Source organism: Elaeis guineensis, chromosome 15, assembly GCF_000442705.2.
Source record: "Elaeis guineensis isolate ETL-2024a chromosome 15, EG11, whole genome shotgun sequence".
NCBI classification, from domain to species: Eukaryota; Viridiplantae; Streptophyta; class Magnoliopsida; order Arecales; family Arecaceae; genus Elaeis; species Elaeis guineensis.
Window position 1 is genome coordinate 73,697,167 of NC_026007.2, and position 71,381 is coordinate 73,768,547.

A 71,381-nucleotide genomic window follows, 5' to 3' on the forward strand; every position below is an offset into this window, starting at 1 on the left:
AGGTACAAGATTTCAGCCCATCACATCAAGAAGAAGGTGAATGCCCACAAGACGAGGGAGAGATTAATATGTGCATGTATATGTCCATGTATATGCCTATGATTCATCATCATAAAAATATTATATCATATCCTCCCTAATCCAGAAACATTTTTGGAAATTTGTATCTCCACGTACCTTGAAGACCCAAACAACTTAGTTATTTGTTATTTACCTACTTTTAAATAACTTCTACTAATTATTTAAAAAAAGCATGAGCAATATAATAATGTCAACAAGAGGGTGAACACAAATTGAGAGAAAAAAGATACAAAACATCACCAAACAAGCTCCATGATATCCTCCCTAACCCGGAAATCTTTTCTTGAAAATTGCTCTCTTCCCAAGTTCCACAAATATCCAAGCATTTTTTAATTATTATTTATTCACTTTCCGAGTTGCTCATATTCTTTTACAATATTCAGTTCTCCAAGCAATTTTTGCCTTAAAACTAGAGCGGAAAAAAGTATGCAACTAAGATAAGCCCAATAACTATGGGATAACCTAGCTGTCCTAAGAAATTGTGATCCTAATTTACTGATAAATCATATTGTTAGAAATGATCTGAGGTTTCATCCTCCAAATGACACGGATTGTACACTTAATCAACATAAATGCCCTTATTGCATTTTTTTTAAAAAAAAATACCTCTACTAAATTTTAAGATTCAGGTTTGCTGCATTTTGAACTTAACATTAATGTCAGGAAAAATGGGAAGAAAGGATTTACATAACACGGCAACCAGTAACACTGTACCTAACAGTATCGTTACACCCCTAAGTACCTAACTGTATGCATCTCACTTTTGTTGTGCCGGCACCAGTAGCTGTACAGCACATTGGTACGGTATACTACTTTACCGGTTCGTGTTGTACCAGTAAGGTACCACAATATACAAGAGAAGGATAGAAAAGAAAAAACACACATCTGCCTTGGAAATTAGATAAATAACATGGAGCTAGTATAGATATATGGATACTGCAAGATGCAACAAAAGGAAAGATTGCACTTGGAACTCACTTCCTTTCATTAGAACTTGGTTTTAGATCCCTATCGATTATCCCACGAGCCAAGCTCCTCGCAAGTTTTAGTTGCTTGTGTTCTGAAGGATTTGTTCTACCGACTTCAGGATCCCATACAGTAACAAGCTCATTTGTTGATGATACAGGAGATGGTGCATAAAAATTTGCTCCAGACTCCTGCATATCAAACACAAAAGATATCGCTAACTACATCCAAATGTTAGCAGTAAGATTGAAGTTGTATTCATACATCAACTTAGCAGCTTTAACTAGGGACAGTAATATCTTTCTCAAAGATGGAGTCAACATGAAATAATCAAAGGCTTAACCATAATAGAGAAGAATGAATGATTCAAAATATTCACTAGTCATTAGATGTCACCACAATCTGATGAAGCCGCAACTGATATGTAGGAGAAAGCAGTTACAATGGGGTTGTTTAAACTAGAAAAGTCTTTCTAACTGCATAGTCAATAATTTAAGCACCAATTATCCAATGGAAGTATTGCATTAAATCTTAGAAGAAATATGTACACGTGAATAATAGTGCTAAATATATCAACTTCATTTAGGTAAGCAAGTATTCTTTGCAACCAAGAACCAACTTAGGTGTAAACTGATCATTTCTCAGTTTCTTTTAAAATATTCAATTCAGCAAGTGTCAGCTCTTCCTTGGAACTCGTGGGCAGAAATCAACAGAAAAGATCTATCAACCATTCTCAATTTCCCATTTCTTGCTTATCTCCTCACCGCTCATCAACATGCATCAAAGCATCAAACAGAATGCAAGATATTGTCATGCAGAAGTTAATTATGTATTCATGTTGCATTGGAAACATAAAGAATTTATATCAACCAATAATAGGTAAAGAGTTTAAGTTTGAATTGTTTGATGGTATCAATTTTTCCTTATATAATGCTTCAACTAGTCTTGGCACACCCATGGCCGATCTCAATTCAACCATGTCTGTTTCATTCTAAACTGAAAATTGAAGCCAAATTTAATGTATATAGATTCTTCATGCTAAATATTTAGTAAACTCTAAATACAAGTTTTTGAACATTATATGTTTAATTTTCTAAGCAAAACTACAAAAATAATATATGTAGAGGTTCTGAACAAATGTATTTCGAACTAAGGTCAATCCATTTTGACTCAGTTTATTTTTTGTCATTTTTTTTCTTTTTTTTTTTATTTTAGCTGACATTTTTTTGAACTTCTTAATAGCTTCTTCAACTGAAATCATCAAAACTAGAGCAAAACAACTAAAACTGCTGAAAATGAAACTTATTTGGTCTGGTCAAATGAAGACCATTCTCGACCTTGGAAGCATATAATACTCTAGACAACTATTCTCAACCAAAAAAGTCTACATTAAACCTTTAGTGAAGAGTCAGTAGCTGATCTCTTAAAATATATGAAAGGAATTAATTATTTTTTGATGAAATTTCAAATGGCAGATGCAACTCACATAGAGTTCTTGATAGAGGTAAAAGTAACCTGAAAAACAACTCTGTGCTCGAAACTACAGAAGTCGACTACCAGGCTGATGTGTGAATTGTCGCGTCTACTGCTTTCTCTTTCCTTAATTTTCTCCACAGCCTTAAATGTGAGACGGTCCAGCCAATCAATATGCTGTATCTGCCCCCTCTCGTACTTGTTTACAAGCCTCTCTAGACGCTCTATCTCCCCTTGCTCACACTTAGGAACCTATCGATTTTAACACATTTACAAACATATTCAATTCTCGAACTGATTATTGCAAAATAAATAGACCAATAAGGAAAGAAAGTCACAATTTGGAATTAGCCATTGACTGTCATGATTAAATGAATCAAGGGATTCATACGAAAGCCTCTCATAAACCTTTCCAGGTGTAGTACTTGGGATTGTTCCATCTGCTTCTTTTCCAGGCCAAAGTCGAAGCTTTTTCCTTCCTGCTTTTAGTTGCTTTTTGCTATTAAAAAGAAAAACAGTCGCTCCACCAACTAAACCATCATTATTACCACATGAGACATCCCACACCTACAATGCCCAAAGAAAAATATATAAACAGATATGCAAATGAAGCTATATTTCACCAATTATAACAGTGAACTCTTTTAGCAAAAGAATGCAGTCATAGTCTACATCAAGGGGGAAATAACTTCTTTTTTTATTTTGATTAAGCACAGCCTCTTTAAAATTTAAAAGAAGCAAAATAGTAATGTTTTAGAAGTCAAGGTTGATGGCAGAACAACCCAAAGGATTACAGAGATGTTTTAGCAGCAACAGTTGCTGAGCTGTTGACAAGGATTTTTTCTCACAGGATCATAAAGTTTGTATCTGTAACTGTCATCCAACCCAAAGCATGCTTTGATGCATCTTACATGTTGCTAGCCCCTCAACGTTAGTGTTAATTATTAATATTATTCCAATACCAACATGCTCCACTATTCAATATGAGGATGAAGAACCCCGAAGGCATCGAGGCATGAAGTCAAGGCATGAATCCTAAGTTTACCCTTGTAGAACTTTTCAAATACATTACATATTTTAACTCACATCAGCTGAAAAAAAGTAAACAATGCTAAAAAGGCAATTCTTATAGCAAATGTTGTTCCCACAAACAACAAATTTTTTTTGTTCTGATGAAACCTCCATTAATCTTTAGTATAAATTAACAGATCTGATTATTAAATTGTCAAGCCCAAACACAACAAAGCATGTAAGCAGATGAAGTAATATCAAGAATTAATAGTCAAATGACCTGAAATAGAAAGTGTTTTATCAGTTTACAGCATCAAGATTTATGGGCAGGAGTCTTACATGACATATCTTCTAGTAAAGATAATAGGAACTGCTTTAATCAAGTATAAAAATGGGTATACTGCAAATGTTGTTCCAACAAATAGAAAAGTTCTTTGTTCATAAAAGGTCTGCATTAGAATAGATATCATAAATTCACCGTACATATTTTAGAGAATTAACATATAAAAAAGGGGGAACAACATGAATAGTCTCTGGTTGCTGGACCAGACTATGAAAATGTTCATCAGTTTTCAGCACTAAAATTTACAGGCAGAAGTTCTGCATGATAAATTTTTTGTAGACGAACCAAATTTAGGTTATAGTTACATAGATCCTTCAAAAGATTAATTGGTTTCTCACAACTAAACAACAAGCTGCAGCATTAAAATCTGAAAACTTCCCATTTCTAAAGAAATAATAGAAACATCCAAAGATGATCCCAATAACTCACAGTGAATGCAAGTTGTGCCTGAGAAGTTAAGTCTCGATACTTGGTACTCAATGTTATAAGCTCATTCCAGCAATATGGGTATCCCGAAGATTCCAGCCTGGCAAGAGTACAACGAAGAAGTGCTGGATCATATGAATCTTTAAGACCTCAAGAAAGTCAGAGAATAGCAATTCTCCTACATGAAGTCCCAGTGACTGTCATGATAAAATAACATATCCAAAGAAGCCTTGCTCAAATGTCATGATGAGTGGGAAAACCTTGTTTTGGTCGACAGGCCAAAGGGAGCCCCATCAATGTAGAGGGCACATTCAACATATAGCTCCGCGTTTCTGTTCTCAGTTGATGTGTCAAGTTCTGTGAACCATTAGAAAGCAAGAAAACTTTTACACTAAGAAAACCAGATTCATTAAATCTGAGATTTAGATTCTGTCACTCTACTGATATATATAATCCATGTAGAACTGTTGCATGGAGCCATGGACTCTATTGCTACTGCATCTCTTATATATGATTATTTTCCTAAACTATCCAACCATTCAAGTCAGAGAATGTTGACCGACAAAATACTAACACTTAGAAGACCATCTCAACTTGATATTCTACTTAAAGTGCATGAAAGAGTTACCGATCATGGGAATTATTGTAAATCAAACAAAAAGATTAGAACTTGGCAGTGAAATGAAATCTCAGTCATAGTCACAAGATTAAAGACATCTGAAGGGTTCTCTTATCCATCATTGCAACAAGTGATTAAGAATTACAATGCAATAGAGTGGCACAAACAAAGTGAACCACGGCAAATCAAACAAAAGTTTACAACCTAGCAATCAAACAAAAATGCACTCCAGGGTCTACCGAGGTGTATTGAACTAGACGAGTGGATTACTGACATGGTTCAGCCCATCAAACTGAGACATAAGCCCTACATCCCCTACGACCTTATCTCTCCCCTCCAGCTCTCCTGAAGTGTTTGAGGCCTCGGAAAGTCTCCTCCTCCGGCCTCTCTCTCCAGCTGTGTCCTCTCTCTTTCTCAAGGTTCACTCAAAATCCTCATCACCAGATCTGGAGCTCGAAGCCCCCTCTTTCACTCTCTTGCCTCCTCCGAAGGCCTCTATCCCTCAAAGCCCTCCTCCTCTGGATCCGATGGCATCCTACCCATGTCTGATGACGATAACGAGGCCCAGCAAGGTGAGTTCCCCCCACCCCCCTCTCTCCCTCCCTCTCCCTCTTCCTCTTCCTCGTCCCCCTCTCCCTCTCCCTCGTTCTGGTATGCTGCGGTCTGCCATGGTTCATGCCAGTACCATACGGAACGAGTTGCCGGCCAGTCCAACTGCCGTTATCGGTTAAGCGAACCCTGCTACATTCATCCTAGCAACATCAAAGATCTAAAAAGAATTCCACGAAGCATAACTGTAACGAGCGAGTAAGAACTACAGCACATCAAAGAGGCACAAATTACACTAACTGCAGCAAATTAAGATTTCAACTTGGCAATAAAATCAGCTCCTGCTCATCGTAAAAAGAATAAAGACATTAACGACGACTTGATAAAAATTTCAGTACATCAAAGACACGTGAAACTCCAGTGAATCAAACAAAAGATTTCAACTTAGCAGCTAAACAAAATCCCGTTCATCCTAGGCAGACCCAAAAACGCCGAAGGATCCTGAGAATAATCTATAACAAGTGAACTAGAATCAAAACCTAAGACACGCACACACGTAACAACCCCCATAAACCCTAATTATTGAGAAAAAGAAACGTTATGAGCAAGATATTACAATAACCTTAATTCCAGGTGGGAGAGAGAAAGAGGAGACGAAAAGAGGTCGAACGAATCGATGCAAAATTACCGGATGAAGCTGGAGATTGCGGCAGGTTCCCTTCCAATCTCTCAATTCGGAAGGTCACGGGGAGATTTATATCGCAAGAAAGAAAGAATCGGAACTCGTTTCCTGTCATCGCGATCGCATTGGGGTTTAACGAACGGTCGGAGCTACGGAGAGAGAAGAGAGAGCTTGACAGGGAAGAATGGAGACGATGACCTCTAAGGCGCAAAGCCTTCGCGAGCCCTTGAGGTCAAATAATTATCACGTGAGTTGCACATGCGCACCTTTCCGTAATACTAATATTTATAAGAAGTGATATAAAAGTGCCTAACTCCCCATTACTCCAAACTTAATTAACAAGAGTAGTTCTCACATAAAACCTACTAGGAATGAAATATTTCACAGAAGTTTATTTATAGTAAAGGACTAAATAACCATCCCGTGCAACGCACATGTAGATTTTTAATAATCTTATTATTTTTAATAATAATCTTAATATTGATAAAAAATTTTATACAAAAATTTTCATGAAAACAACGTATGAGTTTTCTTTAAAAAGAAAGTGCAGTATAAACCGAGTCTAAACTAGTTTCTGTGCATTGTCGTCGAAACTAATTAAAAAATTAACATGAGTCATGTTACACAATAAACCGTCTGGACAAAGAATATCTCACATAACTTTATTCGTAATAGGGGATTATGACTGAATTTCAGTTAGCCCCTACATCTTGGTTGCCGGGCAGTTAAAAATATGCCATAAGCATATTCATAACTCCCTATATTTCATTTAACTCACTACGTTAAATACTTGCACTTCTTCCTTATTTATAATCTTAAAGTCGTTAGCTTAGGTTATCACAAGAAATGAGGTTTAGCTTTTCCTTTTTCTCTTTCCAATACATTGGATGATCCAACCTTTTCTATCTTATTTGTTGCTTATTATTTTTTCTGTATGTTTTCTTTTTTCCCCGCTTGGAAAGCTTTCCTGCTCGCAGTTCTACTAATACCATATTGTTATATCTTTGCAGTTGACGTCATCATTTTTTATTTTAGTCACTGGGCAGAGAGGCCGGTGTGGTTTTCTTGCATGCTATGTTCATATTTGCCCAAATCCTTTGTGGTGCTGGTCAGGTTGTTGTTTGCCAGAAATCAGCAACTGGGTTGCGTGGTTAGCTTCATGGCTTTTGAATACCTTTTAAATTCCAACTGCACAATGGGTTAGTTTTCTGGTAAACAATATGTTATACTTTTTGGTCAAATGCTTGTAGAATAGATGGCACAACATGGTCGAGCACTAGCTTCTTTAATTTTATCTAGCAAATCCATAAATTCATAGAAGGATGTGCACCAAGTTTAAATTTGTAAATTGTTGTTTACTTAATCACAAGAAGATCTGGTCAATTGAACATGTCAGCAGGTGATCCTGACTGCATTCAAGATGGCGGAGGCCCGGCCGGAGCTGGTGCAGTCCCTGGTGGTGTCGGGTTCCATCATTAATTTTGATGACTGAATCGATCAACGAGGCTGCACTTAAGGTGCTCAGTGTCTTCTCCTCGTCGGAGCTCCTCCTGCCGGAGACTGTGGAAAGGCTTAAGACTGCATCCTGTCTATCGTCACCTATAAGAAGCAATGGTTTCCAAACCGGCTCCATAAAGACTATCTCAAGGTCACTGGATTTGGTTGCGACTCTTTTATGCATGTTAGTTCATGAGACAAAGTCTTCAGATTTATTGCTTCTGGTGTGTGGTTGTTTGTAGGTGATGTTTAACAATAGAAAGGAGAGACAAGAGCTGCTCGAGGGGCTGATAATTAGCAACCAGGATAGCAAGATCCCAATATTTTCACATGTACAAGAATAAGAATGAAGAAAGAAATTGAGATTATTAAAATAAGCTTGGTATTGCGAAGTGAGGAAAATTTAATGCTCCGAGGCTTCAAGGTCTCGATCACCTTTACATCTACTTCAAGCTTTTAGATATTATACTTTTACAATTTATAAGCAGTTTTTTTCTGGAGCTTGCAGCTTTTTTTCCTTTTTTTTTTTTTCATTTATTAGATTGCGCACTAGCTACCAACGTATTTTCATAACATATGTATTACAACTGAGTTCTTTCTTTATCCTTCAATATCTATACTTTAGACTACCTGCAGGGCCAATATAATATTGTTAAATATCATAGCTTGTAGATATAAAAGATTGCTAAGTAATCTCCAATATTTATCTAGAAAATCATACTTTTTAACAATTAACAAAATTGTAGCTCTGTATTTGTTTTATGAAAATTGTGAGCAATAATAGTAATAGATGTTTTATGAATTCTCAATCAAGTTTTTGACTTTTACTTTTTTTAATGGAAGAGGGAGGGTCGAGTCCACTCGAATATAATTAAGAAAAGCCAAGCACTTTTGCATGCTTATTTTTACATAATTTTTTTAAAATTAAAAATACTAAAAGAACTCACAATTGCTAGCTACTTTAAATGTTACCAACAAGATAGTTGGCGCTTTATATATCAAGAGAAAAATTACATTAATATGTTACTATGGCATTTATAGCCCTCTCTACAACTGCAGTATACGGCAATATTAACATATATTTTACAGCAAAGGATTTTCTAAAGAAAAAAAAAATACCGATAGCAATATATTAAGAATGTCTAGATTTAATTATAAAATAGAAAAGGCAATTAAAGTGAAAGCTTATAGCTAAGGAGAATAGTGAGACACTCTTATTTCTTTTTCTTTCCATTTTTTATAAAAAGCATCTAAATGTTTTGGTTGCAGAGAATTGTGACTTTGGGGTCAAAATGACAAGATATTCAACATAGAGTATGCAATGAAAATGAAAGAGTAAGTTCTTTCTCTCTATATATATAAATATGCCATTTCTTCTCTTTTTTTTCTCCAAATCCAAATCAGCCTTGATGGAATAGACAGCCTTTAACCCAAACTTGATTTGAGAGTTATATCTTCCTTGGTAAACTCTTAGCCAATTTGAAGTACAAATCGCAAGTCCAAGTAAAATTTTGTTCAGGGCAGGCTTGGACCTAGGATATATTCACCCATATGTAGATGGATTGGTTGTGAATCTTGCTCATTATAACATGCCCAACCTTTAACATGATTTTATGAAACTTTAATATTGTTTTCTATTTATACATATATGCATAATTGTATGTACTATGTAGCATGCACGCTTATATGTATGTAAATATGTTGTCCCCTTGTTAATTGGACCAAAACAATATACGATTGCAACAAATGTAATTCCTTTCATTCAGATATACTAATTGGTATTGGTCAAATTATTTTTTGGTTCATGGTAGGGAATTGGGAGAGAAGGCCTCACTGGAAGCCATAGAGAAAGCTGGCCATATGATTCACATCGAGCGCCCTTGCATCTACCACCGTTATCTCTAGAAATTCTTTGCTTCTGTCCCTGCGGACCATGCCCAATAGCCATCCAATTCACTCGTCCTCTGTTTCCATTAGATTATGAGACAATATTGTGACAAGGAAACTTTATTTGAAGGCTTTAAGCTTCAACTGCAATGTATATATATTTCAACTTAGACAACAAGTGTGCATGACCAGCATGTTGAGTTTGAGCTGCCAGTAATTATATGCCTCAAATTATTATACTAACTTCCACTTTGAAACATCTGAATCACATATCTACACAATCTCATAGTAATCCTTGAGAAATGATCTAGGATTCCCAACTTGAAAGACAAGCATTGGACTGGAAAAGCGGATCTACAAGGGTCAGTATCTACAACCTCAAGCACATGCACAAATAAAACCTCAATCTGTTTCATAAACATAGAAGGAAATCAGAATGTCTCCAGAGACAAAGAAACTCGAACCAGCCAAAACAAAGTCCAATTCCAGTGTAACGGTACATAGCAAAGAAATAAAACAAAAGATACTCAGCATCTACACCTTAATGCAACTAAGCTCGAGAAATAGTGAATTCTGATGTTCTTGCTCTAGTGTAATTTCAGCTAGAGATCTACTTGCTCTTCGTTCATTTAGAAGCTCTGAATTATGATGAGGGGAAAATAGAACGTTGTGTGTTGCATAAATAGTGCGTTCTAAACTTTTTGAAAAGTGACCCTGTTCGGAGAGAGATGCGCAATATGCCAAAAAAAATAATTTACAGTTACTCATTAAAAAGATGACATGAAGAACATGTAGTCATGTACCGACAACTTGGAATTGGTGACAACTTACCTACTCGACAATATTGATCATAACGCATGCTATGCAGTGAAAAGGAAAGCCATTATAAGAATACGAGAAAAAGGATATTTACAACATTCTCAACTGCATCGATCAATATATGAAAAGAAATTATGATGACATGAACAAATTTGCTCGGGAAGCTTGGCAAGTAATGACATGTTAATTTGATTTACTTTCTAATGTCAGTAATTATCATATATTTGATCCTCTTGATATGCAAATACAAGATCAAGAAAAGTGAATTTTTGAAAAAAAAAAATACTTTTGAGTGCTAGTGAAGAAAGTAAGGCACTTCCCTCGGTGTCTGCTATGTGGGTTCACCTTTAAATATCTTCAAATGCGAGCTCAAGAGAGAGCAAAGTGAAAGCAGGGTTTTCACTGACTTGACTGATTGAGGTTCCCTTCGCTTTCCATAAAATCGGCCTTGGAATGGTTGAGACATTGAAGGTATAAGGTCATTCCTGTTTTTCTACAATTCATCTTATAGATGGTCGAAGTTCAAAAACAAGCTCCTCTTCATCAACCTCCTTCAATATCCAGGAGTTCGACTTCAGTATATGCAGAAGTTAGTAACAAAATCATATAAAATTCATTCTACCGAAAAAAGAATACAACATATTTTTTGTGCAGGTAATCAAAATGGGTGTGCATGACCATTTTAGTTAAAGAAAAACTAAGAGATGTGGTTTCTGCAAAAGAGGAGAAATTTTCTTTTTTCCTTTCATTTTCTCTTACAAACTCCATCCTGTATGAATATAAATCTGTAACAAGATAAGTACTTTATTATATATATATATATAAAGAATAACCCGCAAAGAATGCTGAATTAAATAAAAACATATGGAAAAATCATGCAAGACGGTAAATAAGTTCCATAAATAAAGTGGCACCCTAGTATCTCTTATTTCTCTCAAGCATACCAGTGTCTTTTATTTCGCTGAGCTGCCATGGCAGCTAACTATACATACTTAGCAGTCTTTCTGTCCAAGAACTGCTGTAATTTGTACAAGCTTCCATAGTGTCAGGCCTACACTACAGCAAGCCAATAATTGGAGTTGCTTTGCTTCCTTGCCTCTACTAAGCCCACCTCACAGTATGACAAACTCCTCAAATGAGAACTTGTTTAGCTTATTTTGATGATTCTGTAGAGGCCTGTTGGTACCGTGTGCAGCATGCAAAAATCACAAGTCTTCTGCTGGCTGAGTCTGTAACTCTTGGACACCCCTGCACCTCTCAGTGCTTCTTTCTCTTCGTCTGTTTTTCCTTGATTCGAGATGCTCCATCTGGATGGAGGAAGCATCAAGGATCCTTGCAGCTATCACTGTCTTCCCAAGAAGTTTTAGGTTAACTTTATAGTCTATGTGTCATAGTGCATGACATGAAAATTGCGACAACTCAGGATCTCACTGCAATAAAGCAAGCTAAACGATGTTATTTGAGATTCTTGGATCCATACAAGTATCTAAAATCTGTTCCATACATAATTGATGTCAGACTAAATACATCCACATGGATCCTCATAAAATTTTGGAAAACTTACATGGCACAAAATTTGTTCAGATTGATGGTAGAGTGGTATGTGAGGTGGATTTTTGTCATGACATTGGCATGGATTTGATTATAATCATTAAAACTTGTCTGCTAGGTAATCATTAAGTTATGACTTTATTTTTCAAACATACATATGCACGCAAGCAGAGAATTTTTTTTTTTTTTTTCTTATTTTATATGGTGGCTCACGGGATATAGGGAACATAATCTAGATTAGAAGATATGCAATGATATTTCTTTCTCAGACAGAAAATATGCATTAATAGTTCTTTTTCCTCCTTCCAAGGCCAGTCCATTTTTCAAAATACTCATTCAAAAACTTAAAAGAAAATGATCTAAATGTAGGCACTGATGACAGAGCAATATTAGCCTTTTTGCAGCCCAGACGTACTATTTAAAACTTGGACATTGGCAAACCTTGCTTCAAACAGCATGGGCCTGAGGATAAGGTGCAAAGTAGATTGAGCTTGAGATAACTGCAATCATATGCGACAAATTATGCTGGCGTACCACATCTGCATCCATCTCCATTATTTCATCCTCAATCCTTGAGAATGGCCTAGGATTCCCTGACTTGAAAGACAAGCATTGGATGCAAGCCCATACGAAGAGAATCCCACGTGGTACTACGCTACCTTACTGCATGCATGTAGGGTTCTTTCGGTGCCTTCTTACATGATATCTGGTGCACCAGGGGCCCCCCGCACGTGTCTCATGCCTTTGAGAAGAAGAAAATGGTGACAGTTCGTGGGACCTTCTGTCACTGCCTCTTGTGCTTCTCTTTCATATATAGATTTTTTTTTTTTTTTTTTGGTAGAATTCTCTTTCATACATTTGCTTTTAAGGTTAAGTACCTAGTGAAACCTAAGAATTAATTAAGAGCTGCAAGTAATGGCGAGAAAACTTAGTCAGATACCTCTCAATTGAAAAATGAGCCGAGGAGCAAGCCAGCTCCCCGCAAAAAGTTTTCGAGGTCACACAGATGGGAGGAGACCGATCAGAAGGAGATTCTGATGGATCCAGAATAGATTCCAAATGATCCTGATGAGATTGGGGAAGATTTTGATACTCTTCCTAATACAAACAGCATTTGACCAAGATAAATTATTAAAGTTTTAGGGGTAATGGGATGCACGAGTGTTGGCGCTATACTCTGTTTCAACCTTATCAGCCTTTTAACAACCAAAAAACCAAAAAAAAAAAAAAAAATCGTATCCGCCTTTAGATCCAATGTCCAATTCCAAGACAGATGCAACTCCAACGATCTAAAGAATTGTCAAGTTATTATTTAAAGTGAGGAAGAACATGTTGGCATTGGCATATTATGGTGGCCTTCTCTTATGAATCTCATTAATTAGCTCAAACTCTTTCCTTCTTTTTCAATTTTTAAAATAAATAAATAGATTTAATTTTAAAATAAACCATTTTATATCTCACATACATAATGCTAGTTTTGGAACTCAAGAGGTGGATCCCACCTAAATTTTATTATGGAATCATTCGGATTATATCTTTCACATAAAAAAATAATTGATCTTCTGAAATATCACCTATTAGATCATGTCACACATAAATTTTAAAATATTTTAAATTTTTTCATTCATCCATTTATATAGTCCTAAAATGGTTAGTATATGATTCAATGGTAGATTCATATGAAAAAGATGAATCCTTCTTACGGCCTCTATCCAAATTATCATATGTTTATATTAGAGCTGATCATGAATCGGATCCCAAATTTAAACTATATTTATTTTTAGTCAAATTTTGAGTCAGACTTATGTAAATTTTATATTTTTTATATCCAATTCTGACTTATAATCAAGTCTAATATATATATAAAAGTATAAATATAAATAATAACTTTCATAACATTATTAAGCTCTTATTATCAGTCATTTGTAAGGCTGTTATAAAATTACAACGATAACAAGGTTTATATGGCTGTCACGTTATCTAGCCTTTTATATGTAGTCTGAGAATGTAATAAATCTAAATGAGATAACTAAAGTTGCATTGATCATAATTACTTAAAACCACTGTAAATTAAAATCTTGAGCCCAAAAAAAACCAAAAGGAGGACAGCGAGAGAGCGGGAGGCCCCAGCGATGTCTCGTGGCACGTACTTTAAGGCAGCGAAGCAGTGCACGACAAAGGATGAGCCACGTGTCTGTCATTGTCGTCTGGTGCCCTGCTGTTAGAAGCCCGGTACTAGACTTTATTATCCAATAATGGATGAATTCTTATGGTTGGTTTTAATGCCATTATTTGTCAATAAAGATACGATTAATCAATGTGATCACATATGATTGCTGGGAAATTGCCAAAGGCTATGATTAAGAGAAAAGCATTAAACATACACGAACATCCTTTCACTGGCTTGGGGTCCCACTTCATGTTGTCCTCGCTTGTGAGCGAGTGGGTGTGATGTTGGGTGGTCTTAGAAATGGGGAGTAAAAAAGATAATCGAAATTTTTGTCTTCCATGCCACCTCTACCTTTCTCATAGGACACTCAGGACACAAAACTGAATCAATGAAGGAAACGGTCAAATTCAACAGTGATTTCCGCTTTGCAAAACAGCAAACCCACTACTGCTTTTGTTTTGAATGATGGGAGGAGACTTTAGACTTCGATCGCATGTGCAAGAAAGATACTTAAATTAATGAACACCCCTGATATATCTCAGAATTTTCAGATTTTTGGGCAATGCACATTCCTTGCATTGTAAAAATTATCTGCAAGTCCTAGCTTATTAAGTATTTACCAAGATCTTCTGCTATGGCTGATTGAGGAAGAGAAGGTAAAAGTATTATTCTTTGATCCCTATATGCTTAAGTACTAGCGATTTGATTAACAATCAACGGCAAAAGTGTCCATCAAATTTTACTATTACCCCCCAATTGTACATATTGTGATCACCATATATGGTAGCTTGGACCTTATTTCACATTAATAATCTTGGAGTAAGATTCATGTTGTAATATTATTTTTATTAAAATATCTCATTCATAGAATCTAGTCGAATAGCAGCCAAATCTAATGGAAATCTTTTTCTGCTCTCAAAGTGGAGATAACTCACGCTCGTTGATTGTTGACTAACTATCCAATCAATAACAAAGATATAGAAGGTGGAGTTGCTATGGGCGATATTCCTTTCTTTTGCCACTCATATTCTAAATAGCTGGCTATGCCAAATTAATTAGTAACCTAGTCAATATTAGTGAAATCCAATTGGCAAAAATGATGGTGAATTAGGCAAAGCCAACCACAATGATGGCACCTTTCTCTGTTTAAAAGAGCTTAAAAAATGGAGAAGCAGTGAGATTTGGTAGCAGATTTGTTACAAGCTCATAATGAGTGCATTTTGTAAGATGGAACAAGGAAAAGAAAATTGATGATCCACTAGTTGATTTTCATTATTAAAGTTGACATTAGGTATCCACTGTTCGACAAGCATTGGGTCTGAATCAGAAGGGTGGATAACCATAGACTTCAATATAGATTTTCTCACACATTTCATATAGGTTTACAATCACCAAAAGACCTAAGATTGCAAGATGTTTTAAGAAAAAACCTGAATTTAGTAACATTATTAAATACAAAGTGTTAGCTAAGAGGAATTTATGAGTTAGGACTTGTTCCAATAGTCATATACTCCATATCTAGTAACTAGAGATTCTGCATTCAAAAATTAAATAGTGTGTCTCTAAGTACGAAGTCGACTTTGGCAATAGTAATGCAACTTGGGCTCACTTCCTCTCTCTCTCTCTCTCTCTCAAGTTAGGTTCCTTTGCATTGTATATTTTGCATCATAGAGGATGGGTGTGCTTGTATGGGTGACATAGCACGTATCTTTAGAAATAGATAGCATTGGCTATCTCACAACCTACCTTGTTTGGCATGCAACCCGTATTTGATATATTTGAGAAGTGGGTAATAGCTGTCCATCTCCAAGATTGATGACATATTGCCAATTCAAACATGCACCAAAGTGGATCTGAACTCTCCTCTTTCTCTGAATGAATGGAAAAATAAAAAGGAGTTTCCGACGAAAGAATTAACGAGGGCACAAGCATGGTGGACCCTCCCTTCAAGTGGAGAGTCTTGACAGCCCAACAAGAACGGTGCATGTGGTGTGGAGGCCCCATCATTTCAATGAAAAGAAGCTACTCTTTCGTCAAACCAGGCCTGGCTTTGGCTGGCGCTAACGTCGGGATGAAAGGAGCTGGTTGAAAGTTGAAACCGAGAGGAATTTGCTATAAAGGCAGGGATAGAGTAGGAAAGCTCCACATTAATTAATAATGTAATAAAACATTTTAGAACTGAGAAAACGAGCAGCAATTATAGTGCCGGGGCCAGTTTGCAGGGTGTGCGAGGGGTGAAACATGACCTTGTCGGTTGTTTTGGACTCCCCACCCCCACAGTACACCAGATCCCACCAATCTCCTATCTTATCACCTTTTATCACAATATCTCTTCTCCCTTCCTTCTTCCCCTCCCACAGTTCCCCTTCTTTAGATGACTAGTAGGAAACATCCTGCCTCTTCCCCTTGTGGTTGTTGGACTTGCATGTTAAGTCCCTCTCACTGCCCCCCAATTCCCATCTCATATTTAGTGGGTGTTATGGGTTTGGATTTGCTGATGGTTGTATAGAAAGTCGAGGGAATAGATCAGTGGATTAATTAATCCATGGATTTCACAAGGCAGGATGAGGAAGAGGATAGCGACAACCCTCCTCTTCCTCCTCCTCCTCCTCCTCCTCCTCCTCCTCCACCTCCACCTCCTCCTTCTATAAGAGAATCAGCCTTGGGTAGGCCCATGCTCTCCCCTTCCTCGTCCCTCCTCTCTCCCAGAGGAGCAGGAGCAGGAGCAGGAGGAGGGGCAAGAAACGAGATGAGGCCTTTAAGTCCCAATCCCACGGCCTCCACCCGTGGCACGGATTCATCATCGGCGGGTGCAGTTCGGTACCGGGAGTGCCTCCGGAACCACGCTGCGACCCTCGGTGGTCATGTCCTCGATGGCTGCTGCGAATTCATGCCCAGCAGCGAGGACGCCTTCAAGTGCGCCGCCTGCGGCTGCCACCGTAGCTTCCACCGCATCGATGGCGATTCTCCTCCTTCCCATTCCAACCCCAACTCTCTTTACCACCTCCACGACCCTCCCCATGGTAGATCTCCCTTCTTGCTCCCACCACTCCATCCCCATCATCCTACCTCTCATCATCACCACCAAAAGCAATTCATCTCGCCGGCGATCCTCGAACTTCGCGGCAGCAACAGTACTGGTGGTGGTGCTGGTGGCGGCCCGATGACGGAGTCTTCGAGTGAGGAGCGAAATGCGGGGGCCGGCCCACTGCAGCGGCCATACATGGTGTCCAAGAAGAGGTTTAGGACCAAGTTCACGACGGAGCAGAAGGAGAGGATGTTGGATTTTGCCGAGCGGCTGGGTTGGAGGATCCAGAAGCAGGATGAAGCATTGGTTGATGAGTTCTGTGCCGAGGTCGGGGTCAGCAGGCAGGTCCTCAAGGTCTGGATCCACAACAACAAGCACTCCGTTAGGAAGCAGCAGCAGCAGCAACAAGAGCATCAACATATGTGACGGGATCGTGAAGGGTATGAGAAGAATAGACTTTGTGCTCTTGTATCTCACTGGCCTGAACTAATGCCTAGTTGCTTCTCCAGATTGACTTACACTAGAAATTATATATATAAATATATAATATATATAGCTGTTATGAGTGTAATCTTTCTTCTACTTATTCCTCTAATAGCTTGATGACAAACAAAACAAAACCCATCATCTTCTTGTCCTCCTCTTACTAAACCTGTAAACCACCTATTTGTCCTAGTTAGGAACATAATCTTGTCTCTTGTTAATTTTTTGCGTCTGTCGACCTCCTCTAGTATTTAGTGGTACCACCTCCCTTATTTTGTCGAGGGTCTCGGTATGTGGATGGATGCGTGCAACAACTGTTTCCTTTTTCTTCCTTTTATCTCAAACATTTGCAACTAATATATCACTTGGCTGTGTTATGCCCCATATTACTGACAAACCTTAATTTTTTAACGTTTTTTAGATTATACGGCTGTGTTGTAAATGGTATATACATTAGCAGCTGAGCAGCATTTGATGTTTGTGTGGGCCTTTTGCTTTCCTTGTCGTTGGTTCAGTGATTCCTAGGCATTGCCTTGAATTTGGTGATATACTTTCTTTGTACTTAAGACCAGTAAATTCACACTCAGTGCAATAAGTAGCTCATTAAAGGGATCAAACCCTCCCCTCATAATTCTTCTTGTTGCTTTACCAGGCGTGCATTATGCTGCTCTTTTGACCTAGAAGACTTTTTTTAGCAGGTCATGGTGTCAGATATGATAGAGGAGAGGCGTGGATGTGGCATTGTTACCAGTTGTCTCTCTGCTGTCAGAAACCTCCAGACTTTGGGGTAGCCTGTGTCAATAGGGGAAAGAAATAAACAAAGAAAAGCTATAAAGATGTGATTGCTAAATGTTAAAAACAAGAAATGGAGAAAATAATTGTTTATAAGATGCAGCAGTTTGCTTCTTTTTTAGATGCCTAGCCTAAATTTTGTTCTCCTCCATCACTCTTGCTTCTAATTCAGGTAGGTGGAGATCTCAGAACCTTCTTCATGTTGCTTCATTTAATACCTAATCTAATCCATCACTTACATCACTTGCTCACTATGCTCTAGCTTTTATGTTTTATACCTATTTATGCAGCACTCCCAGATGTTTTAAATCGGAAATCAACTTCATTTCTCATTTCAACATGCAGATCACTTATTTTGTTCTTTATAGTTCTTATGAAATGATAATCTTTTGATTCTTTCAATGTTAGAAAACTGAACTTCTCCTCGAATATTGTCTAAACGGGGATCATTAGTATTGGGTGGATATCTGGCCAGGACACCACCTCCCAAGATCCTTTCAGTACCACACGATGCAGCAGGAAGAAAGAAGAAACAAAACAAAAGGAAAAACAATCAAAATACGTGGATCAGCCACAAAAGGGCTCGCCTCCACGGGGCATGCAAACTTCACTATGAAAAGAAAATTTTACAAGAGGAGACCTCACCCTCAACCCTTGTACACCCAATTCTCTCTCACATGAAGTTCCCCTCACAAAAGCTCTCTCTCTCTTGGAGACCCCCCTGAACCCTGAAGAGCCTGGCGACAGCTGTCCAAGAGCCTCCTGCTCCTTCCCTCACAGCGCCCTCGCCCCTCTCTCTCCTCTGGTTCGTACGGCGGCGAGAAAACCGAAAACCGCCCTCTCTGTTTCGTCTCAGGCCCTTTTAAAGGCTTAAACCTGGTTTAAACTTGATTAGAGAAGGATTAGGACTCCTTAATCAACCCAAATCACGTCCCAGACCGTCCGATCAAGACCGGGAGCCACCTGGACCGTCCGATCGCGCTCCGGTCCACGGAATAGGGCCGTGGACCGCGAGAAACGCATGGAAAACGCCCACGCGGTCCATAGGCTGCGCCGTGGACCACCTGGTCCACGGTGGACCGGGGATGGGCCAGCAGGCCGCTGGGTCGCGCGTCCCGCGCGGGCCTGGGCCTGGGACGCGCGTCCCGCGCGGGCCTGGGTCGCGCGTCCCGCGCGGGCCTGGGTCGCGCGTCCCGCGCGGGCCTGGGTCCCGCGTCCCGCGCGGGCCTGGGACGCGCGTTCCGCGCACCGCCGCCTGCATCCGCGCCGCTGCCGCCCGCCGCCGGTCGCCGGCGGTCCTCCACCGCCTCGATTCTCGTGCCGATTTCAAAAGCTCGTATCTCCTCCATCCGAGCTCCGATTCAGGTGATCTTGGTCTCGTTGGACTCCGTTTTTCGCCGCGAACCTCGCTGTGGGCTCAATGTGGGCTGAATCTCGAGGCGACAAATCCTAACAATTAGGTATGGCTAAATGTGGATGCTATCGGGATCCATATATCGAGCATACTGCCTTGCATTTGGCACTATATACTGCATTATGTAATTTGGTAGAATATTTGATGATAGTTTTAATTCATGAGTGATCAGAAAAGATGTTCGAATGGTCTCACATTGCAAACAATATTGTAGCTCAGCCAGAAGATTATAATTAATGAAAATGCTTCAATTACACTTTAAAAAATTATAAAACAGCTGGAATCTGGATTTTAACAGAAGTGCTTCATCCAATTTCACTACATAATACATGGCCTCCTTTGACAACATAGGTGTACAAAATGAGCCTTTGTTTGGAGAAAACAAGTCAACTAGTAAATGTTGCTTTCGTAGCACAAAGTTAACCTTAAATGCTTCAATTTGTTATCATCTAACCTGTAAATTGAATTACACAAAACAATTAAAAAGAAAGCCAGTGTTTGATACTGATAAAACTAATGAAATGGTTGATAGATTTCCACATATTCTATATCCAAAAGGAAAAAGGATAAAACCAGCAGGTACATATTATGGTTTTGGAAGCCATTTTGTTTATCGCTAGGAAAATAGAAAGTGGGTGCTTACTTTTTTTTTTAATCTATTGAGAAAATTTAACAAATTACTAGTTGATACAAACCAAAGATCAAGTTAACGTTAAATGAATTCTTAACAAAGCAACATATACTCCATGTTCATGAGATAGCATTTACCAATTCTTCAATTCCTATCCATGATCTCTAACATTGTTGGCATTGTTTTTTTTTTCATTTTTGTTGAATGTATTGGTGCACTTGGTCGGGGATGGCCCTTTTCAAAAGTCATGCTACAGAGGAATTGAGAAAGTGGAGAGACCTTTTTGACTTTTAATTAACATTGGGAAAGATGTATGCATTTTAATTTGCAATTTGTGGTTTTGGTTGCCTATACAATCAGATTTTTGTTTTGACAAACTAATGGTTGAGTTCAACTGCATTGCTACATGAGAACCATACTGTAACAACTCAGGGTGAGAGAATTGAGTTCATGGATATTCTGATGTAGTAGATGCTATCCCACATACTGTAATAATTCAAGATTTTATCTAAAAAAGCTTAGCATCTTCGTCAAGCTAAGTGTCCAAATCCAGACATCTATTTATATATCACGATCAATTCATAATCAGCCCCAATAAATCTATATTGTAGTATTCCTTAGTCCATATATATTATGAATTGTATCGGTTCTAATACTATTTGTAACAATCTAGAATCTTATCAAAAAATTAGTCAAAAAATATTATTCAAATTTTTTGATCTTGTATAAATATTTAAAATTTTCTCAGTGAAATAATCAATATGGGCGTAAATATACGTTCATATGAATCTTCACATACTCAATTCAATGAAATTATTTGATCTCAGAAGAGGTCTTCTTATAAAAAAATATTCTTATACATTATGTAGAACAAGATGGATATAGTCCGGGAATCTAATAAATAATGTTTTTCAAAGAGCTGCTTTTTTATTATTTTTTTGGATGTCCGTGACATGAGATTCTGTATGATAAGAAAATGACAAATTAAGCTGGCCACCGCAAGCACCTTTTGAGAAAGATGTGGGTGGTCGGTTGGAGCGCTAGTGGATCCGACGGATGTTCGGTATTTTGGAGTTGACATGCAAGAAAAAACTAATAAACAAGCACTATCTAGGCTCCAAGGGGTGCCATTTTAGGTTCATTCAAGGGGAAAGCAAAACCCATCCACTAAATTAACCAGAGGTCTGTCTTCCAAAGGAGCTTATATACCCACAAATCTCGTGACCTCATTGAAGGAAAAAGAAAAATTCAAGGTAACAAGGAATTTTATATTACCTTTTTAATTTCGATGCTATAAATGCCATTTTAGATGAAGTAGCAAAGAAGTCTTCCATTAACTTCGTGTATTTTTAGCGTCCAATTTACTTATTCTTTTTTTTTTTGCCTCTGAACAATTTTATGAGCTGATGTGTTGAAGTCCCGCTGGCCAATACAATGAAGCCACCTTGCACCACAAATGTTGTCCAGGTGACTCCACTTGATGTGGCTCAAAGACACGTCATGGCAGCCAATGCAGTCTTGCACATTGCTCTAATACATTTGTCTACTCAGAAATAATTTGTGAGAAATATTCCATCTTATGGGGAACTAATCTTAGCTCATGTTTTCGAGTATAATAGGCTTGGTTGGATCAGATCAAGGCTAGACTTATTTGCTTCCTAATCCAGAAGCATGGCTCTGTTCACGGCCACCTTAGAAATTTGCAATGCGGAAACAGCGTGAGCTTTAATTACCAACTCTTCTTTTCTTAATCCCTCGACCATACTAAACGAAGCAAAAATATATAGCAATTATTTGATTCGTTGGAAGAATTTTTTTTCTAAAATATTATTTTTAAAAAACTAATTTCTAAAAATTTGATGTTTGAAAAAATCATATTAGCATGTTTGATTGGCTATAAAAAAATAATTTATTTCAAAATGACTTATATTTAGTTGAGCATTCATGTTTTTGAAAAAAACTATATAAAATATCTATTAGACTGTTAACATAACTAAAAAATCTTATTCTATTCTACACATTATGATTATTTACAAAGAAAAAATTATGATGCTTAATGATATTTTTGGTCATAGACTGTGATAGAGGAGGTTTGAAGTGCCGTAATGGAGAAGATGTTTATTTCAACCGAAAATTTTTTGATAGCTTAAAAGGATATTTTTGAAAAAAACTTCTAATTTTTAGCTCATGGGATAGTCCCATATCGTGCATTTATCTTTCCCATGAAATATAAAAATTATATTTCTATAAAATATATATATTTTTTAAACTCCAACAAGATAATAGGATTTTTTTCATTTTGCATTGGTCATACTTTATGGGGCCTTTCTTTTGTAATAAATAATATCAAAATTTGGTCAATTTTTTCATTGACCAACTTACCCATACTCTCACATTTTTCAAAATAGATAAGTTATTTTATTATAGAGAATATTTATCCATAAATAAAAAAAAATTATCCATCCAGAGAATAGCTAAATCATTTTTTCATCAGTAAAGTAGACATTTAATACTGTTCTAAAATTCCATCCTTATTTTCAAATGTCCCATCATTCAATGTTTAATAACTTAGTCAAATTAAAAAGTATAAGGGATATCATGAAAATATAGATAAATTTTATTAATTATTCAGAAAAATAATAATGTAAAAAAATATGGATAACAAATTTTAAAGTTATATATAAAAAAAATATAGATAAATTATTTTTTTATTTAAATATTTTTAAAAAATATTTAATAAAAAAATTTGAATTTTTTAATAAAATTTTAGCCGTAAAAGAATGGATCCGTGAGTCCAACACGGCTTCTATGCTACGGGCGACATGCCTCTAAATTTTACCATTATTTGTACGTTGTCATTTCTGATGGTGATATAGCTGTCAAGTTGGCTGCTTTACGTCGTCCTCCGGTCGCCAGCAGAACCTGATGGGTATCTAACGATGTTCCGTCCGGTTCCCTCCCTTATCATCTATCCAACGGTTCGACTTTCTGAATTATTCTTATTGCATGCTGTGATGATACCCGTATCGAATCCCCAAAAACCCTTCCGCTTTAAACCCCGAGAGGAGCCCGCGAAGCAGTCGAAGGAAGAGGGACGACGATGGCGGCCTCCGTTAACAACATCGCCGCCGCCTGCGGCTTCCCTCCGCCATCCACGGTGGCGTTCTCCGCCGCCTAAGATTTACCTAAGTTTCATTCATAATATCTTCTCTTCTACTACGTATGACTTCTTTTGCTTTGGCATGTCCTTTCTCCTGGTTCTGCGACACCGGAATGGGCGTATCACCAGTGGCACTTTAAATGCATAAGAAGACCAACTTGTTAAGCAATCGTCCCTTCTTGTTATTTATTCTCCAGTAAAGCTAACCTAAGGCACTGAATAAGCTGGAATCAATAATAAAATAATTCCTGGATCATTTGGCCATGCTTTGCTGCTGATTCATCAGCTTGATCATCCAAGCAAGCACTTGTAAGAATTCTGAATCCTCGAAAATTGAGCAAAAAGCCAAGGCACATATTGGTTGTTCCTGGCGATAGCGACATCCAAGGCGTTGACCTCAACCCGGTACCAAGGCAAGGTCAATCTAACTCATTTCAGTATCCTTCTCGTACAGGTGATGTCAACATGAAAATTTTGGCCTTCATGTTATGCATCATCTCATAATCATCATCAGCGGGTGCATTCATCAAGAATGCCAGCTGGTTAAGAAGGGTGAGTTTGTTTGCATGTCTGTTGTATCTGGTAATTACCCGTATCCGTCCTTCACAATTTAACACGACATCAGTTGAGAAAGGGAAGAAACTTCATATAAGATCTGCTTTGGTTCCTCCAATCATCAAAAGACAAATACAAAAATGATGAGGAAAAGGAAATTCACAAAATTGAGCCATCGATTCCTGGGCATTTCCCATACTTATTAATGATACATAAGCCTCAATAAAATAATCCTCATGAATAATGGATACAAACTGCAGGAAATTCTCTAAGCGACAAAATTTTCGAGGACCTCTGAGATACATAAATGCATAGAAAATAAAATGCTCAATGTGTAGCTTCAGCTGCAAGCTTGATGCGCTGTTGGTGCTCTGCAACCTTATAATCCACTATTTCCATGAATAGTTGCGAGTCCAAAACACAGTCGGGGCGCCCATACACAGCCGCTTGAATGCTAGCCATGAGCTTTGCGATCTCTCGACCGGAGAAACCCTCCGTCTTGCGTGCAGCCTCATGGAGCACATCCTCTGTCACATCCTTTACAACAATTTTCTGCTGCTTCCTCTTGAATAAGGAACGCCATCCAGATTCACCATCATCCCCGCGTGATATGTATTGGTTCAAGTAGAGCTTCAGCAGCTTGAAACGCTCCTCCTCCCTAGGGAGCGGGAACTCGATTACTTCATCTATGCGGTCTGTGACTGCTGCATCAAGATCACCAGGTCTGTTTGTTGCTAGGACAAGAACTATATCCCTTGATTGGTCACCAGTTCGGAAAAGCAGTGCATTCAAGGCACTCCGCTGAGCCTCGCTCATACGGGAGCTGTTACGCCTGATAAAGGGAGAATATAGAGAGAAGTCAATGAGAGAATCAATTAAAACAGCAGCTGTGAAATCATGATACAAGAGTTGTCTGTGGTATTCAGCCATGCTCAAGAGGAAAGGATACATGCACAAGTCGCTTGGTGAAGTTAACAAGATTGGAAGACGATACCGCGAGATTGTCAACTATTTCCAAAAGAATATTAGGGAACCAATAAAATACTTTACAGGCTGAAATTATCAGCTACATCAAATAGAAGAAAATGGTGCATGGGACAACAGTAGCAGAGTTTATATTATAAAGTTGATGCCTTGAATCAACAAACAATAAGAACCTACTTGGAAAAGAGTATAACTGGGAGGAGGATATTGCTTGAGCTAGGGGCTCTATTGACAAGATAAATCCAGGAGGACTTAACAAAGAAAAGTAAGGATGAGAGGAGGAGGAATTGGTGGAGAGTGGCTCCCCAAATTTCTAGTTCTGAGGATAGCCTCATCCATCTAAAATGGTGATTATTTTGTATTTCAAACCCACAGAATCCGGGTTCTGTGAACTCCCTCAATCCCTTCAATAACTTAATCCAACTGCCTCATATCTTCACACCTTTCCACTCATTTTTAGGAGATACATAATGAATAAACTGGTTGGACATTTAAACAAGCCCTAAAGCCTGCTGTTATCAAGACAACCAAAAAATTATGGACCATCATCTCATTTGATCGATATTGATTATTATCATAGAAAAATGTAAACACAGAAATTATCAGCAATTTGCTAAGTGGAATGAAGATAAGTTTCGAAGGCAAAGATGTTTCTGCACACAAACCATTCCTTCTTGCCCTTATTTTTTAGGAAGAAGTTCAGTACCTCAATAACACTATTGACCAGACCAAAAACATAATCAAAAGGGCAACTAGTGCAGTTATAAGACTGCCATGCTCCAGAATGAAAAGCAGAAATATTGTTTTCCAGGCCTAATGTTTAAAGCTCGTTTAAAATGTAAATGTTGGGAAGAAAGGGGTTGCTCTAAATCCCGAATAGACTCCATATGCATACTCAAATGGACACAATGAAATGAATTGAATTGTCATATAGATCCAAGATTCAAGCGAAAGATATAAAGACTTGCTCAATGTTCTTGTTCGGAAAACCCCTTCAACAACTCTGAGATTCTAATTTCCAACATTTATTTGATGACATAATATTAGCAGATAAAATGAAACCAATCTTTCCTGGCTAAAGGCTAAAGCATTACCATTGGAGGTGTTAAACCTCCAGCCACTACGTCAACCAGAAGGACATTTGGAAATAGGTTAAACAATAGATAAAACATATCAAGTTGGAAACTTACTCGCATAGAAAAGCATCAGCCTCGTCAATAAAAAGCAATAGACCTTTTTTGGATTTCTTAGCCCAATCAAATATCTCATGGATTTTGGTAACAGCTTGCGAACCCAAAGGTGCAACATCACCCCCAGTCATCATTGCATAATCCAGACCCTGTACACGATCAGGACAAGGCAATCAAAATGACAAGTTTCAAATCATTTAAGATTGTGTTTCAAATTGAAAAAAAAATGTTCCATGTCATAACTATAATCAACATTTTATGAATGATGTAAGGGAAATAAGTTAACTAAGAGTAAAGTGAAAAACAAAACCAATAAGGCTTTCTATAAGTAGCAAGAAATATGTGACATACCGACTTCCGAGCCATCTCCCTTGCCACCAAAGTTTTACCAGTACCAGGTGGTCCATAAAACAGCATGTTGCGGAAAGGTGCTTGATGAGACTTAGTGTTTTCTGTTGCTCGAGCAAGTTGTTCAATCCTCTTCTGTAATGATGGGTGAAGAACTATATTGTCAAAGCTAGTCCGGTTTTCTGATGATGCCACCTTTCCAGATGCTGTATGAGAACCTGAACCTTTAACGCGTGAAGCAATTCCTGACCATGGAAACTTGGCAATCGACGATTCACGAATCACGAAGGCTGGCCCAGTATTCTGTTGATGTAACCCCACATAACTCTAGCACCTTCCCTATATGTATATAATAACCAAATAATAGTGACAATTTTACCTCATGCAGAAGGATAATAAAGAGCATCATTTTAATACTCTTATTACACATTATAATCTCATTAATAGAGAAACTGGAGTAAACCTAGTAGTGTAGACACCAGCAGCGAGAGCAGTAACTCCTCCAACTGCCATTATTAATGTACCGCGATCAGTCAGTAACATCCTCACACCACCTACAGGTTTACAATGAGAAACCAAAAACAAGAACTAAGTTTTCATATTGATAGCAGAAAGAACAATGCTAGATAATGCTACTACTTGTTTGGAAGCCATAACATAAGAGAAATGAATGCCAATCTTATTACAGATAAAGCATTAGAAAGAAAGACAAACAACTAAGAAATTCAGATAATAATTACATGAAAAGAGTAATATAGATTGCTAAAATATTCAGAGCTTACAACAAATGACCCAATGAAAAAATGATGTTCTTCATTAGTCTCTCATCAAAGTAAAAGAAAAGAAGAACAAACAAAAGACGAGTAAAAAGAATAAAATATCAACCAAGGATGATAACGCATTTGAAAAATGTATTTTAACGGATCTTGTAGTTTTTTAATCTCATGAACCACAAAAGTTAAGTGGTTTTGGTACAATATCAAATTTATGTTATCTAATCATGTAATAAATACAGAACCAAGGCTTGCTCTGAAGTAGTGGCAATGGGAACTCAAAACTTTGGCTAAAACGTTTACGCAAGCAAATGGGCACAGCCAACATACATGACCAATATAGAATTATATTGTTTCGGACAAACTACTTGATTGCTATTATCATATGATTATCAAATGTTTAATTCAGAAAACCCATGTCCGCTTTAGCATGATACCTTCTATGTGGTTAAAAGTTGTATTGATTGCAGCAATCCACTTCTCTCTTTCACCCTTCATATGTTCTAAAAGCATTCTCCTGTTATGTTCTTCTGTCAGTTTTGCTTCATGTGCCCGACCCTCAGCCTCTGCCATAGCCTTAACTCTCATTGTTTCACGCTCAATCTCAGCCCTCTCTTTTTCTGTTTGGCGCACTTGAGCTTGGATTTGTTCTTCTGTAGCACGCCTCGCTTGTTCCTTTCTAATGGCGGATTCCTCTTGCATTCTCACGAGTTCAACATTATGTCGCCTCTGTGTTTCATGTTCCGTCTGGAGAGAGAATGTAAGACTTAAAATTTGATGTTTGGCACAACATAGATCACCGAGTTCAAAGTTGAAGGCAGTCAATAGAATACTCTACTAAATAACTTAGTTAAATGCATCCATAAGAATGATATAATAAACCGAGACAAGAAAAAAGGTCATTTCAGCAACCTGCATTCTTTTTCTTGCCAATTCATCTTCATAGCGTGCCTTTTGTGCTTTGGTCTGTGCTTGTTGTTGGATCAAATTCCTTTGATCTTCCGCAAGTTTCTGCTGCTTTTCCTGCCAAGAAAATGCTTATGAGAAGTGTAAGTCAGATGCCAAGTGATCTGGACTTGAATCAGGACTTTAACAACATAATTCATATAGATTATTACAATTTGTTTTCCTACAAACTACTGAAAATTTCTGCTGGAAGCCTTGTATAGCAGATTACCTCATCTTTTGAGAGGCATAGCACTATCAAATTTGAGAAAAATATTAGCAAACTTGCAACTTTATGGTTATCTAAGCCCCTGAAGCATTTCTATCTGAGAAGAAATTGATATTATTTACTTCTCTCACAGAGACAGTTATGAGCCTGAGGGTGACCTATATGCCATTTCCAGAATTTAGTACTATTCTATTGCCAGCAACTATATAATCTGAGAGAAGGAAAATCCCCAAACAACAACGTCCTCCCACACCCTCTAGAATGAAGTCAAGAGAGTTGTTATGTTACAGTCAAAACACATCAAGCAGAAAGAATAAACCAAGAAGTAGGAAATGCTGATCAATAAATCAACTAAATGAACATATGAAACACGAACTGGAAATCAAGTATGTGCTTCAAACTCGTCACTCATGGAACACTGCCATGAATAGGGGTGGCAATTGGTCAGGTTCAGGTCAAGTATGACGATGGTCATACCTATGTCCAAAGTATATGTATTAGACCAAAACCCAATGTACAAAGTCAGATCTCATAAATCATGAGCATCATGAATATCATGCAGAAGAAACATAAAGTTAGACGTGAAGGAAGTCTGGTTAAATAGTTATAATTCTTGGTTTTTATTATGTCAGGCGAACCAAAACTAGTCTTCTTGGTTTTTTCCTATGTCAAGTGAACCAAAACTTATATACACACACAACAGACAAGCACACATATATGTATGTTATGCACATGTATGTATGTAAATTCCAACGAACTGCTCCTTGCAGTCTCACCAGGCAATTCCAGTCTGGTTATAATCTAGACTCTTAGGTATATGCTCGAAAAAGATGAAGCCGGTCTTTTGCAACTGAGAGGAAACTTAATGTTATAATCTAGATACACGACGGAGTAGACCCTCAGAGATTGGCATTATGGAAGCAAGACAATACAAAATGCTTCCCCTCCCAATAGCCAGCCATCCTTAACAGCTTGACAAAGCAAATGGCTCGATGCATGAGTTCACTAGTAATCAGTGACGGCCATAGTTGTGATGTAGCATGCTCCATGTTACTTCTGGACAGGAAAAAGATTCCAATTTTGCTAGACACCTAATAACCATAGGGATCTATCCCATCTCAAAAAACAGATAAAAATTCACTGCTAACCTCCTATTGATTAGGAATTCTAATAAAAATATGACAGTAGGTGATAAAATAATGAATCTAGCAACAATCAACCAACTCTTACAAAACCTCCTGTAACCCTTTAAAGGACATTAATTTAGACATATTGAGGCGAGAGATAAAGATTTATGAAAAGTTTAATATTTTACAATGCACCATGACTTGATAAAAAAATAATGAAAGCAACGATATGAAGAGAAAGGAGATGCTTACGATTTCAGTCTCCGCTTGCATGGCAAGATATTGGGCTTTCTCGGTCTCCACCTCCGCCAGTCGAGTCTCCTCCTGCTTCCTCATCAGATCAAATACCTGAATGCCATTACCAAAGAAGATTAGACCGAGAGAGAGAGAGAGAACAAAGGGGGTGACGGAGATGGGGTAGTTCCGAGCTTGGCAAAAGAGCAAACACCTGCTTGGCGGAACGGGAGCTATTGATCTCGCGCAGGGCCTTGGCACCGCGCTCTAGCAACTCGGGGTCGAACCCACCGGAGGACGACGAGCCCCCGCTCGGATTCTCGGTGGCCGGAGGAGGAGAAGAATAGGGGAAGCGGAAGGGGCTGTCCGCGTAGGCGCGGTCCGCAAGCGCGGCGAGAGTGGCCGCAGCCACCCCCGCTGCGGCGGCAGCCGCGGAGCGTGGCAACCGGAACGGCGGCATCGACGACGGAGGCGTGCTTGCTTAGAAGCTCGCACTCGCTCTCATGGACGAGAAGAACGAGAGGCGGGATCGAACCGCGGTAACACAGACGACGCGAGAAGGCAGAAAAGGTGAGAGAAAAGAGGAGGGCGCCGAGGGTTTTATTTAGAGTTGAAAGGAGGCGGCGCGCCCCGGGGTCTAAGGAGCGAACGGCAAGCAGAGCCTTTTTTTTCTCTCTTTACGATAAATAAATCCGCTGCGCAAAATTGAACGGCCATCGTGGAGCATGGAGTCTGCAAGGCCTCCATATAATTTTTTTAAAAAAAAAACTCATAATCGATATCTATTTAAAAATATTATTTTTTTATAAAAAAATTTAAATTAAAAAAATATTATTAATCATGATATATATCATAAAAATATTTAGGAACAAAAAAATCCTGTATTTTGACAGTTTTAATCTGTTATCAAGTGGATGTAAAAATGAATGAAACTATATTTTGTTATGATATAAATATTAAAATATATCGATTTTTATTTTTAATTTATACACATCTTGGTACGTATATTATGGTCAATTAGATGGATTCTTAATTTAAATAATTAATCATATATTTTAATATACTTAAAAACTATTTATTTTATATCCATACGTTGAATAAGTTAGAAACAATCAATAAATATAATTTTTTATTTTGAAGTATCATTAGTAGTGCAAACATGATCAACCATGTAAATTTTTAATTTGGATACCCTAATATCTATTTTGAAATCAATCGATTAATACACTCTCATCTCAAGGAGAGCATAGTCCATCACAAGTACATAGATATATATCTTTCACAATTACCAAGATTAATTTTAGAAGTTATAGTTGCCATGCCTATTATAAAACTAGATATGTTTGAAGCCATCTAACTTAATTGAACATAAAATACAGCTGAAAGAAGTTGTGCAGAGGATGAAGGAAATAGCCAAATTGTTGCATCAAGATCTAAGCTACTGCAGCTCATTTTTAAATGAAGTTTAACTTCCCAGATACAAATAGAATAGAACATCTACCAAAAAAAAGAATAAAACATCTACCATTCTTTATCAATCTTTATCGCCCAACATTGGTTTGATCTAACCCGGTGCTTAGGCTCTAGAATGAGTATAGGATAGAAAGCGGAGAGCCAGAATATCCTCTCTAGGGATAATAATCGGATCGGATATAATGAGTCAGATCAGATATGGGTTGAGTCAAAAAATTCTGAACCTGAATTTGATCTGTTTATTTAAATAGATCAAATTTTAAAACCTGAATTCGATCTACTTAATAAACGGATAATCCGATCCGACCTGTTTACGACTCATATATAACATATTAAAAAAAAAAAACTAACCCGTTTAATGATTCATTTAAAAAAATAAAAAATAAAAATTATGTTTTCAATTTCTATGGCTTTATCCTCGCCGCATCTCTGTCCGACTGTTTCTTCAATCTCCATCCTTGCCAACCTTCGATTGTGACTGTGCTCTCGGCCATGATGGAGATAAAGCCACCACAGAAGAGAAGTGAGCCTCAAGTGATGACAATGACAGCACAATAGGAGACGACGATGATGGAGGCGACGAGGAGGATCATGAAGTAGCCAAATGACCTTTAGGTCGGAGCAAAGGTGGAAGGGGTTGGCACCGCAGTAGCAATCCTGATCCCCACCCCCCATTCTTTACGATGGATCTACGAGAACTTGTTTAAGAGAAGCTGACAGTGGGGATTTGGAAGTGGCTCTTCTTGTGTGAGGCGGCCAAGGGCAACGACTGACGTACAGCCTAGGACTTCTAATGAACATTAGGAGGGAGAGTTCCAAAGCCACCACCATGGACATGCGGGATCGAGGGCGAAGACACGAGGCCACAGCCGAGAGCAGGGACCTTCCTCGCCGACCTCTCTTGCCATATCGACTCATTCTCACCGCCTCTTCGCCCAGGTCGTTCTCAGCACCACCTCTCCGCAGCCCCTCGTCTGGCCACTCAAATTTTACCATAGGTCCACACTCCACAGCCCAAATATTTTAAATAAAAATCATAAACGCTTTAAACATATTGAACAAATTGAGAAATTTAAGCCGAACCTCATCTATTTAATAAATAAATTAAATAGATCAATCAATTTATGACTTGAACACGTTTAAGTTAAATACAAATCTGTTTAAGACGGATCAAATGCGTATCGGATTGATGGATCGGATTATATTTTACTATCTCTAATCTTCTTTAGAATCCATAAAAAAAAAATTAAAAATTAAAAAAAAAAAAAAAAAAAAAAACAGAGGAAGGGAGAGAGAGAGAGAGAGTCAACCCTACCCTCTGAAGAGTACCATAAAGTGCGTCACCAAAATGATAGCACACACCAAGGAAATAGCTTTCTAAACACAAACCCCATTCACTGGATGAAGCCGACGGGAACAACTACCAGCAAGAAAGAAAATGCGTGAGAGTAAGCGACAATAAAAGCAGCGTTTTTCATTTTACAGTAGCAAGATATAACAAAAGAAAACAAAACCGTCGATATATCTTCACACTTCAGTAATTTATACAACAAATAAAACTGATGGTCCATAGTTCACCATCAAATATTAGAATTCAAAAATATAGTCTTTACATTGGATAAGCTGAATTGACCAACATGAGATAAATAAAATCTACAGCAAAGGCTGAACCGACAGTGCCATAAATTGAAGTCGATATATTATCTCATGGGTATGTCAAGATCATCTTCATCATCTAATTCTAGTTCACTTGGTCGGATTCTCTTTCCCTCTCTCAATACTATTCTTCCGCCCTTCTTCGGTTTTCCCCTGGAAAAAATGGAATTTTAAAGTTCACACATTTGCTTTTCAATCGTGCTACTATGACATATAAATAAACAATAAATTTCTACAGTAAAGTAAAGAATGCAGTACATTATTAAAAATATTACCAGCTAAAATCTATTCCTTGCATTCTAAAATTCAAATTCTATACAATCTAAACCAACATTCTGGGTGTAATCAACTTTTACAAATAGACCCGAGTACATCTGAACAAAAGTAGCCACAGTATGAAATAATATTGTTGTGGGCAGACTGTGGAGAGACCTCTCTTAATAGTCCCACATCGGACAACTCTGATGTGTGCATGTGCTTAAGAGAGATACGAGCACACCTTCCCTCACGAGGCACCTTTTTCCACGTGGAAGGGACAAAACCGTGAGACTGTCTGCGTGACGCTGGGCCGGAGGCACGACCCCCGATGGGACCCGATCAGGGACTCCAGGACAACCCCCGGTGGGAACCACAGGGCAATGCTCCCTGTCCGGATCTAGCCAGAGCAGACAATATTTTGTGGGGCGAAGCGTGGTTGACTCCGACGACCTGCTTGACGCGTGCGCACAACAATGACGCGCCAGGTAGGGGGCACCCCCTGTCCTCACATGCACCCTCCAGAGTGGGGGGCATGTTGTGGACAGACTGTGGGAGGACCTCCCTTAATAATCCCACATCGGGCAACTCTGGTGTGTGCATGTGCTTAAGAGGGATACGAGCACACCTTCCCTCACGAAACGCCTTTTCCTACGTAGAAAGACAAAGCCGTGAGACCGTCTATGTGACGTCGGACCGGAGGGCACGACCTCCGGTGGAGCCCGATCAGGGGCTCCAGGGACAACTCCCGGTGGGAACCACGGGGCATAGCTCCCTGTCCGGACCTAATCAGAGCGGATAATACTTCGTGGGATGGAGCGTGATTGACTCCGACGACCTACTTGACGTGTGCGCACAATAAATATATTGCTTATACAAATAGACCCGAGGATTTCCAAACACAAAAAGAGAATGTTGTTTATAGAAAATAAAGTGGAGCTCTAGTCACTGTGAGACTCCAGAATACTGCTCCTCCCATAAACTTGTGTAAATATTACCCAACAATAGAAAAAGATGACAAGACCCTTCAAGGAACACATAAAATTCCAATAAAGTGGTACCTGTGATTGGCTATAAACAATTAAAGGTTTGCAATCACGGATGAAGATGGGATTCCAGATCTTGTGGGAACCTTTTGAACTTCACCCAATTACAATAAAATGCAGGAGAAAGAAGACTCTTGCTATAATTTTCCCAACAGAGGTATGTCAGAGATTCCAGAATCACATAAACTTTCAGTATAATGGTACGTGTGGCTGGTTATAAAAAATCACAGGTTTACAATCAAAAACAAAGTTGAGATTCTCAGATCTTGTGGGATTCTTTTAAACTCTAACAATTACAATCAGGTGCAGGAGAAAGAAACCTTTTAGGGCCCATTTAGATGGGTGGGACAAAACCCTATAGGATGCATTGCCTAGACATCATAAGCATTAAATTATAAGTTGGGTGAGGCTTTATATTTACAAGTATCTTGGACCACCTTTTGAGCGGACTGACCCGAATCTCATAAGGAGAAAAAAAATGACTTGTTGAGATCATTTTTTTCTCCCCATAAGATTTGGACCATCCCATTCAAAATGCGGCCTAAGATACTTATAAACTCACCATATAATATAATGTTTTTGGTGGTTGTACTGGTCTAATCCATGAATTCTATAGGATTCTGGGACCAACCATCCAAACGGGCCCTAATTTGTAACTTTCCTGCTTGATGCAACATTTCACTTATTTATAGGTCCACTGGAAGGAAGAATTAAGAATAATGTACTCACTGTCCATTTGCATGAGCGCTTGCACCCTTTGACCGTCCGGGACCATATTCAGACCTTCCATCTGCCACAAACATACAAGTATATCGTTCATATCCTTGTGCATATTAACTATTACCTTTATCTATTGTTAAAAGCTCACCATCCCTTCCAGCTACATGCTCTTCAACCTGAAATATAGGCAAAGAGTGGTTAGATTTGCCTCTTCCCAAAAGAGTAAAGAGTCTCAGAAATATTATAAATGATCATATTTATTTTCTTGGTGATATCTTGTGTCCCCTATTACTTCATGCATTCTGTTATAAAAAGGAAATTGTAGCTTATTCTGCGTAATCCACATGGAACTCCACATGAACAGTTCCGTTAAAAGAAGAATAGATTGATCATTTATAATTTCTAAATTTCTAAAAACTAATGCCCATTAAGAATGCCAGCAAGCATTATATAACATATTCATGGTTTACATGAGATCCCTATTTCAGTGTAATTATAAATTCAGCTGATTGACTGATTAATTAGAAAACCAAAATATAGACGAGATATGCTCAAGAAATTTCAAAATCAACATGCATGTTAAGTTTATCTGCACTGATTTTTTTAATGTTGTCTATCAGATAGAACGAGAGCTTATATTCAGGCCCTGTTGAATAGCTGGTAGTAGTTACATACTGCTGGTGAGGTAACAGATGACAAAGAGAATAGCCTTTCTTCAGGCTGAAACTTCCTGGAGCGCTTTAGGCTGAAGGCACAATTTCAAACAAATCTGTGTTATCAACAATTTGAATCACCTCAAACATAATACACCCAATTTAAATGGTCAGAAAATTTCTTGAAATATTATGAAATAATTCACAAGAACTTAGAAGAAATAGAATTTGAAGCATCATTAGCCTATGGAACAGATGCAGCAATATGATTTCTACAATCTAAAGAGGGTCAAAGGAATGCTGCTAAATGATAGTTACCTTACTAAACTAGCAAGTAACAATTTAACCTCAAGAGCTGCTTTAAGATGGCTCAGTCAATGCTAATCATAATCATAATTGTCAATCCTTATCTATATTGCTACAGTGTACATTAACTCCCCTGAATTTGATAATAGGACAGGCAAAACATTAACTCTATCACTGCAGTTTAAGCCACACAGACAAATTTTACTCTATATTCATTCAAAGGCTTATAAACCTAAATGCCAGTATAATAATTTCAAAGGACCATGATTATTCTTCAAACATAGGATTGCTGATAGAATATTTATCATTAAGTATTTCAGACCAAAGATAAAGGAACTTTTAAGAGCAAGTGATTGATAGTTTTTAAATACTGGGAAGTATGCATTGAAGCATTACTGACCATTGTCATGTCGAGGGCGGATGAACATACAGAAAAAATAAGATTACTTGGTCTGATGCAAGATGAAGTGGGATGAAAATAAACAGGTAAACACAGAAAATGTGTGATACTCATATGATATGGAGGCAAGACATCAAAAGGGACATGTAATCTTAGCCAAATGAACTGTCAGAAGAAAATAAAGGAAGTCTTAGAGTGCATCCTGACGATTAAAGATATATGAAAAAGTTGAAAATACTGGTTTCCTGCATAGATGTAACCACAACAACAACATCGCATTTCTTACAGGAAAAATCAATTAATTTAAAACAACTTACTTGGTATTGCTCTTAGATGATGATAAAAAACCTTCAAAGCCTTTCAATACACTACCACACTGGTTCGAATCTTGTAAGTAAGTAGTCTCTAAGTCATAGACCTTCAAAAATATAGCAAAGAGTATGGAGTAGACATAAATTTTTGCATTAGAATTTAAAACAAAAGGCTTTCACAACTACCAACTGTAACTAGTAACAAATATGTTGGAAAAAAAAAAAAAGGAAAAAGAAAAGACAAACTATCAGTATGTGAAAGAAAAACACAGTATGATCAGAAATTCATTTTTCAAAACCTTGACATCAAGAATTTTAACTATTTCTCATTCAAATTTTCAGAACTAAAAGCTCGCCATCCAAAGGAAAAAGAGGGTACCAGTCAATTCCCACTATCAAGATACAGGCAGCGAACTCTGAAATAAGAATCTTAAAACAAAAGCAACAATCATTTCTGCACGGGAAACTAACTGATGTTGCAAACTAAAAAACGAATCAAAACAAATAACCGAATGAAAAAAGAATCCAGTCATTTGAAAGTGGCAATTTTGCACAAAAAGTGCAAGAAATCTCAATTTTGCAGCAATGGAACAGCAAGATCATCGACATCCCATCTTAAAGTACAACAAGAGAAATCCAATAACATTAGAAAACCGAAGCACTCAAGCGAACCAATAAACCGAGTCAAATTTTGCGAAAACCTAAATTGAATTTGCACAAAAGGGAGGCAAAGTTCTAAACTTTAGATTAAACAGTTAAAAATTCAAACCTCAGTGATTCATTTATCAATTAATATAAAAAAATAAGGGAAAAGAAGGGAACAAGACCTACTTGCCTCTCGATGCTTCGGAGCTCCTCCTGGAGCTTCTCTCTCTTGCTCACCAGGGCCGCGAGCATGGCCGAGGGATTTGAGGCCACTCTTTGCCCTGAACAAAACAAATTCCCAGATAATTATACTGCAACTAAGGTAATGAGGGACAAAGGGATTCGAATGCCGAAGAAGCCGTTTTCTTGATCTCTTCAGGACGACATCAGAAAAAATTAGGGTTCTTAAAGGTCAGGAGACATGTTTAGGGTTTCGAAAAAATTAAAAAAATTTTTTTTTTTTTTAAAGGTCGATTTGATTTCCATCAAAAACAGTTTTTTTAGGGAGAGAGAATTAGGTTTTTCCAACGGTTACCTTCTGACTCCATCCCATCAGCGAGATTTCGAATTCGCCCCCAAAATTAGATACGAGGTGAAAACTGGTCAGAGAACGATGACGGCGCGGCCCTTGAAGCTTTACGAGGTGTTAGTGGATTTCGCTGGGTCGCTGTTGCGCCACATGGCACAAAGTCATTGGCCAACAGTGCATGAAAAAAATTAGGCAGGTGGACAAATTTTGGACACATAATTATTTTTTTTAATTATTTCAAATATTTTTAATTCCACCCACAAATCCAATTTAGTACGTAAAATCATCCAATTTTTAAATTTATTTAATTTTTTTTTAATTATAAATTTTGTCCGGCTGCCATGATGAAACTAATCTGCATCATTTTTTTCTGCTACATAAATTTATCACACGATATTATATAATAATTTCATCATATTAATATTAAAAAAATTATAATTAAAAATTTAAATTAAATAAATTTAAAAATTAGATGCCCCGACTACACTAAATTAAAATTCAAAAAATTAAAAATTTTAAATAATTTTAAACATTTATATAATTAATCTTTTTGAAAATATAACTAGCATTCTCTTTCTTTTTTTTTTTTTTTAATTAACTTAATGTTCGAATACATTATGAGGCTGCATACTTGAGGATCTCTTGAACATGAGCAACTATCTCATGCAAAGCCTATCGTAAGTAGAAAATAAATTGATACAACTGCAAACTAGGTTTATTGCATCAAGATAGATTGGAGAGACAAAATTTTTATATATATTTTTTTACATTATTTGATGCCACATGTGATAGATTGCAAAGGATGTCATGAAGTATCCCTCAATAATCTTTGTGGAATAAGTGTAAACCTGATTAGTCAGTATTATATGTATATGTATATAATGTATTTTGTTGTGGTGTAGAGATGACATCTTTAATTTTACATCGATTGTGAGTCAAAAAAAACTATGACTTATATAGATCAAGGCCATCTCTTCCTCTGCGAGATATTTTTTAAAAGATAAAATTATGAGACCTAATATGATATGTTGCATGGACTTAGGCCAAAGCGGACAATATCTTATGCATGCGTGCGAGCCATCCAATCCATCCAACCTATTTAACCCCTTGACTGCAACATACTTGATTTTGAAGGAGTTACAATGCTGATAAAGTACTTAAGGTAAGCATGTTGAAAAGAAAAAGAAAAGAAGTGGAAACTAGGGTGAATTCAAATCAAGGGAGTTTCCACTACAACAATAAGATGGCTTAGGGATTAAAAAAAAAAAACTAGGAAGGGAGAAATTTCAATCAAATTCGGAATGAGGGGGTGAGACCTGAACTTAGATCCTTGGTGTGGATCTTCAAAAACTTTGTCAATTTGCACTAGTTAATATGAGCCTTTAGTTGAAAAGAAAGTGTTTGAGAATAAGAAATTACAAAATCAAGATGTCCATGGTGCTCGACTAATAAGGGAGGCCTAAAGGTTGGTCCTCCCATTTCACCCAATTGCTATGTCCTAGGATGTAGTTTTATCTTTTTGTATTTGCATTTAAAGTGTTTTTTTTTTTGGCAAAAAGCTTGCAATAAAACTATATAAAGCTAATCTGTAAGATGCCCCATTGATGTTAAATTTAGCATATTCCATGTGTAGTGGAAGAGTATAGTTTCGGGACTCTAATTTATACTACTAGCAAAGGGGTTGGCTAGCTCAACAGACTTCTAATCCTTGATTAATGCTAATCATACATGGGTTTTTAGACGGAAAGCATACCAATCAGAAAATATTATTAATATTTTTTCAGATGGCTTGTTTGTTCCAGTCTTCCATTGATGCTAGGAGGTTAGTTGTTTCTTGTAAAGAAGACATCTGGAAGGATGCAGATTTCAGCATTCTTTTTTTCCATATTCTAAACTTCTATAGATCAAGGGGCTGGTGCTGTTGTATGCAAAATCTATACGATAATCACTTCTGATCAAATAAGAAGGCATGCATAGTCATGGAAGAGAGAATTTGAAAAAAAAAAAAAAAATCATGGAAAAGATAGTAAGAGCAAAAAAAATACATGTGACAGGCTCATTAAGCCGATAATCCATGTAGTTTTTCCATGCCATGGGAGAATAGATAGATTTACATCATACTTCCATTAAGAAAATAGGGACATCTATCAAAGACCAGCCCAAACCACTCATTGAGCAGCCTTTGCTTGTATACACATAAGGATGGAGAACTTGAAGAAGCACATAGATAGAAACAAGACTACAGGTGAAGGTAGCTATCAGCAAATATGCATCATGGTTCTTTGCTCCGATCTGCTTTCATCAGAGAGGAACGATTGCCCTACCACTTAAATACACACCTGGGTGCTTCCTTACTGTTCTTTATTTCAGTTGAGCTTGAGGTACCTCAGCCTGCAAAAGAGAGAGAGAAATACTAATCAGTAGTCATAATAAATGGTCAAGCTATACCAAGTTTTGGCACCATCTGGAAGTAAAAAAAGGAGTGTGATATAATAGAAAACCCTGTCGGGAGACAGCAAGAGAACATGAAAAGACAAAGGCTACAAGTTCTCAAGTGAGTGTGATATGGAACATAGTATTCGCAAAGCTTGGGTCAGCAGCCATAGGCCACAAGCTTGGGAACCGAGGGATGAATATGGATGGAGTCCTTGTTATCTATCACACAACAACAAGAATCCCAACTGGGCCTTCTGGTTGGCCTTTTACCCGACTGAAAGCTACTGCTCACTCTCAAGTTCCAAGTAATTTAAAACAAAAGAAAAAGTAGCAGCAAACTTAAAAGGAGTTGCAGGGGGGGGGGAAGAAGAGATAAAACGTGATGGGTCAACCATGACCCACATATCAAGTAATTTAAAACAAAAAGAAGGTAGTAGAAGTTTAAAAGCAGTTGCAGAGGAAGAAGAAGAGAGAAAAGGTGATGGGTCAACCATGACCCACATAGAAAGGAAGACCAAATGGAACAGTAATCTGTGGATTTCAGCTTCCCAATTACTTAAACAAAAGGAGGAGGTTAAGAGATAAGAAATGGAAGGACTTTGGGGTGAAGAGATCATGCAAGCAGATTCCTCATTCGCGAACATAAAGTAACACAACAAACCGAATGGGATGCCAAATGGAAGAAAGTGTGGATATACTCGGTTCTAAACTTAACACAAAACAGAGCTTCCTGTTTTGGTGTTATTACAGCAGCAGCACCCGAGAACTAGTGTTTATCTCAAATATCCACACTTTTTTTTTTTTTAAACACATAAAAAGGTAAACAGAAGCATAGCTAGGAAAATAATGGAGAGAGAAAAAGTAGAGGAAGAAGAAGTGAGGAATGCGGTTCTACTTGGTTACTACCTCTGCTCCTCGTCCATGGTAGAGGACCTTTTATTGTAGTTGGGGAATGGGACCTGGCCTGACTCAATGTGCTTGAGGTCCTCGACAAGAAGCTCATAGTGTCGCTTCACCTCCTCGGCGGACTTCCCCCCTACGGCTCGCGCAACGTTTTGCCAGCGGTCCGGTGTGTCCTTGTCGTACACAGCCAGTGCTCGCTCGAAGAGCTTGTTCTGCTTTGGGGTCCATGAGGAGGAGCCTGTGCTGCGCGAGAACGATCCTGATGCCATTTTCGATACTAGTTGGGATCTCAAAGAAGAGAAGAGTGTTCAAACTCTACAAGAATATATGGTGGAGAAGGGGAAAGAGAGGGAGTTTTGGAGGCCTCTGGGGTGGTGTGGGGAAGTAGCAGGCGGGGGTGCTGCTTATAACCAAGAGGGGAGTGGGGTTTGAGGAGTGGTGGGATGGAGCCAGTTGGCGAATGATACTTGGAAAAGGAAGTTAGAATAAGGTCTGTAGCACCATAGGACAAGGGAACTAGAGACGACGTAGGGGAATCACCTCAGCTTATGGTCTTAGGGAGGAGGATTGAGAGAACCTTTCGTCTCTTTTTTTCTCCCCCAGCCAGTGGAGAATCCCCTTCCTTTCACATCCATCAGCAGAAATTTTCCCTTTGTTTCTCCTTTCCAGTTTAATCCTTCTTTTTACCATCACCATAATAAATTATTGGTGTTCATTAGAGAATTAACAAACTTTAATGAGTTCTTCCTTAACATGGTGCCAAGTTGTCACTTGGAAGTCACCATACTGCTTTACTTCATGCCCCTTCTCATCTGAATCCCTACGTTTTGATTTCTCTTACCCTTGGCAATTATATTACAAGAGCGGAGAGGATACATTACAAAAGTGATCCAAATCTGTAATACCACGACCCAGTTCCCAAAAAAAAAAAAAAAAAAAAAAAAGCCAGCATGTATGCTGCAGACTACCAGTCAGACTGTCGAAGGAGTCTTTCTTTCCTCTTCAATCGAGACTTCAATTTCATATGGGAATCGAAGTTTTGTCGCTTTCCTCCACCTCGATTGGCTCTCTAAATAAAAAAGATCGGCCTCCTCCTTGAAGCAGCCACTAGAAAACACCGCCGATCGATCCTCTTTTTGTTCTTTCTCCTCTCGGAAAGCTATTGGTCCCGTTTCTTTTCGCCGCCAGAAATCAGGATCACTGATTGTTGGAATTAAGATAAGGACAGTTAGTTATTTAATCGATCATTTTCTCTAACCTTTTAAGTGTTGGAATCATGAATTCTAGCTAGAAAATCATTGAGTTAATCACTGATATTTCGCCACCATGCCTCCGTCGTGCTTGGCCATCGGTCAACGGACTCGGGTTCCTTAGTCCCTGCCGTGGTCTGTCCTTCCGGCCATACACACCATCGGCTGGGGGACCTCTCTTGCTTCGAAAACAAGATGGATAAAAGGATCCCCTGTTCTGTCAAAGAGGAGAGGAAGATGACATAGAAGAAGAAGAGAGAAAGAGAGTCTCCCTCTTCCCTCTCTTTCTTTCTTAGCTTGAAATCCCACTTACACCTAGAAAGTTACTTTCACTCTCTAAATTTTTTTTTCCTTTTAGATCGATTTTTTTTCATGTACTTCTCTGTTTATGGTTGATCCAATAATTTTTTTTTTCCAATAATTTTGATCTAATCCTAATAAAAAAATCTTAATTCATGACCGTCAGATAGTGCATCAACATTCATCTTGATCAAATTGGATATTTCTAGATTTAATCATCCATGATTTATATTGAACCATTCGATTATAATTTGATAAAATTATTTTGCTCGAATTGATCGGAATGTTAGACAATGTTGTCTGACCAATAATATTCCATCTTGTTAATTTCCCTTTCCTCTAACATTCTTTTTTTACTTAATTTATGAATCTAATGAAGCATTCCAAGTCCAGTTGCTTTGAATCTGAGTTGATTTTGGTGGAAGATTTTAAACCGCTCTATTAGTCGGACAACAAGCCTACACCATTAAAGACTTTGTTGAGCATCACGAGATCCAACCTTATTAATCTCTATTAAATCATGATATTTTAAGTGACTCTGATTAGATGAAACTCCCTGATCAAATTAGTCTTTGACTGCCAATCGGTGTATCAACATCTTTGATTTTTGTTGGACACTAATAGCTTTAATCATCATTGATCTCTATTAAATTATCTATTTTCTATTCTAATCATGATCAGATAAAATTATCTTGATTCGATTGATTGGGACATTGAATGTCACCACTTTTGTCAACCTTGTGAAAGTATCGAAACTTATGATTTTTATTAGTTGTGGCTTAAAACTGATAGAAGAATATATTTTCAATAATAGATTCTGAATGATGCTTTTAAAATTGATTGAATCTATACATTCAATATTCTACAAAAATAAATAATGAACCATCTTCTTGAGATATTTCATAATTATTTTGAGAATAAATATTTAATCTTCGACTTGTGTGTAATTTATGAATTATATTTTAAATAAAAAATGATTTGAAACTAGAGACTTTTGGAATATTATGGTTTATTGATTTGTTGTTGAATATGCATATATTGACTTTATATATATATATATATATGCTATCTTGCAAAAAATATTTTTGGCATACATCAAATTTGAGCTCTCAACTTAACTATGTTCTGGATCCTGACAATGAGGATTATGCATGGGTACTTTGTATCCCATCAATAGGGATTACATGTTGGTACTCTGAATCTTATCAATGGAGGTTATATGTTAGTACTTTGAATCCTTTTCAGTAGGGGTTATACATTAGTATGTTGGATCTTATCAATGGGGGTTATGCATTGATTCTCTAGATCTTATCAATAGAGATTGCGTATTAATTTTTTAGATCCTGCCAACGAAGATTATACGTTGGCACTTTGATTAAACTTATTGTTTATGTTATGACCCCACTACAAAATTTATAAATATGGTCATAGTCAATATTATTGAGTTATATGTGATTTATTTTGAATTGAATTTATGATTATATATATATATATATATATATTTGAAAGGATTTAATTTGCATTGAATTAGCATGAAATATATTATTATGTTTATTCATGACATTTATTTTTAAATATTATATTTTATGATAGTATCTAAAATATCTAATTAAGATATTAATTATTTATTGGACTATCAAACTTATTACTTCTCCTTTCTTTTCATATTAAGATTCTTAATTACAGATATCGATACTAATTTAAGAATGAGTTTAGAAGTGAGAATCGACAGTATCAATAGAGTTTAGATATATATTTATTATTATATTTTATAAGATTATTATTTGAGATTTTATTGATATAAAATATTTTGAATATTATTAAAATTTTATGAGAAATTAAAATTAATTTTAGTTAAATTTTGAAATTAATTTATTATTAATTCTGTTACGATGCATTCGTATCATATTTGGAATGCTTTATATATTTATAAAGAAAGTTTTCTATGAGTATATGATGATTGCTACGATTTCTGACTCATAAATTTGAGGTTGATAGTACGACAAAATCACCTCCAAAAACTTCGTTACAGAAAATGTAGGGCTGAATCCGAAAGAAGAAAAATGGAACGGCGGGCGGAGTGTGTAAATCAAGCATGCACAGGCTGTTTGGATGCCTAAAGAGACAACATCAGGCAATAAGATATTCTTAGCAGGAATATGTTGGAAGAGGGAGAGTTTCTTGTTGTTCATAGCAGCCGGATGACAATAAAATCTTGATCTTTCAAGAAGAAAAAAGAAATTTGTTACTAATACTTTTGATCAGAAAGAACACTCAGTAGATGGGCTTCTCTTGGATTCCCCCTTTTCACTGCCGCTTGTAACTAGAAACTTTTAGCTGATCATTATATCTTGTCGCTGGGATAGGGCCTTCTAAAAGACTTCTTATCTCGATTATGACCTTTGTTAAGTATAAAGATGCCACTTAGCTGAAGTAAACCTAAATGCCCCTCCCAAGGGAATTTGAATAAAACCTATCTGGCCCCCTTCCCTTTCTAGAGAAAAGCCTCAGCTTTCTGTACCCATCTCTCTCTTTTTCGGCATCCAGGGAGAGGGATTGGGATCGAGAACAAGATTTGGTCTACTCCCTCTTTTGTCTTTTCTCTCATTTCTTAGCTTAATAGATAATAAAATTCCAAACCTTTTTCCCTACTGAGAGTCCTATGACACGAAATGGACGTGACTCGTGAGGCTTTGGTTGATCTCTACGCCGTACGGCCAAGATTTGCAAAGCCAGTGACGTCCTTTTCAGCCCTCTGGCCACCCCTCCTCCTGGGGCTGTCCTCCAAGGCGAGTGGGTTCTCTTGGGCTGTTGTCCTCTGCGAGCCCGAAAGATAAAAGGGAGCACACCAAAGTAGATGCTATGCTCCAAAGCAATCGTAGCTGTCCTTGTACTTTGGGTTGGGTTTCACCAGATGTTGCCAGTGTGATCCAACTAGCATTGGCTTCTCGCCTCCACTAAAGATCAACTAGATGGATGGTCCAGATCATGGAACTCATTTTCGTCCTGTTTTAGGCTTAATGTGGTACAATTATTAGGTAGGATGGGGGTTCCTAACATGGTAAATAGTTCTTCATACATAGATGATTTAATTAGAGGCAAAATATGCAATTCAAAAATAAATCAGAAAGTTGATTAAAAGTTTCAAATCGGTTTAAGATGGAAAATTTTAACGGAAATAAAAATCTAAGGCTGCTAGTATATCCATGCATTAGTTTGTAAGCAGGCATGATAGGGACAATGATGATACATCATCATCACCCATAACAATAAATTTGTACAGGTCATGCATAATTCATGAAGCACCACCACCACCAATTTGTAATTTAGAAATGTTTCTCCTATAAATTTTGAACAATTCATGAAACGTTGAATAATTGCGATCTAATTTAAAACTTTCTTCAACAATTTAAAGGGCATCGTTCCTGCTCTTTTAAAAAAGTATCATTGAGGTTAGTACTAAGTTGATGATGGTGTTGAAATACCTATTATGTTAACTAATCATGAGACTGTAAATAGATCGGATTGATCTATAATCTGATCCGATCTATTTAGATCTAATTTGATCTATTTTAAAGGGTCCGTTTGGTTAGAACGAGTTTTAAAATAAGACCCATTTCATTTTCTAAATTCGATCTGCATTTACGAAATTTTGATCCGACCTAACTCAATGCAACCCATTTGATTTTTGAGTTAATTTTGAATTTTCTATTCTATAATCCGATTCGATCGGAGCTAGATATATTGTTGGAACTCAAATCCATTTGAGCTTCTAAATTATCATTTTAAAAACTATATAAAAATATTTTAACACAAAGATAAATTTAAAATTATTTTTTATATCTTAATTTATTTTGAGAGTAACGTTGTTTGTTGCTTATTTTGTATGGTTAATAGTGACTTAAGAAACAAGGTATGCCAAGGATTGCTTGTGTTAGTTCTAATTATGAAAGTGGCTTTCGTATAATATTCCCATCCAGACAAATATAAAAATTAAAACTAGAAGAAATCAACTCTTGACACTCGCAATAATCAATCAGAAATTGGATGATTGGTTCTGACATGGACCACCTTGGCTGGACCTTACCCGGTCTAGCAGCATGATGCCTTCAACCCGGTTTATGCTAACTTGGGTCCTCATATTTCCCACTTTTGTGGAAAGATTAAGCAACCAGACACTACATTCTAATTACCTTTATTCCACCTGGGTCCACATGTACCTGTCAGTCTAATCGCTTTAGCTTTTGAGCTGGATACCATTCCCTTCGCATGTTTACGATGTGATTCTATGGTAGGTCTATTATTAACTTATAATTCTCGCAACATCAAGAGATGGCTCAACTGTTGACTGGACCAATCAGAGAAGCATCTATGTGACGCAAACAAAGCTCGCATCCTCCCATACAAACGGGAAATCTTTCCGAGCCCATTTTTGGATAAATTATACCATATATTAGGTGCACCACATTAGTGGTGCGCTACCAAAACAACCTAAGATATTGGTGAGGAGGGAAATAGTCCAAAACAAGCTGTGTGATGCATAAGGCACACAGGAATTGAGACAAGCCATGTGATGAATAAAACCCATAAGAACAAGAAATTTGATTGGCGTGATGCACCACTAATATGGTCCATTTGGTATACGAGATAATTTCTCCTACTTTTAAGTCCCAAAGTCTTACAATCCTAGCTAGCATGGAACATGGAATAAAGGAATTAGAATTTTACATCATAACCCTAATGTGTATCACACCGGAGAAATTGTTGCACGAACTGCATGCACAACTATGATGATGTATGCCACCATTCATCAAGATGCACTAGCATAGATTCCATTCTTCTCGCACTCATCTCAATAATTGGTTCACCGCAATGTAGTGTGGTGATTGATGGCATGCACCGGTATGATTCTGCATGCAATAATTTTTCATCACACCGACCCATGTATCATAGCAATCTGCACGTGGCACGTGATTGACAGCTATTAGAATCATATTTTAGCATCAAAGTTGGAGCTTGTAGCATTGCTCTCAAAATAGTAGTTTGGAGATTTCCTTTCATTTTGTTCATGACATCAGAATCATATTATTAACTTGTAATTCTCATAATATCGATGGATGGTTTAGCTGTTGACTGGACTGATTAGCACATCTATGTGGTGCAAGCAAACTCATCCCATACAAACCAGAAATGTTTTCAAGCCTAATTTTGGAGAAGTTATACCCTATACTATATACACCACAAAAACAATCTGAAATGTGGTGAGGAGGGTGGCAATCCAAAACAAGCCGTATGATGCATAAGGCACATAGGAACCGAGACAAGTTGTGTGATGAATAAGGCTCAGAGGAACAAGAAATTTAACTAGCATGGTCACCATTAACATGATACAACTGATGTAAAGTATAATTTTTTCAATTTTAAATCCAAAAATTCTATAAACGTAGAACAAAGAATTGAAATTTTATATCATAACCATGCACGACTATGGTGGTGCATGCCATCAATTATCGAGATGCACTAGCATAGATTCCATTCTTCTCGTGCTCGTCTCGGTAATTGGTCCATAGCAATGTACCAAAGCGATTGCTGGCATGCACCAGCATGACTGTGCATGCAACAATTTTTCATCACACCGATCCATGTATCGTACCAATCTACATGTGGCATGGGGTCAACAGCTATGAGAAGAACATTTTAGCACCAAAGTAGGGGCCTGTAGCACTGCTCCTGAAACAATGGTTTGGAGATTTCCTTTCATGTTGTTCATCAAAAGAAAAGAAGATTATACTTGCATGCAAGATACATCGATAGAACTGGTTTTGGATCAAGACAATCGCAAGATACATCGATAGAACTGGTTTTGGATCAAGACAATCAATCTTTCACTTTTAATATCTACCAGTCTTTCAAAGATTCACCTTCTAATACCTTCTGACCATATTGCTAAGCACCATGCTATTAAGCATCTACATTTTACTCCCCTTGCTTTTACGACCAACATTGTATCGTATTATTGGTCTGAGTTGGTATTTTAAGTCATTGGTCAAAGCATCTGTTATAGTAGATGACCAAGTTCAGATCACCATGGAGTGCTCAAAAACCCAAAAATTTGACTGCTGAAAGTTCAATGAGCCTCGAATTTCAAAAATCAGCAATAAACGATTTATTATAACAAATTAAAATAACCATAAATATTAAAATTTATAAAATGCATCACATAAGTAGAGAGGTTCTGTATATTAAATAACATTAGCTCACAGTATATTCATCATATATATGATCAGAAATGGGTAAGCGAATGATATTTGAGGTCACTGGCAATAATAATTTCATCCTGCCTTCATGTATTAACCCAACTACGTAGGCTAGGTTAATTTCATTTGACTTACAACCCATTGATCCTAGTTTGCCATGGGGATGAAAATGATCTCTAAATCTCATCTCATTGCTTCAAACCAAATGTTATCTAGCCTCCCCTAATATCTAACAAATTGGAGGAAATAGAATATGCCATACCCAACAGCACAGAGGATTGATTACCACTGATCATAACTTGGATATCACTGTGTACATACATATTCAGAAATAATTTCTGCATGTTAACAATAAATAAATCTAAAAAAGATGATGGTAACATATGGGGTGCACAAATAACATTCGGAATGTAGAAAATATTAGCTCAGAATCTTACCTGAAATCTTTGTGGAGTGAGACATCAGTTTCAGCCTCATAGGTTGGCTGAATTCTGAAATCCCAAATTCCTTTCACCATATTGATCCAAAGAACCTCAATCCCTGGGACCACGCTGGTCCTGGTCCTCTCCAAGTTACTGAACCTGTCACGCATTCCCACTCCAAAAGATCCATGAAAGTAGCTCATCTGAAGTTGGACAAGCTAGAGAGAGTGTGGCTTAATAATCCAGAATTTCTGTACTGTATTTCTTATACATTAGTGCCGTGGTGTAATATAGCTGCAAATAAATCATAGCCTAGCATTCTTTGCCATGTAATTGGTTTTAGCTACACATTACTACACATATTCAAGAAAAAGCTATTGATACTATTGATACATACTGTCTGCTGAAAACAAGCTTTATAATGTCTAAAGTGAAGATAACTATCATAATAAACTGAGATCACTGCATTATTCTTTCACTCTTCCAAGCTTAATTTGAAACAAAAAACACTACTTAAAAACAGAGTATTATTGTTATAAGATAGTGTAGATAACTGACATTCAAAGAGGACAAAGAAACAGCACAATCAGGTGCTTCAGGGGATGGCCTAGTCAAGCTATCATATTGATTTACACAATCATTCATCTTTCCAAAGGTGTGGCAGGTTTGGATCCATGAAAAGAGCTGATCCTGTTGAACAAGTGGATTAGGTGGTCATTGGCCGGAAATACAGCTCCTCCGATGAAAAGGACTCCAGTGCCACAGTGCCAAGAATCTTAACCGGGGAGTGGTCCTGGAGATACACATTCCTGCTGATATTTAGAATCCTTATCAATTCACATCCATCTCCAATAAAGCAATGACTGTGGATTCCCCTCCTTTCTATCTCTAGAAGTTGATATCTTTTTCAGTTTTGTGGTCCTTCCTTACAAGTTGGAGGTACCCAAGGGCAGTCTTCGCATCTATCTATCTTAGGGCAGAAACCAGATACGGATCAGATACCAATATATCCATATTCAGATTTGTTTTGTTTGAGGAATATACATACGGATAGGGATATTTGTCGGATGCAAAAATTCACATCCATACTTGTTTTAAATGGAAATGGATACAATTTGGATACTAAAAGTATGGATATAAATACGGACATAAGTTGGATAATTAAACTTTATGGCTACAAAATCAAAAATATTACTAAGTAGATAGTAAATCAAGTTAATAGCATGTTAATATCGTCATATATTTTCCTTAGAAGTTCTTGAGTACCAAATAAAGTTAAATAGAATTATAGATAAAATTAAAAATTCAGATATGGATCAAACAGTTGTCTATTCATTTCCATATTTGTTTTCTTTGATAGACATAGATATAGATATGGATATCAATTGGATGTTCGAACTCCTATCCATATTCAGATACAAAAACAGATGTGGATGAATATTATTCGGTCTATGTTCACCCCTAATCCATCTGAATGAAATTTCTCTAGACAATCAAATCAGAAAGATCCAACATATTCTATCTACAATAACTACAATAACAATAGAAGGGAAAGGAGATAGCCAGTATACTCTTTGGTTTCCACTGTCTAAAACCCTTGCAGGAAAGGCCTCTTAAGTTGTTTATGGAGGAAGTCAAATAGAGCCAAAGTTTGTATAGAAGTAGAACCGAATCCCCTTCATCTGGTCCACAACAACTAGCACACCATGATAACTACTTTTTAGGGAATCTTGGAACAAAGGGCAAGATGGTGATCTTCTAATCCTTTGATTCTCCAAAGAAAGGGAGTAGGAGGATCTTTCTATGATCATACATCCCCAAAGATAGGCTGAGATACGTATGAAGTCAGAAGACCAAACAACACTGTTAGTATTACTGTGCTGAAAAAGGTCGAGAATCCGACAAAAAAGGTAAGCTTAGTTGATAACGGTTTTGTGGTTTGAATCAGTTGGATAAGATATGATACAATTATTGCATATAAAGGAGGGGCTGAAAATAGTCTTATTATTGATGAACAGGTAACCCTTCTGAAAGACCTAGTATTCCCCTTTGGTCTGTGTTGATAAAATGTAGCTTTCAGAGAGTCAAAGGCTGTTATCTTGATTGGTCTAAAGAACAGACCATAATAATATATGGAAAATCCTAAGATACCATACTGAATATTTCATCATCACAAGCATGCATTTTGATGTGCTTGCTGCATTGGGAGGTCTAATCCATGCAGAAGAAACATGAGTCATCCTATGCTATCCTAGTGGTGCCTTTCTCCACAAAGTAAGGAAATAATAAGCATAAATTTTGTGCATGATAAAAGATATCATTAGCTAGTTCTTGGTTTCCAAAATCAGTTACAGTCATTGGATGAGTTAAGAATTTAGCTTTGAAAGGTTTAAAGCTCAAAAAAGTTACAGCTTGATGGACTACAAAAACTTAGCAAGTATGTTTATGAGAAATCAAGTCCATAGCAGGGGAAAAAATAAAACAAATGCTCATAGTTGGTAATCTTCCACAACTTTTTCAACTCTAAAGGATGTGTGTGAGCTGAAGCATCAGTATCGTCTACTCAATCCACAAATTTACATCTAGCTACCTCTTTCATCACCATGACAAGCTCAAGTATCATGGAAGATAATAACTAAAATCTCTCAATAACAATGGCATATGATGTGGTACACAGATCCCATGTCTTGTAAACACTTGCAATTTGCAAATATAGAAAATTAAGCTACAAGACTAAATTCAAATAAGGAGTAAACAATATTAGAGCTTGTAATTGATAATCATTAAGGACATATATATTTTTCCATGCATAAGCACTCATAAAAACTAACTATATAGATCCCAGTATATACAGAATGATCTGTTTTTAATTGCACAAATACTATCCAGTATAATTAACTGTAACTGAACAACATTTGGTATAGTACATGAGACTGCCATAACCAATAAGCCTTTTTCCATCATATTGCAAAAAGATTGGTGAATGAAAATAAAGTTAATAATTAAAGATTATTTACATCTTAAGTTGAAAACATTTCTTAATTCAATATGTGTAGCTGCCAAAATCCTAAATCATTTGATTCAAGTATAATGCTCAGAAAACAAGTGCAGTCCCACTAGAGAAAAATTAAAAATGTTATAAGATCCTAATGAACTAAGATCTGATACATGATCACTGTTTTTTAAACACCAGTCTATTTTCATAGACTACAGGGATGCAAAGGTTATCATTGCAAAGGAGAGCCACATTTCATTCTGGAGTCCAAGTAATCTAGAATGAGCACTGATGTTCCAAAACTGCTAATATACCAATTCATGACTTATAAAGAAGGTCCCATCCTATTTGATTCCACCATTTGGGTCCATAAAAATAGAAAAATGCCAGAGAAAATGCTTCCACCCCAAAAACACAGCTCAACATAGCAGGATCTACGAGAGAAGTCAAGAGATAGTTGTAATACATACAGTGTGCATGAATTCACATGAATTCATCTTATTGATGTTCTTTTCCACCTGTTCGATGCAAGGTAATATACCTAGGGTTTCAACTTTAAATTCTCTCTCTCTCTCTCTCTCTCTGTGTGTGTGGTGTGTGCATGTCCCTCCCCAGCACCCTCCTCACCCCCCGCATGCTGCAAAATGATACCAGGATGGATCTCAATATTCCAATGCTCAAATCTCTTCTCTTTTACCTATAATATAGGAGCTACATGCCAACTTCCCTATTGAGCAGTTCTTTGAAATTTATTCACGAACTCAAAATTACATAAGAAGAAAACAATCCATTTTTCTGATATGACATTTTGCCTCACTCTATCCAAAGAGTCAATATGTGATAGCCTGACAGCTTATGAGTTAGGTGGAATCAGAATTCAAAATTCCAGCATGGTTTCCAAAACACACAGACATGCACATCAACAATGGTATATGGATATTGGCATAATTGTTTTGGATCCATTTTTTTTTTGAAAATGCTCATATTTGGAACCCAAAATGTTTCTGAAACATTTCAGGAGGTTGTAGAACTTTATTCATGCTAACCAACTGATCTTTGAGAAATTAACGGGAGTATGTCATGGTTAAACCATCAAAGACATGCAACAAATTTTGAGTCATAGCCAAAGTGATGGATTAGCTGGGATGGTATAGATACTTACTAGGATGTGATTCGAAATGCCATCAGTTTGATGAAACGTCTTTGTCAAGCCAGGCCTGCACATCACCCTAGAAAAGGAGGTTGCAGATATTGTGGTTTTTCACAAAACATGGTGAAAATTATACATCCCATTGGTTGAGGCAAACACGTCTAGCAAATCGTCTTGGTAAAATTGATGGATAAACTCAAAACTGATTTAAACTAGTTTTTTTGTGAAATTACTGCCTCAATTCCCTATTCCTTGGCCTAAGAATATCAAGTGCTCTATGAGATGATGTCCTTCTTCATTGCCCACACTCCATCGCATCTATCATGGCTAGAAAATTGTAGTCTAGTTCATGAGCATAGAGTACGTTTCAATAATCATCAAAGGAAGAAGATCAAGCTTGTGCCAACAAAATAGAAAAAAGTGAACTTGATGCCAAGAATTTGATTATGGGTCTATGCAGTTAGCACTCGATGGTAGGAGATACTTGACCCTTACGTGTAAGTGTTGAAGATCAATGGCAACCAGCAATGAACTTATGTAAGAAAAGTTTTGTTGTGATGGAAGATACAGCATGAGATGACTGAAGAAGCTATAGATATGGGGTGCCACTTTGGTCAACAACAAAAAATAAAAAAAATCAATGAATGGTTCTTTCTCTCACATTGATCCTGTTGGACTCAAATTCTAGACAGAAATTTTACATTCTAAATTCATATAGTTCAATATTAACTTTTGGGAAGCATGTGAAGAAATTTTGTAGGTGTTCAAATAAATAGGTTGGACCCTCACATTGAGGTTCAAGCTCATGTATATTTACGTAAGATTCTGTGTAGGAAGGCTTGAGATATGGTGGAGTTTTGGAGCGGTTGCAGTCAAAATATGGGTATATAGTCATATGTTAGGTTGGAATGATCTGGAGATTAATAAAGGCCATTATATGATCATTCAGTATAAGCTAATGTACTGTGATGAATTTATTTCTTTTGGTGGTGAGCTCCACCAGTTCTATTTTGTAAGCATTACATCTTATAATCTATCCTGTCTTTTTGTATTGCTGTGCTCTCCTGATTTTTGTGAGTTTCTTTGGCAACCATCACATGCTACAATCCCTTTGTATCAGATGGGTGCCACATTTCTTCTTGTTTTGCATTGTGTACCAGCTTAAAAGTTACATCTGTCATTGACTGTAGTGACAGTTAAAAATACAAAGAATGGTTTCATAAGGGCATAGCATTGTCGACAAACTAGAATCTGGAACAAGCATATGAAAATTACCAATTCACGAGAAAACTTCCTCAGAAGCATAACCTGTGTTATCTGATTTGCCTGAAGTCAATCCTTTCCCTTGATCATGACTTTAAACTCACTTCCTAGCCTTGAAGCTGTGCAGAAGATTTCTCACTACAATTACATTTGAAATTTACTCGATCAAATAAAGCGACGTAATTGGAAACCGACTGTACCCAATAAAAATCATTATTTTTCACTTGATCCAACCAATGTCTCTAAACAATTATAACCAACACGAAACCCTCTAATCTCAGCTGCAGCAAAACTATCTTCACCTCAGTTGGAAGCTAGCGCCAATTATAAAATTAAGCAAAACTGCAACTTTATCCAACCAACATCCACATAACACCCAGTAATCCCAAGTAAGCTCTTTTCTTGATGAAGAAAAAAAAATGAAAATAATGTCCACAATATCAGCAAATGCACGATTCTAGGAAAACAGTATTTTCTCCAATCACAGCAGAAAAATTATCATCGCCTCAATAACAAAGTGCTGCCAAAATTCAATGAGGCAAAATTGCAAACATTCAAAAGGCGATGATGAGAGGCGTACTTATCAAAAAAAAAAAAAAGGCGATGATGAGAGAGAGAGGTGTCGGAGAGGCGTACTTAGGTGTTGGTTGTTGAGGATGGCGACATCGTTCACGCCGAGGGGGTTCGACTCATTCGCCTCCTCTTCACCATGGCGGCGGCGAACACGGCGGCCAGGACGACGATTCCAGATGATTATGAGCAAGGCTGAGATATTGGCCCTTCGGCTCTCTTAGTTCGAAACTCACAAAGGATTGGGATTGTACCATGAAGAGAAAGATCTAGAGCTCCCTAAGGGGCTCTGTAGTTATTACCGAAGGTTTCATATAGACTGCATTATATCAAGAGAAATTATTTAAATGTTAAATCACAAATAAGTTCCTGAGATTCATATAAAATCAGTGGTAATTCATATACTTAAAGGTATACTTGGATCCAAAACAGTTGAAAATTTTATTTTAGATCTAAATTTCTGATCATTTGTTTTATAAAAGTATTAAAAGGGTGGCCAATGCATAAAGACCTGCCAGCAAAAAGTCCTACGTGCATGCAATGTTATTCCCCATGCAAAAAAAATATTTTTATATTATTTATTAAAAATAATAATTTAAAATTTTATAACTAGTTTTGGATTTTTTTTCTTTTTTATAGAAAATATGTATGAATTTTCTTACCATCAAACATGTCTTTGGTGATTATGCAAAGAAATTATTCATAAGGCTCTTTTTGAATATTACATACTAACAAGTCCTCTATTGAAAATTATGCACTTAATGATTATGTCAATAAGAAAAATACTTACATTACTTATACAAGCTCCACTTTTAAGTCAGCAATTTTTGATGACTTCGGCTTCCCTTTATGTAGATTTATAAAAAAAAAATTGCTTAATGACCCATTCTTGAGCAATATATGATTTATAATTTTTTATTTTACAAAGTTCACATAAGTTGGGAGAGCCTGAGCTTTTCATTCTATATTGGTTCAATTAAAAAATTTATTTACAGATTCCAAATTCAATAAAAATTAAGTTACAAGCCCAAAATTATATGTTTGACATACAGTTGACAGAATTCGAGGAGTTCATATAAAATTTATTGGTAATTCAGAATCCAAGATTGAACGAGGATCACAAATAAGTCCTTGGCTTGCAAGCTTCACGGGATTTTTGCAGATTGCCAGATCTGCCTGCATATGAGGGGCCTGAGGCCTGTGGTGGAATCACTGGGCCTGTATAAGATAAAATTATTAAACAAATCAAATAAAATGGTCCTGCCAAAGAAATATTGTGAGAAAAACTACTCCTAATAAAGCACTTAACTGTTAATAGATTTTAATCTTTCACTGTCCTATACTCCTGATAAAGCAAAATCTAGGAGACACAAACATGTTCAAAATCATAGAAGAGATGAGGAAAAAAGAAGTGTGGAACTAAATCATTAGAGGTCATAACCCATCGCATACGATTTGTTACATATACTGACATGGCTCAATACAAAGCTTGGGCCTAGATCATTTTTACCTAAATACCAGGTCAGCTTGGACGGAGTCACTGGGGAGTTACCTAATTCATTGCTTGGAGTGGTTTCCTCTTTATAATTCGCAATTCAACCTCGCCTGATGAATCATGATAGCATAAGTTAGTATGAGAAAATAGTATTTATAAATTAACATAGATTTAAATTTGATTTTGTTATTTTTATAGATTCACCGTGATAATATGTTTTGGACCTATCAAGATGTATGAGATAAAATGGCACAGAAACATTTTACAAGATGAATAGAACGAGATAGATAAGGAGACTCGGGATATCTAATAATCTATGGATTATTAAAATGTATCTGCTGATCATCTGCTTGGCTTCTTTAATTTCCATGTTGTTAAAATGTATCTAGTGGTTATATGTTGCTGTTGCAACTTTCTAGTTGTGTTATGTGTCAACAGTTATTAATTTTTTGATTTCTTCAGACTCTTTATTGTATCAACTTTCTAGAATGGATGAAGTTGTTGTTTCTACCAAAAAAAAAAAGAAATCTATGCGTTATTTGATTGCTCAAAAAAGAATCATTGAATAAATCTCAGTGTAAATTTTTTATTTTACAAGTGTTTCTTGAACTAGACTGGCCAACTCATACCTTGCTTATTGTTTAGCAAATTAGGTAAGCATCTTTGAGACTTCAGTCTTTTGAGGCAATGATTCGAGAGCCTCGTGCCCGAACCTAACCCTTTTATTAATCCAATCGAGCCAAGTTGAACCAAGTATTCTTTTTGTTTTTTTTTTTTTGGAAACTTGAAAGGTTTGTTCCAACAAAGAACCGTGTGGAATAGTCCCCGACGTGGCGTCACGGCTGGCCATCTTCCGCAAGAGCCTTGTTGGGCCCGAGCACTTGAACCGGTCTCTGGTGGACCAACTCACTTGGCCCGGTCACATGTTTTACCAGTCCACGAATGCCCCACTGACCTGTTCCCAATCCTATCCTTAATTGGATTTCTAGAAGCCGAATAGATCTTTTAGACATCCATAAGTAGTAATCCCACCAAAATCTGGGTCATAAAGGAAGAGATTATGTTGTTTCTCCTGGATTAGATTCCTCCTACACCAACAACGACAAATATCCCTCTCTGCTGGGTTGTTCTTGGTGGTGGTTGGTGGTGCCGGGGATGGTTGTGAAAGCCAAATCACATCAGCCAAAAAAAGCTATAGATGAATGGCTCTACGCCCTCCTTTATCTTGCTCAAGATTGTGTTGCACCATTCATCCTTCGCAACGGGCCCCTAGACCCATTGGATGTTGGATTGGACCTACTTCACTGGATATAACAATCAAGAGTTTGACTTTACTAGCTTGGTGAATTGGCACTTTCAGCAAAAGCCTCATTTTTTTTTTAGCTTTACTGCTTGCTCAACCATCTAGATACGTCGATAGAGTAGCCAAAGAGGAATTGAGTGGGTGAACAGGATCATCTGATGGTTCGATGCTGTGTTGGGAATCAAATCAGTAGCCAAATTCAACGCATTTTATATAACTTTATGCATGATTAATGAATGATCAACACTGCATTAGACCATCAAATGGTTAGACAAAGTTTTGAACCTTCTACAACTTACGTATTGCACCTGTTGTGGTATAAAAAGGAGGACATCATTAATTTTACATTGATGGTAAGTCGAGAAGGACTCTGCTTTATATAGAAATGGATCATCTTTCTCACGTGAGGTGTTTTTAGAAGGATAAACTATGAGGTTTATGGGCTAGAGTAGATAATACTTTACATACTAAGCTATGAGCTCTTAGCCGCAATAGTGGCACGTTAGGAAAGGGACCAACCCTGCAATTATGGGGCTCCTCCCATCTCATACGTCAGTCTGTGGTAAAAATAAGGAGGGCACGTCACATCCGTATACAGACTCTTTCTTAACTAGGAAGCTATATTTTGGTGTAGAAGGAAGGACATTATTATGTTGGAATTTCGTGGTTTTATGTATGTAAAATTTTTAAAAATATATATGTACAGCTGGAATTAAAAAAAATTCAGATTAAAATTATTTTAATCTAAGTATTCATAATATCAAATCTTAAAATTATGCAACAGGATCTATATATGTGAGATAGGATTCAGATACAGAAATCAAATCAAATAAAATAAAAGAAGGAAGATCTAATATTCATACTTTCACGCGGGTCAATCTATACTGTGAACCGATGATCATGTATGTCTTCGAAAAATTTTTTGAAGCCGCACAAGCATCCGATCTCTACAAATATTCATACGAGATCTCGATCTGATCAAAAATTTTTTGATCTCACCGAGGTGCTAGCTCTCTTGCAGAGATCGCATCTTGACGGTTGAAGAAGATTCTTCTTTTCACTCAAGATCTTCTTGGAGAAGAAGAAGAAAAATAGAAAGATAGAAATCTTTGCGCTAGAGATGATGAGAAGAATATTTTTTTCTTTCTTCCTAAAATCCACGTACAAGATCTCTACGCTAGAGATCTAGAGAGCGAATGCCCAACTCTTAGATAAAGAAAGAAAAATCTATGTCAAACTCTTGGACAAAAAGAGAGAGAGAATCCTAACAACCAACCTTTGATTGTTGTAAGAAAGAAAAGAAGAGGCGCTAACAAACCTCATGCCAACCCCTTGATGCTGCGTCCTCTCTTTTTTCTAATTTTCTCACACACAAGCCACTCCTCTAGTGATCCAAGATATGATCTTATCACCTTAGGAGGCGCCTCTCTCTTATCCCCTATTTAAATAGGAGTAGTTAGGGTTTGGATGAGAGTCCATGTTTCTTTGGACTCTAGAAATATGCCACCCACCTCTCTTATGTTATGTGCCTCCATATTCCATGCCAAAACAGAAATGCCAGGAGAAAGAGAAGAGCATGCATTGGGTTTTTAGGGTAGAGAAGATGGTGCAAAAACAAATTTGGATTTGGCATCTTATAGGGCTTCATACAGTGCAAGGGAGAGAAGGAATCCTAATCTGATTAGACTTTCCTTTTGTATATAAATTTAAAACAAATCAATCCTAATTTGATTAGGAATTGATTTGACTCAAGTAGATTGAAACCCTAATCTAATTAGGAGCCCAATTTATCTAGATTAAAATCTAATCTAATTAGGAATTAGATGGCACCCAAATCTTAATTAAATTAAAAATTATTCTCTTATGCAATTGGATTATCTCATAATCCAATTAGATTTGATCAAATCAAATCTATGTCAAATCAAATTGAATCTAATTCGATTAGACTTGATCCAAACCCTATTGCTCAATCAGATTGAGCTAGTTAGAAATCTTATTGCTAATTAATCTTTCTACAACTTACTGCACTTAGTAAGTTTAATAATTGTAACTTTTGCATTGGATTCATCATCAATCATATTGATCATTAAATTCTATCAAGATTTATAATCATAATTCAACTATCTGACCAGTCAAAAGTCTCTTTGTGTATGACCCCGTAGATTTTATTCTGTCTGATAGTGAGATATATTATGATCCTTATCATAATATATTGAAATTTCTTTCAATGGATTAAAACCATTCCAACTCTATCCATCAAAGATCATCAATCATCAAGATGATGCTCATGGATCTCACAATCTATCAGTGACACCTAGCAGTATATAGTGGCAATCCAACGGAATAAAAGGTGATGAACCTTTAAGTGCATTTATCATGTGATTTAGTCTCTTTATCGTGAGTTTCGATCAGATGGTAAGTTATGGATAAATCATCAAATCTCAACATCGATCATATGATAGATTCAATTAGCTCGAATCCATCTATGATTTTCATAAATTTTTTTTACATTAATCACACTGCTATGGCCATAGACTCAAGGACTCAGTCTTTAAATCTCATAAGACTACTTCTTTCTGTTAAGATCGATAGATTCCATCTAGATGCGCAAGCTGCTCCTACAGTGGATCAACTGTCGCCAACATCTATTATATGAACTCATTAAGATCATGTTTATGCGTAGTCAAACTCCAGCAGCCTCATATAAGCAGCTGTGGCACCGCAGGTCAAAGGATCAGTCACATTACTGCAGCATCGAGAAAGTCACTAATGAGTAAGCAGACATCTATGTGACTTCTCGTGTTGATCACGCTCGGTGCTAGTTGCTCTCCAATAATCATCTGCACTTTCGCTCCAGTGTCCTTATATCGTAGACTCGAGACTTATCTATCTGAAAGAAGCAATCTGTGCACTAGTCTATCTGGATCAATCACCATCCTCATGATGATCCTATGATCAGGAGCGATTTATGAATTAATCATTAATGATACATACCTTAAATTCTCAACTTTTTGAGATATGTGTTATCATCTTATTAATCTCTTGGATGATTCATGGATATATACGGTATGAATAATTATAAAACTGTCCGTTAAGTACATAATCATGTCCTAGAAATATAATATACAGTATGAATAATTATAAAATTATCCGTTAAGTATAAAATCATGTCCTAGAAATATAATATGCGTCAGTCAAGATTGACTTCTAGGGCATACATCTAATACATTAGTCCCACATTGGTTATGAGTCAAAAAGAATTCTGGTTTATGTAGGAAGGAATCATCTTTTTTATGTAAGGCATCTTTTGAAGGATAAATCATGAGGTCCATAGACTAGAGTGGATAATACTTCACGTGTCGAGCTATGAGTCCTTGACCGTAATAGTATCAAATTAGGAATGGTAAAATATGATCCGACCTGCCAATCCAATCCATGTTCGACCTGCCATAACAAGTTTGGATTTGAACTAAACAAGTTCAGATCGTAAAAAGGTCGACCCATTTAATCTGTTTATTATTTGGGTCGGATTCAGATTTTATATCTTGCTTAATCCATTTAACTCGTATAAGTTTTGGGTTGAACCAAATTAACTAGTATATGGGCTATTTAAATAAATTGAATAATGAGCCCGCTAGTGGGCTCCTCCTATGCCACACGCAGTGCGCGCTTAGTTCATAATTCCCTTGGTACCCTCCTCTGAATAACCGCATCAAATCCCATCGTGGATAATGGTTAACAAGCTAAGCTATACTTTCTACTTCACAATTCCCGATTGCGCTAGGGTTTTTTCGTCCCCTCCCTTTCCTTCTTCTTCGTGCCTCCGTCGTTGTTCTGGAGAGTTGGAGATGATGCCGAGGCCATAACTATAGGGGCTTGTCGGAGGTGAAGGAGCTGAAGATAATCGAGAGATCTCAATGGGGCGGAGCCATGGAGGGCCAGAGGCGATCAAGACATGGTCAAGCCATCAAAGACGGAGACAGAGGTGCCTGAGAGCTCTCGCTGGATGGAGCTAGGGGCAGCAAATGCACGATCAAGCCGTCAAGGATGGAGCTAGAGGCGATCGAGTGCTTCGGTTGGGCAGAGTTGGAGACGGTGAAAGCGTGGTCAAGCCTTCTAGAGCGGAGTCGGAGGCGGTCGAGAGCTCTGATCGGATAGAGCTGTAGGAGGCCGAGAGCACAGCAAGGGCGGAGGCTAGAGAGGTGCATCTGACGGTCCAGAGATTGGGGCATCCGATTGATAGACGAGACCAACAAGCAGTTATCCCCGTTGGCGACGCGGTTGCCGGCAAAGCTTCCATCATCGCGCTATTTCTCAAAGAGCTTCTCACAGGATAAGTGAATATCGAAGGTGGAGAAGATCTGGAGGATGTCGTTAGCTATGGTCGGGAAGAGATGCGGCAAGAGCAGAGTTGCAGAGATCAGAGACGACGACGAGGAGAGTAGAATTTTTATTTCTTTTTATTTTTTTAAATAGATTATAAATAGATTAAATTTTATTTGTTTTAATGAGTTATAAATAGATCGGATCGGATAGTCTATTTATTAAGTAGATCGAGTTCGAATTTTAAAATTTAATATATTTAATAAATATATCAAATTTAGATTTAGAATTTTTTTGATTCATTCTATATTAGATCGGTCTATTTAGATTTGGCCTGATCCGATTGTCAGCTCTACGCCAAACCCATAAATAGCTCAGTGGGGAAGGATGGTGGTACCGATGCCATCGTGGGCTATTGTTACACAAATGATATTTTTTTTATCGGTTAGTTATTAAAATAAAAAATATGAGAACAACCAGGAGGTACTGGAGTTTCCTGACAACTCCCTTGCCCATAAAGTATAACGCTTATTTTCCTAATCAAGACAGCTATAGATCATAAAAGAAAATATTTTATAATTCGCTGTCCGGATAATTGGAACTAATAAAGGTCCTTATTGAAACGTTCTAGGGGTCTCTATGGTCGCAAATCTCTCTATCAGGTTTTGTCGTCAAAAGGAAATTGTTGACACTTGTGTGCACCCTGCATAATATAAATCGTCCACTCATAGCCGGACCTTGGTGGCAATATCCTCTAGTTATTAAATACCAGATTTATGCACCTCTGGCAGGCCCAAGATTAGGTCTTCCATCTCCAGCATGCTACATAATCACTAAAGCAAACACATTACGCGTATATGACGCCCTGAATTAATTAAATTTTGGAACTATGTTGCCATGCTTTTGCCAACCACTTAGGTTATTGTAGCATTTGATAATGATATTTAACAAGATGACCTAAGAGATTGAATGTTCAAGGAACAATGTTCATTCACCACCACAGCTAGCTATCAAGACCTAATCCTTGCTCCACTGTAATTATTATTAAAAGACTTTTTTCCAACAACCATGGCATGTCACATTTAATTATGGTGCATGACGATGACGATGCTAGCAACTTTTCTATGCATCTTGCATCCCTTGTGTTCAATTAATGTAGCCATCTAGACTTCTGCATATGTATTGCTTCGCAGCAAAGTTTGTATTTTAATTACCATTAGGGTAACATATATTATATAATGTCCAGGACACTCTATGCATCATGACATAGCTGCAATAAACATCATCTTGCGAAAGTGGGAAAAATTTAGTCGGTCCATTTAGTCCCAACTAACACGGAAGTAATATGCACTTGTCTGAACCAAAGACACGGGAGCGCTGACACGGCCACAGATTCATTATAAAATTTCAACAAAAAAAGAATCAATGTCTAAGATCTTAGTTTGCTTTCTGGTGGAGCACGAGTTGTTTTGGTTATGGTATTAGAAGAAAATTTATTCTTACTGCTGGGTGTAGCTAATCTGTTTTAAGGCAAGCCCACCTAACGAGATCCACCCCTGAAGTATTATTCTGGAATTGTATGACGGCTTTGCGCCCAACGACTAGGTTATTCTAATGTTCCTTTGCTTGCTTTGAGGGCAAAACGAGTGAAAAGCTTTGGGCCACACCTAACGATAAAGGTAATTCCTTATTAATCCATCCGTCGGCTGGTTGTTCCTTACTAATCCAAAACATAATAATAATAATAAAAAACATGATATTTAGGTTCGAAGCTTATTTATTAGACCAAGCAGGTGTTGGAGCTCTGCAACCTTGTCACATAAAGACCTCCTTGTTAACATCATCACTATTAAGTTCAACAATGACTCATAAGGGGTGGATGATACAAAAGAAACTTGGGGCAACCAAGGCAAATGACAAGGAAAAGAGATATGATAACCATCAATGTCGCATGCTTTGTCGGAAGACAAATGCAAAGAGATAGAGAGTGTGGTGAGGAACATATCTCAATTCACAGACAAGATGGTGCCCTCAGCTTTAGGTTGGTGTGTCTAGAGCATGCAATTAACATCAATGGTACAGTCCAAATAGAATGACTCGGCCCCTCAAAGCAATGATTTTCTCCCCAAATATCAATATAAGGAAGTACTTATGTCCCCATCAAGGTGTAACTCTCTCAACTCTCATGTCATGTTTCAGTTGGCAAATAGAGTAAGGCCCACGTACCAAACGGGTATTGTATCAAAAAATTATTTCGTATGTATTCATATGGTTATGCACCATATCGATCATCTTATTTTCTTGTCGCGGCTAACCATAGAGATGAGTATAGTATACGGTGGACAGAATCCCAAAAAAAAAAAAGCGAAAAGATGATTCCCATCTGGACATGGCTTCTGATCCTAGCCCGTGCTCTCACCCTTGGTGGTTGGACAAAAGAACTATTTAATTATTATCTACAATCACGGGAGTACAACAAGCAGTTACAAAAGGGTGACACGCGCCGCCTTGACTTGGTCAAACATTTCAGTTTGTTGACTTGGTCTTCTCCCTCATCCTTTCCCCGGCCACCCTTGTCCTTGAAGGGTCACTAAATTCCGCAGGTGCATAACTATAACGATTAACTTTAAATAATTAATATCTCCATCTACGCTTTATTACAGTTGGAATGGAGTGCGCTGCCCACGTTGGATTAAGAATAAGATTCCCGCGTCATTTGTTCTTTTCCCAGGTTGTTTACTATTATATGATTATTACCATACGACGGGCGTTCCGTTTCCCGTTTCACCGCGTTTTCCTCTATGGCGGGCTTCCGATCCATTGGTTGGACTCTGCTTTCCGTGTCCCGTTTTCGCCAACCAGTTTCCGCGCCGGCGAATTCCAAAGCGGGCCCCGGTTCCGGTCAATAACTGGTTTCCTTGAGTGGAGGAAATGGCTGTCTGGTGTCAATGGATCTGCATTGAATCCCCACCACCCACCGGTCGAGAGGGCGTGGGAATGGGTACTTCGTTCTGTTTGCTTGTTGCCCTGTGGATTTGGTTTTTGTGATGGTTCTCTGCCGTTTTTTCTTTCCAGTTTTCTTCGTCGCCCCGTCAACATTTCCCCTTTCTCTTCTTCGGGGAAAAAAAAAACATTTCCCCTTTCCCTTTTAACTCCTATTCCCACCGCTCCCCCTTATCTCTCTCGTCTCCTTCGTTCCGAGCCCTAACCCTAAGCCTAAATCTCGCCGACCGATCGTCTCTGCTCCTCTCTTTGTTATTGGATCATCTCTTCTCTGTCTCTTTTCTATTGGCAACGGAGTTCCGATCCGGTCGCTCGGATGTTCTGCTCGACGTTTTGGAGTGGTGCTTTTTGTGCAGAAAGTGTCGGGAATTTAGCTCTCAAGAAAGGGTTCTGAAGGTCTGGTTCTGATTCTACTGCTATTATGCTACTATTGTTATTCAAGGTTCGATTTTTAGTATCACTTGGTATAGAACTTGTTTTGATCCATATATGGGTTGAGTTTGTTTGCTGGGTTTTGGAGGGTTTGTTCTGTTTAACAAGACTGTCTAGTTTTTTCGTTAAGCTTCTACTGGAGTGCTATCTTTTTCTCTAACTGTTATTGGAAGTATGTGTATTTTGGAATTCTAAATTTGTAAGTTTTGATTACTTGGATTTTTGTTTTCTTTACGGGGGAGTGGTTTGGTATGGTCTTTCTCTTGTTTTTAGCTTTTTAGATGTTTGGGTTATGACTAGAGAAAGGCTTGATGTTCTCGACGGTCCGCATGTATGATGTTGCGTAATATCTTGGCTATAATATTGGGTATTGTGCTGTGACTTATGATTATCAGATGAAAGATTTAGATTACAGAAAAGGGAACCTTCATTTGATGGAGTCTCGGTGATCAGTTTATCCGTTAGTATGAGCAGGAAAAGGATTTTAAGTTTTCTTTTTGTACATGTGTTTCCTGGTGATATATTTTATTTAAGAGGAAATGGAGCAGACATCAATTATAATACAGAACAATGAGAAATAAGTGATAACATGTCCATGAGGGTGCGTGGAATTAAATTTTCCTTTTCTATTGGATAATTAATGCGTGCTGGTGGTGCTCATTTATCAGACATCTGAAAGGTTAGCAATGTCATATTCTCAAAATGACGGGTAATAAAGAAAGTTTGGGATGATAAGATGAAGGTGGCGAACTCTGTTATGTTCCTGATGTGTGCTACTAATCTTTAAGATAAACTTTAGTAAAGCAATTGAAGCTCAGCAACTTATATGGTTCAAATGTCAGAAATAAAGAAGGTTTAGGTTGATAAGATGAAGGATTTACCATTTTTTTGATATGGACTAGGATGGGAGGGATCCTAAGTTGCATGGTTGAGGATGATAAGGTGAATGCAAGGACATTGCAGATTTAGCACACTGCAGAAAGCTTGGAAGTTGCAACACAGAAGATGAACTGATAGAAAGTGATTGAGATACTACAAGCATGTAAGACAGATGTAAGTGGAGGCCCTGGTGAAAAAGTTCAGTCAGATTAAATGGCATTCACATCCCAGCCATATGGAAAACTCAGAGGAATTGTAATTCTTGCCCTCCTTCAGATTTGGTGGCTGCTTTAAAATTAGGAAGATTGGAACTCAAAAGACGAGTGTAATTGAACAAGAAGAATTATGATGTATTGAAGACATATAAAACCATACCAGAATGAAAATCAAAGCCATGATTTTCATCTCAGCTAAGGTCTTGGTTGGCTTATTGGTGATTTTGAGCTTCTTTTCTTCAGTCAATATAGAATGATATTTTCAAGATATCTGGATTTAGTGTGTAGCAGTTTATGTAAAATAACAAATAGCTTGAATCCTGTCTTCTTGACTGAGATAAAATTATATCTTGGCTCGCTTCTCATCCATTGAGATTGTGAGAATCTTCGAACTTAGAGACTTTGATGGAAAAACGTTTTTGTATATATGCATCTTATTATAAAATTTCCACAGACTACTAGTATGATTTCTTTAGAATTTAAGGTCTCTCTCTCTCCCCCTCTCCTGGGAAGCTTGGATTCTCCTCTCATCTTGATGATGATTAATTTTGTTCACTATTTAGGAACATTAAGGCCATTAATTTTTGTGCCCGGATGACTGCTGACTGTTGTTCTAGTGGTTGATTGATGACTTCGAGATTTTTATATCATAGTAGTACTTGAAGTTTTCTTCGACTTTATGCCTGTTCATTTTCTGTTTGGGCCCACAATTTTTTGTTTATTCTGTAATGAATTTAAAAAAAAAATCCTTTTCCCATTTGTTGACATGTAGATAAAAATCAGGCTTTTGTTGGATGGGAAGCGATGTTAATGAAGTGATGCAAGTGCAGAAAAATTCTCTTGGTGCAAAGGTAGATACTAATCTTTTGGACATGAAGATGAATGTTAAGCTGTAGTCAATTATCATGTCATGATTTTGCCCTCGATACCTCATACACTCTATCATGGATTGAAGTTCTTGCACTTTGGCAGTTTAGTATATTGTTTCTTGTTAATAGAGATCAATATAAGTTGATATCAAGTTGTTTGTTTGTTTAATTCATTAGTTAATATAAATATATTTGGACTTTGTGTTGGACAAGTATTAATCAATTGGTTTTGGAAAAATAGTGGATTTATAAATGCATCATTTATTTGTCAAAAGATTTTAAACTGCTTTGAAGTGATTTATGTTGCTTTTATATCAAATACTGGAGTTGCAAGGTCTCTAAGTTATCCATAGACTTGACTGTTCTCCTGCTGCTGTTTTTTGTCAGTTTGCAAAAGCTGAAAGAGAGGAACAAAAAAAAAAAAAATCAGAGAACTCAAATCATGTGAAATATAATGAAGCTAGTGTTCTTCTAAATGACCCTCCATGCTGATTGATGTCTGATGCAGTGATCCATATTTATCTAGCTCGCTGCCATTTACTTCTCAAATTGCTTTGCTTACTGTACCTTTTCATTGTACCAATTGCTTCTTTTGATTTTTGCCCCTGTGGTTTAATATCAATTCTGTTATGCTAGGTGCACATTTCAATGTGTTTGGAGCTTAAAAAGATACTGGATAGTGTTGTTACAATTCTTCCTGCAATAGAATCGGCTCGGCCAGGGTACTCATCTGGCATACAGGAGTTATGTTCTTTAAACAATTCAATTGAGAGGGCCAAGCTACTTCTTCAACATTGTGCAGAATCTAGCAAGCTGTACTTGGTATGTAGTTTAGACATCCTGAACTTGGATTTTTAAGAAAAAAAATTAGTTTTTTGATGATTGTTGTGGAATCACAGATTTCAGTTGTCTTATGTCACATGGTACGCTGCAAAGGAAGTTATATAAGGGCACAGTTAAGCATTAATCCTTTTTTAATTAATTAAGAAAATATAAACATACAGCCTTATCCCAGTAATTCTGTAGGTTTGGGTCAGATTATGTATCTGACTTTGCCATTGGCTCCTATCCAAGTCAAATTCTCGATAAAAACTATCTCTAGATTGTTCTTGATAATTCCATTCAATTGTTTGATTTAAAAAGTTAAATTTAAGCAAAATAAAAATCTACCTCTTGATTTAAATGAATGCTTGCCATTATCCTGTAATGGTCAGCTTCTAAATGCATACAACTTGGTCTTTCTTTTTATGTCATCTGAAGAGATGTCATATCACTTCCATCTGCAAAACCTAGGTCTTCATTATTCTCCTGTCTGGTAGAATCTTTTGGTCTTCACTACATGATGTATCTTTCCAGAATTCATGTTATGCATGTCTATATGCACATACAGGACTGGACGTTGTTCAGACAAAGGGGTTGATGAGAAAAATCAATATAACTTGAATGATAGGAGTTCTGTAGTTAGGGTGATGAGTTTATTGAGCCAGAGTATTTTTATCAAACTTGTAGGTCTAAAAGTTGCACTGACATGGGAACTTATCTATGTTGAAGGAGAAAGATTACAACTTTTAAGATTGCAATTATTTTCTCCCTCTCTTGCATCCCAGTTCTCAGTCCTAATGCTGCTATTGGTTGGTTAGAAAGTCTTTTACTTTTAACATGCTTCATAACATGACTCTTTGCTTATCATTTTTCCCTAATTATTCCCATTCTATTTCTGGTTTGTGCATCTAACGTCCATTTTATAGTCTTATTCATTAGCTAGTGGTCTCAAGTAATGTCTGTAACAAAAGCAGATTTTGGAGTTCTCATTTATATACCATATTAACAGTCATGTTGTCTCATCTAGAGGGGGATAATTACTAAGAACCATCCTGGATTGACTGCATCACATACTATAGATGGCAGTGCTCGATTTGCATAAATTAGCAAATAATCATGAAAAATATTAAGGCATATTCATGTTCAACATTCCAATCTTGAATGAGATACTTAAGGAACACCATGCAGTATGCACTAAATTACATGCCTTGTCATCGAGGAGTTATGGTCAAGTCCCCTCCCACCAAAAGAGAAGGAATCATAAAGGAAAGAAAAGGAAAAATTGTAGGATAAATATTTTGGCTCTGACTGATGTCAAAGCAATCCTAAATTCTTTATTGCTTTAAATATTTCAAGCACAAATATTAACTGTCTTAAATATCTTCTGTTATCAAATGTTTCAGGCAATAACAGGGGAAGCAACTTTGTTAAGATGCGAAAGGATCAGAAGTGCATGGAATCAAAGTTTTTGTTGCATTCAAAATATGGTTCCACCATTGTTAGCTTCTCAGGTTTGTTAGGAGATTATCTGTAATAGATTTTACATTCGTTCACTTAGAGTTATACATATCCCCTATGTGCTTCCTATCTTTTTGATAAAATATGGAGGAATGGATCCCCATGTCTCTTAGAAGAGATATACTTCAAGCACATCAGTTAGGAAAATAAAACTTAACCAGATGGAGTTCCTAGGATGGGTGCCTTTATTTTGATCATGAGATAGCATGATTGTGTATTTTCAAGTGCTGGTTATGGTAGACTGCTGGTAGGGTTGATTCATCAGGTCAATGTAGATCACGGATCTTACTCTGTATCACTATTGTGTTATCAGTTATTTGATCAGCAGGCAGTGTTGGTTGGTTCATGCGTCAAATTCGAATCATCATTTCATTAGTGGAGATTTTTTTTTTTCTTTTTTTTTTTTCTTGTGTGTGTGTGTCCATCCATCTAGTTTCCTCAGCTTGAGTTAATGGGCGCCGTGGTGGTGATGTCAGATCTGCAGGCCACAGGCACTGGCTGCGTTTTTGCATTAGATCCTTCCATGTTGGTCTTTTAAGGGATTCGACTCTTTGTATATTCGATAATGAATGATATTTTTAGTTATCAATAAAGATTTTTCCCCCCATTGACTGATGGTTATGTTATTTCTACAGATTTCTGAAGTCCTTGATTGTCTTAGAAAAGCAAATTTTGTCATCGATTCTGCGGAAGAGGTGGCTGGCAAAGTTTTGCTAGAACTGCTTCAGCAGACTAATGCAAGTGATGATTTAGAACTTGAAGCCTTTCAGATTGCAGCTTCAAATTTGAACATCACATCTCCAAAAGCTATTTTGATAGAAAGAAGAGCCATAAAAAAGCTACGAGATAAGATCCGTGGTACTGATTCTAAAAAAGAGAAGCTCTTGAGCTATCTTCTGCATCTCCTAGATAAGCATGGAAGGAAAATGAGGCCTGATATTTGTGAGCACAAAGAGAATGTCAATGCAGAAAGTAAGTGCCCGACTCCAGGCATAAATTTGCATGTGATGCTGAT

General features: G+C 37.2%; 7 protein-coding genes across 27 annotated transcripts in view; 2 read left to right on the forward strand and 5 right to left on the reverse strand.

Moving 5' to 3' along the window:
• The window catches only part of LOC105058744 (phosphatidylinositol 3-kinase, root isoform), a 22,714-nt gene extending 16,327 nt beyond the window's left edge, over nt 1–6,387 (reverse strand). For 3 of the 6 annotated variants that reach the window (XM_073249556.1, XM_073249555.1, XM_073249554.1), the window contains exons 1-6: nt 6,157–6,385; nt 4,561–4,657; nt 4,304–4,400; nt 2,929–3,087; nt 2,563–2,772; nt 1,060–1,238 (exon numbers count right to left, since the gene is read on the reverse strand). In XM_073249556.1, coding sequence (XP_073105657.1) covers nt 1,060–1,238; nt 2,563–2,772; nt 2,929–3,087; nt 4,304–4,400; nt 4,561–4,657; nt 6,157–6,265 — 851 coding nt within the window. In that variant the 5' untranslated portion in view covers nt 6,266–6,385. Of the gene's footprint in view, nt 1–1,059; nt 1,239–2,562; nt 2,773–2,928; nt 3,088–4,303; nt 4,401–4,482; nt 4,658–6,156 lie in introns of those variants that run through there. The other 3 variants (XM_073249557.1, XM_073249559.1, XM_073249558.1) reach the window with 3 other exon arrangements.
• Nucleotides 6,388–16,308: 9,921 nt separating this feature from the next.
• On the forward strand, nt 16,309–18,491 carry LOC105058745 (zinc-finger homeodomain protein 2). 3 transcript variants are annotated; one of them, XM_073249541.1, is made up of 2 exons: nt 16,309–17,542; nt 18,238–18,491. In XM_073249541.1, exon 1 carries the CDS (start codon nt 16,620–16,622, stop codon nt 17,526–17,528), a length of 909 nt encoding a protein of 302 aa, XP_073105642.1. In that variant the 5' UTR covers nt 16,309–16,619; the 3' UTR covers nt 17,529–17,542; nt 18,238–18,491. The 3 variants fall into 3 exon arrangements, with proteins under 3 accessions (XP_073105642.1, XP_073105643.1, XP_010940074.1); XM_073249542.1 differs by having other exon boundaries at nt 18,281–18,491; XM_010941772.4 differs by having other exon boundaries at nt 16,310–17,542; nt 18,284–18,491.
• Nucleotides 18,492–24,225: 5,734 nt separating this feature from the next.
• LOC105058746 (uncharacterized) lies at nt 24,226–30,600 on the reverse strand. Its single transcript, XM_010941773.3, is given in 9 exon segments — nt 24,226–24,969; nt 26,312–26,460; nt 26,663–26,943; nt 26,946–26,998; nt 27,123–27,213; nt 27,870–28,179; nt 28,345–28,455; nt 29,986–30,081; nt 30,182–30,600. Coding segments are annotated over 9 exon segments (1,842 nt in total). The 5' UTR covers nt 30,428–30,600; the 3' UTR covers nt 24,226–24,464.
• Nucleotides 30,601–32,935: 2,335 nt separating this feature from the next.
• LOC105058747 (uncharacterized) lies at nt 32,936–38,118 on the reverse strand. The gene is made up of 7 exons (XM_010941774.3): nt 37,968–38,118; nt 37,619–37,713; nt 36,794–36,894; nt 35,793–35,862; nt 35,266–35,293; nt 35,127–35,187; nt 32,936–33,249 (listed from the first exon to the last, which is right to left on the reverse strand). The coding sequence occupies exons 1-7, from the start codon at nt 37,978–37,980 to the stop codon at nt 33,141–33,143; spliced, it is 477 nt and encodes a 158-aa protein (XP_010940076.1). The 5' UTR covers nt 37,981–38,118; the 3' UTR covers nt 32,936–33,140.
• Nucleotides 38,119–39,988: 1,870 nt separating this feature from the next.
• On the reverse strand, nt 39,989–42,812 carry LOC140850761 (protein RADIALIS-like 3). Its single transcript, XM_010941775.2, has 2 exons — nt 41,304–42,812; nt 39,989–40,352 (listed from the first exon to the last, which is right to left on the reverse strand). The coding sequence occupies exons 1-2, from the start codon at nt 41,567–41,569 to the stop codon at nt 40,328–40,330; spliced, it is 291 nt and encodes a 96-aa protein (XP_010940077.1). The 5' UTR covers nt 41,570–42,812; the 3' UTR covers nt 39,989–40,327.
• Nucleotides 42,813–46,721: 3,909 nt separating this feature from the next.
• On the reverse strand, nt 46,722–55,846 carry LOC105058750 (uncharacterized). Of its 14 annotated transcripts, none has more exons than XM_073249606.1 (4): nt 55,574–55,846; nt 54,950–55,075; nt 49,545–49,747; nt 47,855–48,580 (listed from the first exon to the last, which is right to left on the reverse strand). In XM_073249606.1, exons 2-4 carry the CDS (start codon nt 54,977–54,979, stop codon nt 48,532–48,534), a joined length of 282 nt encoding a protein of 93 aa, XP_073105707.1. In that variant the 5' UTR covers nt 54,980–55,075; nt 55,574–55,846; the 3' UTR covers nt 47,855–48,531. The 14 variants fall into 14 exon arrangements, 2 of the variants coding, with proteins under 2 accessions (XP_073105707.1, XP_073105708.1); XM_073249607.1 differs by lacking the exon at nt 47,855–48,580 and adding an exon at nt 48,600–48,969; XR_012137262.1 differs by lacking the exon at nt 47,855–48,580 and having other exon boundaries at nt 49,390–49,688; nt 54,950–55,056.
• Nucleotides 55,847–65,942: 10,096 nt separating this feature from the next.
• Nucleotides 65,943–71,381, forward strand: part of LOC105058751 (U-box domain-containing protein 5) — a 7,559-nt gene continuing 2,120 nt past the window's right edge. Inside the window, 6 exon segments of the mRNA XM_073249192.1 lie at nt 65,943–66,073; nt 67,930–68,008; nt 68,663–68,848; nt 70,252–70,359; nt 71,002–71,362; nt 71,365–71,381. The exon segment at nt 71,365–71,381 is cut by the window's right edge and continues 22 nt beyond it. Of these exon segments, the coding sequence (XP_073105293.1) occupies nt 67,952–68,008; nt 68,663–68,848; nt 70,252–70,359; nt 71,002–71,362; nt 71,365–71,381 (729 nt within the window). The 5' untranslated portion in view covers nt 65,943–66,073; nt 67,930–67,951.

Bases quoted from the DNA above. Each gene is read 5' to 3' on its own strand.
- LOC105058750 (XM_073249606.1), bottom strand. From the start codon at position 54,979: ATGCTTCTGAGGAAGTTTTCTCGTGAATTG. The intron at 49,748-54,949 runs GTAATTTTCATA...CACTCTCTCTAG, and splicing joins GGAAGTTTTCTCGTGAATTG to CTTGTCCAACTTCAGATGAG. The intron at 48,581-49,544 runs GTAAGATTCTGA...CCATTGTTTCAG, and splicing joins TCACTCCACAAAGATTTCAG to GAGCAGTGCTACAGGCCCCT.
- LOC105058747 (XM_010941774.3), bottom strand. The intron at 36,895-37,618 runs GTAGGTCTTGTT...ATATTTTTGAAG, and splicing joins TCCGAAGCATCGAGAGGCAA to GTCTATGACTTAGAGACTAC. The intron at 33,250-35,126 runs GTGAGTACATTA...CATTTTTTCCAG, and splicing joins AGCGCTCATGCAAATGGACA to GGGAAAACCGAAGAAGGGCG.
- LOC105058745 (XM_073249541.1), top strand. From the start codon at position 16,620: ATGGATTTCACAAGGCAGGATGAGGAAGAGGATAGCGACAACCCTCCT.
- LOC140850761 (XM_010941775.2), bottom strand. From the start codon at position 41,569: ATGGCATCAGGATCGTTCTCGCGCAGCACAGGCTCCTCCTCATGGACC. The intron at 40,353-41,303 runs GTAGTAACCAAG...TCTCTTTTGCAG, and splicing joins ACCATGGACGAGGAGCAGAG to GCTGAGGTACCTCAAGCTCA.